Source organism: Primulina eburnea, chromosome 3 (genome assembly GCF_022965805.1).
Source record: "Primulina eburnea isolate SZY01 chromosome 3, ASM2296580v1, whole genome shotgun sequence".
Classification (NCBI taxonomy): Eukaryota; Viridiplantae; Streptophyta; class Magnoliopsida; order Lamiales; family Gesneriaceae; genus Primulina; species Primulina eburnea.
Window position 1 is genome coordinate 31,892,776 of NC_133103.1, and position 72,089 is coordinate 31,964,864.

General features: G+C 40.5%; 1 protein-coding gene and 1 non-coding gene across 2 annotated transcripts; both read left to right on the plus strand.

The window, feature by feature from the left end:
* Positions 1-7,955: 7,955 nt before the first annotated feature.
* Positions 7,956-8,060, plus strand: LOC140828743 (small nucleolar RNA R71). Its single transcript, XR_012117310.1, has one exon. It is a non-coding gene; the product is annotated as a small nucleolar RNA R71 (small nucleolar RNA).
* A 15,640-nt stretch (positions 8,061-23,700) lies between these two features.
* LOC140827262 (citrate synthase 2, peroxisomal-like) lies at positions 23,701-25,806 on the plus strand. Its single transcript, XM_073189899.1, has 7 exons — positions 23,701-23,823; positions 24,031-24,135; positions 24,575-24,637; positions 24,803-24,912; positions 25,107-25,226; positions 25,303-25,378; positions 25,498-25,806. The coding sequence occupies exons 1-7, from the start codon at positions 23,731-23,733 to the stop codon at positions 25,804-25,806; spliced, it is 876 nt and encodes a 291-aa protein (XP_073046000.1). The 5' UTR covers positions 23,701-23,730.
* Positions 25,807-72,089: the final 46,283 nt, after the last annotated feature.

Below are 72,089 nucleotides of genomic sequence, written 5' to 3' on the forward strand. Positions count from 1 at the left end.
AGCCCACATGACTGTTGTTGGCACTCAGTGTGATTTGCGAATTTATAAGTGTGCCCACATTGATGGCGTATCCCTCGGTCAAAGCATAAAGCAGCACCGCCCGCTCTTTCTGGACCTCGCTCTTATGCGAGACCGGCATCATTCTCCGAGCCACAAATAAATACCAAAGGGCAACTTCAGCTTTCAAATATTTCTCGTCAAAACAACTTGGCGAGCCGCCCAATGGTTTCCACATCGCGCTCGGATGGCACAATGTTGCGAGAATAGTATCATAATTTGGGTTTGCGACTAATGTCTGGAAGTGAGAGTCGTCAACTTCCGCTATCCCTAACAGTGCATTGATCGTAACGGAGTCAACCGGTACATGTCTACCCCTAACAAACACCATACCATTTCGCCCCTCCGCCGCATTGGCATAAAATTCGCGAACTACTGAGACTACCGCCGCCTTAGGTTGCTCACCGAATTGTTCCCATCCACGCCTTTCCAAGTCGAAAAGAAGACCCAAGTGTCTATCCTCAAACTGTCTCCGGACTCCCCTCTCGGCTATAGGGTTTCGGTGAATTTTGCCATGCTCGTATCTAGTCCTAGACTCCATACTAACAAAACGATGTCTATCAAAGGCGGAAGATGAAGTAGAGGAGCCGGTGTTACCTTTTTGCTTCTTGGGAGCCATGGGATTGTTGGCGGAGAATGTGCCTTGAATTGGAGGAAGGTGTTCTTGCTTCCTAAGGGAGAGTGTGCCTTGTCGCCGGAAAAATGAGTGGAGATTGTGGTGCCTGCACAAGAAAATCGAAAAGGGGGTGAGGGAGAGTTAGGGATTTGGGAAGGGAATTTGGGGAAAATTTCGTGCAGAATGAAGAAAGGGGAAAGGGATTTCGAGTTTTAAAAGCCGTCGTGCTCGAGCGGTAGAAAACTACCGCTCTAGCGCGAACCTCTCTGGAATTTTTGTCCAGAAGTAAGCGCTCGCGCTCGGACGATATAAAATTACCACTCGAGCGCCAACCTCTCGGGAATTATTATCCCGAGGTAGGCGTTCGCGCTCGGGCGGTATAAAATTACCGCTCGAGCGCGAGCCGCTCTGCCCATTTCAAAATTTTTTTAAAATTTTTTTTTTTAAAAAATAAAACAAAAGCAAGAGAAAATAAATAAATTGACAAGAAAGAAAATTTAAATCAAATGCAAGAGAAGGGGAAGAAAAGTAGTTCTCAATTTATAGTCGAGAGCTTGACTGTCGGTCCGTCTTAGTTCGGCATGTCTTGGAACCGGGTGATTCCAAGTTGTGGCTCAATTGTGCCACCCATGTAGTGCTTCAGGCGCTGGGCATTGACCGTAAATGTCCCATCCTTCCCATCTTTCAATTCTACAGCTCCCGATGGATAAAATTTCGAGATCACGAATGGATCGGACCATCGTGACTTCAATTTTCCGGGAAAAAGTCGCAACCGGGAGTTGTAGAGTAGGACACTTTCACCTTCTTTGAATTCTCTCTCGATGATCCGCTTGTCATGGGCTTTCTTTGTCCTTTCCTTTTAGGTTAGTGCGAGATCATATGCTAGATTTCGGAACTCCTTCAACTGATCTAGTTGAAGCAAACGTCGTTCACCTGCATCAGTAAAGTTAAAGTTTAGTGCTTTTGTTGCCCAATATGCTCGATGCTCTAATTCGACAGGTAAGTGACATGCTTTACCAAACAATAATCTGTACGGTGTCGTGCCTATTGGTGTTTTGAAAGCAGTCATATATGCCCAAAGAGCATCATCTAACCTCACCGACCAATCTTTCCGACTCACACCTACCACTTTTTCCAGAATCCGCTTAATTTCTCGGTTAGACACTTCCACTTGACCACTCGTCTGGGGATGATAAGGGGTAGATATCTTATGTGTGACACCGTATTTGCTCAAAAGTTTTTCAAAGAGTTTGTTACAAAAATGAGTGCCACCATCACTAATGATTGCTCGGGGTGTTCCAAATCGGTTAAAAATGTTTTTCTTCAAAAATTTTAAGACCACTTGAGCATCATTAGTGGCGTACACTTCTGCCTCTACCCACTTAGACACATAATCCATCGCAACCAAGATGTATTTTTTCGTGAAAGAACTAGGAAACGGTCCCATGAAGTCTATCCCCAACACATCAAAAACCTCACACTCAATGATATTATTTAAAGGCATTTCATGACGGTTAGAGATGTTACCTGACCGCTGGCATTTATCACAATGTAGCACATAAGAACGAGCATCTTTAAAGAGGGTTGGCCAATAAAAGCCACATTCAAGTACCTTGGATGCCGTCCTTGTTGGTCCGAAATGACCACCTACCTCACGGTCATGGCAGTGGTTGAGAATTTGATCAAACTCTTCCTCGGCAACACACCGTCTAATCATGGAATCTGCACAAATCTTAAACAAGAACGGTTCCTCCCAAAAATAGTATTTCACGTCAGAAAAGAATTTCTTTCGTTGGTGAAACGATAGGTTTGGTGGAGGTGTGCCTGTGACAAGAAAGTTAGCGAAATTTGCATACCAAGGACAATTTCGCACCTCAAATAGTTGCTCATCAGGGAACCAATAATTGATAGCACGATCGACAGAATCATCACAAATATATTCTAATCTAGACAAGTGATCTGCTACCACATTCTCAACCCCTTTCTTATCTTTGATTTCTAAGTCAAACTCTTGCAATAATAAAATCCACCGAAGTAAGCGTGGCTTTGCATCTTTTTTAGCAAGTAAGTATTTAAGGGCAGAATGATCAGTGAATACAATTACTTTGGACAAAACAAGATATGAATGAAATTTGTCAAGTGCAAATACTACTGCAAGTAATTCCTTTTCAGTTGTTGCATAATTCAATTGAGCCTCATCTAAGGTCTTACTTGCATAGTAAATTGTATGAAATACCCTGTTTTGTCGATGGCCAAGTACGGCCCCCACTGCAGTGTCACTGGCATCGCACATGATCTCGAAAGGTAGATCCCAATCCGGTGCTACCAAGATAGGAGCCTTCACCAAGCGCTCCTTCAAATCCTCGTATGCCTGTAAGCAGTCAGAATTGAAATCAAATGGCACATCTTTCATAAGTAAGGAAAATAGAGGTTTGGCAATTTTTGAAAAATCTTTTATAAAACGCTGATAAAAACCGGCGTGGCCGAGAAAACTTCTAACTCCCTTTATGGACGCCGGAGGTGGTAAGTGCTTGATAACTTCAACTTTCGCTTTATCCTCCTCTATTCCGTGCTCCGAAATCTTGTGCCCTAAGACAATTCCCTCTTGTACCATGAAATGGCAATTTCCCAATTTAGCACCAAATTCGTCTCCTCACATATCAACAAAACCACCTTCAAGTTCTGCAAACAGTCATCAAAAGAAGGGCCGAAAATAGAGAAGTCATCCATAAAAATTTCAAGAAAAGTTTCTATCATATCATCACTACAAGAAAATCTTCATTCAACAACAGATCAACGACAACGGTTTTTTTTATAAAAAGCGTTGTGTTTTGTCTTTTAACAACGGATTCAAGAAAAACCATTGTCGTAGGCTCAAAAAACCCGCTCATAGACAACAGTTTCTTAAAAACTGTTGTCATTGATATGTCTACAACAACGGTTTTTAAAAACTGTTGTCTATTAGCGTGTTTTTTTGGCATACGACAACAGTTTTTAATAACCGTTGTCTATTAGCAAGTTTTTTTGGGCTACGACAACGATTTTTAATAACCGTTGTCTATTAGCTTGTGTTTTTTGGGCAACGACAACGGTTGTTAAAAACTTTTTTCTATTAGCGTGTCCTTTTAGGCCTACGACAACGGTTTTTAAAAACCGTTTTCTATTAGAGGTTTTTTTTTCGAGCTACGACAACGATTTTTAAAAACCGTTGTCTATTAGCGTGCCTTTTTTGGCCTACGACAACGGTTTTTAAAAACCATTGTCTATTAGCTTACTTTTTTGTTGGCCTACGACAACGGTTTTAAAAATCGTTGTCTATTATTGTGTTTTTTTGGGCGACGACAACGGTTTTTAAAAACCGTTGTCTATTAGCGGTTTTTTTTCGAGCTACGACAACGGTTTTTAAAAACCGTTGTCGTAGAATTTTTTAAAATAATTTGTAGTATTATAATACACTACAACGGTTTTTAAAAACCGTTGTCGTAGAACGTTTACGACAACGGTTTCATGAACTGTTGTCTATTAGCGTGTATTTTTGGACAATCGACAACAGTTTTAGAAAACACAACGTTAATTAGCGATGTTTTAGGACAAAACACAATGTTAATTAGCGACGGTTAAAAAACCGACGCTAATATTAGCGACAGTTTTATATTCGCCGTCGCTAAATTCCTATTCGCGACGGTTCTGTTTGCGACCGTAGCTCTTAAAACCGTCGCTATATTGAATATAGCGACAGTATACAATATACCGTCGCTAATATTAGCGACAGTTTAGCCAAAACCCGTCACAAAATTCAAAAATTCGATCCCGCCTGATTCTCCCTCCATTTTTAGCGACGGTTTGATATATACCGTCACTACATTCATATTGGCGACGGTTTAAACAAGAACCGTTGCTACTATTTGCGACCGTATCATTTACAACCGTCGCTATATTGAATATAGCGACGATACGCAAACTCCCGTCGCTAAAATTAGCGACGGTTTAGCAAACACCCGTCGCAAATTTCAAAATTTTGATCCCGCCTAATTCTCCCTCCATTTTCTTCCACCACTCTCTATAAATACATACAAATTCACTCCATTTTCTTCCACTTCACTTCACCAAACTTAAAATTTTTCTTATTTACACGATTTTACAACTTCATAACACTTAAAATTTTTATCTCTTACACAATTTTATCACTTCACAACACTTAAATTTTTATCTCTTACACGATTTTTATCTTTTACACGATTTTATCACTTCACGACACTTAAAGTTTTTATCTCTTACAAGATTGTACCAATTCACAACACAAATTTATAAAATTCTTAAATTTTTTTTTTATTTTACCTAAAATATTAGCGACGGACCTGTAAACCGTCGCAATTTTGCGACGGTATATCCACATGAATACTGTCGCTACATTTAGCGACGGATTTCTGAGGAATTCCGTCGCAAATGTAACCGTCGCAAAAAAAATTAGCGACGGTTTTTGACCGTCGCAAAATGCAGTTACGACAACGGTTTTCATTTGCGACGGTTTTCAATGCCGTCGCAAATTTTAATAGCATTTTTATACTACCGATGTAGTTGGTAGAAAAGACATCGGCTTTAAACCCTTGCAAAATCGTTGTCGTTGGTAGAAAATACAACGGTTTAACACCGTTGCAAAATCGTTGTCGTTGGTAGAAAAGACAACGGTTTAAAACCGTTGTCTTCAAACCGTTGTCGTTGAAGACACTTTCAACAACACCCTCAGTTACTACGACAACGGATATCCGTTGTCGTTTGGCGTTTTTGTTGTAGTGAGAATATAGCGGTCATACAACGTTGAAATGTGGCAGGCGCATTACAAAGACCAAACGGCATGCGGCGAAAAGCGAAAGTTCCATAAGGATTTTTCTCTTGGTCCTCAGGTGCAATGGTGATTTGATTATACCCCGAATATCCATCTAGAAAACAATAAAACTCATGACCCGCTAACCTCTCAAGCATTTGATCAATAAAGGGAAGGGGAAAGTGGTCTTTTCGGGTGGCATCATTCAATTTCCTATAGTCAATGCACACACGCCATCCCGTAACAGTCCTGGTGGGTATTAGTTCATTATTATCATTTGTAATTACAGTAATCCCACCCTTTTTTGGCACACATTGAACCGGACTTACCCATGCACTATCAGATATAGGATAGATAATACCTGCATCGAGAAGCTTAATCGTTTCTGCCTTTACTACCTCTTGCATCTTTGGATTCAATCTTCTCTGAGGTTGCACAAGAGGTGAGTACTTGTCTTCCATCAAGATCTTGTGCATGCAGACTGATGGATTGATCCCTTTGATATCCGCCACCTTCCATGCAAATGCACCCTTGTGCGCTTTCAAAACCTCCAACAGTTTGTCTTCCATCGCATCTGTCAAAGCAGCAGAAATAATGACAGGTAATGTGTTATTCTCACCTAAGTAAACGTACTTGAGGTGTGGAGGCAACGGCTTTAGGTCAAGGGTTGGTGGCTCCTCGATGCTTTACCTCTGAGGGGTCAAATCTCTTCGTTCTCCTAGATCCTCCAGTCGCATCCTCTTTGGCTTTCTCCATGGATGGTTGGCATTAAAGTGTGCCACTATTTCAGCTTTTTCTTCATCCAATTCCTCTTCTCCCAATTCAGTAGTGATAGTGGCCTCCAAAGGGTCCCTAAGAGCATCCTGCACATATTGAGACACAAGAGAGTCAAAAGCATCAATTCTAAAACAACTATCATAATGCAGTGTGTGCTTAAGTGCATTAAAAACATCAAAAGTAATCTCTTCCTCGCCCACTCTTAATCTCAACTTCCCTTCTTGCACATCAATCAGTGCCTTGCCAGTTGCAAGGAACGGTCTCCCCAAAATTAGAGGTATCTCTGTATCCTCTTCCATGTCGAGAACCACGAAATCCGCAGGAAAAATGAATTTGTCCACTTTCACTAGCACATCCTCAATCACTCCGCGGGGGTACTTGACAGATCTGTCAGCCAGTTGCAAGGACATCCTCGTCGGCTTAGGCTCTCCCAAGCCAAGTTTCCTAAACACAGACAATGGCATAAGATTAATACTTGCACCAAGATCACATAACGCTTTATGAAAAACAACATCACCAATCATGCAAGGAATAGAGAAACTCCCCGGGTCTTTTAGTTTCGGTGGGATTTTGTTTTGCACCAAAGCGGAGCAATTTTCAGTTAAATTCACTGTCATGTGATCCTCCAACTTCCTCTTATTAGCTAAAATGTCCTTCAAAAATTTAGCATAACTAGGCATTTGCATTAAAGCATCGGCGAAGGGAATATTGATATGCAATTTTTTAAATACCTCAAGAAACTTACCGAACTGTGCATCTAGTTTTGCTTTTTTCAATGCTGCAGGGAAAGGTGGAGGAATAACAATTTTAGGTGGTGCAGTGGGTGCTAGTGTAGAGTTAGAAGACTTACCTTTAGATGTCGCAGTTTGCTCATCCACTGTTTGAGTTTTCTCTTTCTCCCTTGACTCCAAAACTTTCCCACTCTTCAACTCAATGGCCTTCACTTGCTCTTTTGGATTAGTCTCTGTGTTACTTGGCAAGGTGCCTGGCTCTCTACTTGCTATCATCTTCGCTAACTAACCAATCTGATTTTCAAGCCCCTTTATCGACGCATCCTGATTTTGCAATCTAGTTTCAGTGGATGAAATAAACTTAGACATCATTTGCTCCAAGTTGTACTTTTCTTCTCTAGGAGGATCGGATCTGTACATCGGTTGTTTCCCATATTGTTGTCCTCCTTGCGGTCTATTCTGACTGTTTTGACCTCCCCATGAGAAGTTGGGATGTTGCCTCCACCCAGGATTGTATGTGTTCGAATAAGGGTCATTCCTTGGGCGGTTTTGGACTCCCACTTGATTCACCGGTGCCTCATTTTGCACATAGAAGGGATTTCCATCTTGACAGTCTTTCACATAGTGTTCCCCTCCACATTTCTCACAGAATATCTCCTGAAGACGCATAGCTGTGCCACCCATGTTCAAGCCATCCAGCTTCCTGTTCAATGCATCAAATTGTGCAGTAATAGCAGAAAAATCAGTTACCTGGTGAACTCCTGCACTTCTCCGCTGGTTGTTCCTATCAGATTGAGGATGATAACTGCTAGCAGCCATCTCCTCCAACAACTCATATCCTTCTTCCGCAGTCTTCCTCAACAGGTTTCCACAAGCAGCAGCATCTATCATAGTACGGTTAGGAGTAAGCAAACCATAATAAAATGTTTGAACGACTAACCCAAGTGGTAACTCGTGATGTGGCATCTTCGTAGCAGATCCTTGAAGCGTTCCCATGCCTCATATAAAGATTCCTGATCGAATTGAGCAAATGTTGTAATGTCTGCCCGCAGCTTCATGGTCTTGGAGGGAGGGAAATATTTGATGAGAAATGCTTTCGCCATGTCCTCCCATGTAGCGATCGAACCTACATGCAAACAATTTAACCACGCTTTAGCTTTTTCACGTAAGGAGAAAGGAAATAAACGCAACCTAACAGCATCATCAGAAACTCCATTGAATTTAAAAGTATCGCAGATTTCAAGAAAATCCGCGATGTGCGTGTTTGGATCATCTACTGCAGTTCCTCCGAATTGGACTGTATTCTGAATCATCTGGATTATGGCTGGCTTGATTTCAAAGTGATTTGCCCGCACGATAGGCCTCACAATGCTAGGGCGTGCACCCTCCAAAGAAGGTTGGCATACTCCAGTATTGGTATGCGGCGAGGTACCTCCACATGTCTATCTTCACGACGTTCCTCCTCTTGATCATTCAATTGCCTCTACATCAGTTCTTTTAGTCTCTGCTGCTGTCTCCTTCTGCGGAAAGTTCTTTCAATTTCAGGGTCGTACTCAAGCTCCACATCAAGTGACTTTGGCATGCACTTGAAGGAATGTCTGTAATAAAATATAGAGTGTTAGCTCAAGAGAAATAAAATAATGCTAAAGGAAATAACTAAAAATAAAATTGTAGATTAACAGTCCCCGACAACGGCGCCAAAAACTTGATTGAGCAAAACTTGTATGCTCAAAATTTAATCGCAAGTGCACGATGTCAAGTAATAGAATAGTGTACGTGAGTACGAGTATCGTTCCACTGAAGACTGTGTTTAACAATTATTATTCCAGTTATTAAAACTTTAGCAACGAAACTTGAGTGATTGTTTTATAATTAATAAAATTTAATAAAACTAAACAAACAAGTTCAAGAATTTAATGATGAGATATGAATGCTAGATCAATTGATTAAATTTCAATGATAAATGAATTTGTTGGGAATTCTGGTTCACCTACCCCGTATTAATTCGTTAATTCGTTCGATCGTGTTTATATGCTTCCGACAGGATTTCCTATTCTATTGAACACACCCTCTCGAGCTATGCCAAACTAATTCGACTCAATGAAGTAATTAAATATCTTTAATTATTTATCAAGAGTGAATCGCATTTCGACTTATGAAATCCCTTAATTTTTGACCCTTAGGACTATGATTATCGGCACGTATCCAATTTCATATATCTATGTAAATTGTAGATCCGCGGATTATACTACTCGATCCTATCACTCGTTATTCTCTCGAACTCACTCGTGATATGAAAACGTCGTTAAAGTTAGCTACGCTTTAATGACAATAAAATAATAGTATAACCAAGAATCACGCAACAATCGAATATAAATTAATTCAAATCAAAGTTTGGGGTAGGATCCCCTTGAATCCCAACAAATATTAAGTTTAGCTACTAAATTTCAACATTGAAAATCACAAAACAAAGTTCAAATGACAGAAACTAAATAAGAAATACTAGAGTTGGCGAAAAACGCGAAGAACGACGTCCGGAAAACTTCCAATCCTCAATCGAAGCTCAAAGTGCTCTCCAAAGACTTGTGGCTGCTCAAGAATCCAGTCTGAATGCCCTCAAAGTCGTCCCCAAAACCTTACCATATCATTCTCCTTCCGAAAATAAGGAATGGAATCGCGGATGATATTTTCCAAAAATAGGTGGCGCTCGGGCGGTAGAAAAGTACCGCTCGAACGCCACACCTTCTGTAAAGATGCTTGGGAAGTGCGGCATTCGCGCTCGGGCGGTAGAAAACTACCGCTCGAGTGCCGACTCTTCTGTAAAAATCCTTCAGCTATTCATCTTTCACGCCCGGGCGGTAGAAAAGTACCGCTTGGGCGCCACTCATTCTGTATCTGGCATTCTATTTTGTACACTTTGCTCTCTTTTTGGTTTTCCGACCATTTTTCCTGCAAATTCATCACCCAATAGTGATACATGATAATATGCAAATGAGTACTCTAAAATGAACATAATGTAAAGGAAATGCATGCCTGCACAATGCAAACACAACTAAAACTAATGCAATAAAGCGCGTAAAAACAACACCTATCAATAAACAACTATTCTAGTATGTGATTTTGTTGGGAAACTCAAATTGAATCTCATTTGAGTTATATCTCCCCAAAGTCACATGAATTATACCTTTCTTGTCGTTGGAATAAATCGAAGTCTCGAAGTCGGTATCAAATCTGTCAATCCAACTCTGAATCTCTATTCAATTCAACACATCTACGAATCAATAATAAATCTCTATACCATTGAACGGCATAACGGCGTAGTTTCTCGATATCAATCAACTCGATTATCAATACTCAATAGCAATACTCATAATTCTTATCAACATCAATTCATAAGACTGAATTATACACCATCTCAACTCCATACATGCTGAAAATTCATAACAATCACGTATGGTATCATTTTCTCGATCCGTTTACGTTACTACGATGTCTATACTCTTAAGAACATATAATTACAAGCATATCAGCATTTTCCCCAACATGTATACTTCAACACATGCTGAAATTTAACCAAACTTACATCCTCTTGTAGCCTTGGTTGAGAGGAGCACAAATCTGAACTCTGATTAAAATTTTGATGAAAATATCTTACATAAGTTGCCTTTTAAGATGAAAGAACTTTGCACCTTTCTACCATCTCTCCCTCGGTTCCCTCTGATGAAATGGAGAAGAAATGAATCAGCACTAAGCTTATATATACCCTGCCATGTGTCAACTTAAGAAGCAATGGTGGATTTCTCGCACAAAGCACCACGGGTGCGCTCCTTCTAGACCGCGGTGCGCTCAAGCTTCGGCAGTCTATCCAAAATTACATAAACGTCGACCGCGGGTGCGGTCGCTTATGCACCGCAGGTGCGGTCTAGCTTCGCATAAAATTTCCTACCCTACTGGCCATTCACCGCGGGTGCGCTCAATCTCCATTTCATAGTGCGTGTGCGGTGTCAATCGTTCAAAAAGCACACCCTACTGCCACTCAACCGCGGGGGCGGTATAAAAAAGGGCGCGGGTGCGGTCACTTCTTCAAGAAACATTTCTTCATCTCATTTAGTGCTTCTCATTAAATGTCATGCATACTCATATCTTCGAATATCACGTCAATGAAGACTAATAAATCTAGTACTTCTCATTACATGTCATGCATTCTCATATCTTCGAATATCACATCAATGAAGACTAATAATCTCAAGCCTTACATTTCTCCCCTTCTAAGAAATGATTTCGTCCTCGAAATTGTAAGTCATTCTATCAATGCAAGTATAAGAGGCAATATAATCAAAACTGAATAAATACTTACATCATTGAAATAACTCGGGATATCGCTGTCTCATATCTGCTTCTGTCTCCCAAGTCGCTTCCTCGATGCCATGACGACTCCACTGAACATTCACAAGCGAAATAATCTTTGTTCTGAGATGTTTCTCTTTCCGATTAAGAATCTGTATCGGTTGTTCAAAATAACTCAGTGTATCGTCAAGCTCGGCCTCGTCAGGCTGAATGACATGAGAAGCATCCGGTATATATCTACGCAGCATCGATACATGAAAAATGTCATGTATCCCGGATAGAGAAGGAGGAAGAGCAAGTTGATATGCTCGATCGCCAATTTTTTCAAGAATCTCGTACGGACCGACGTATCTAGGAGACAACTTTCCACGCTTGCCAAATCTGACAACGCCTCTGAAAGGAGAAATCTTCAAAAATACTCTGTCTCTTTGTTCAAATACTAATGATCTACGTCTGATATTGGCATACTTGGCTTGTCTATCCTGTGCCCTCTTCATTCTCTTCTGAATTATCTTTACTTTCTCAGTCATTTCATGAATCATATCAGGCCCAAGTTCTGGTACCTCAGATATATCATCCCAGTATAGAGGAGATCTGCACTTCTTGCCATATAATGCTTCAAACGGAGCCATCTCGATGCTCGTTTGATAGCTTTTGTTGTACGAGAATTCACACAACGGTAGTGAATCCTGCCAACTAGTGCCAAAGTCTAGCACTACATCTCTCAGCATGTCCTCTAAAGTCTGGATAGTCCGCTCTGACTGTCCATCTGTCTGGGGATGATAAGCAGTACTCAAGTGTAATGTCGTACCTAGAGCCTGCTGCAGACTGTGCCAAAAGTGTGAAGTGAATCCTGGATCACGATCTGATACGATAGACTTCGGCACACCATGCAATCTGACAACCTCTCTGACATACAATACTGCCATCTGACCGTGTCGCTATGTCATTCTGTATGGAATAAAACACGCTGATTTGGTCAGTCTGTCAATAATGACTCAAATCGCATCACAGCCTCGGGATGATCGAGGCAATTTCGTCACGAAATCCATGGAAATGTGATCCCAATTCCATTCAGGAATAGACAAACTCTGAAGTAAACCTCCGGGATTCTTTCTCTCAGCCTTCACCTGTTGGCAATTCAAGCACTTAGACACAAATTCGGCAATATCTGACTTCATCTGTTTCCACCAGAACTGTGTCTTTAGATCTTTGTACATCTTCCTGCCACCAGGATGAATGCTGAACCGACTACAGTGTGCTTCTGACAGAATCTGATGTCTCAAATCTGAAACATCGGGCACTACAAGACGGTTATTCACATAAAGAACAACATCATGCACCTGATATTCTGGCTGGTGTCCTGATCTGACCATATGAATCGACTTCTGAACATTCTGATATGTTCTTTGTGCTTCTTTGATTCTCATAATCAAATCTGGCTCAACTTGAATCGAAGCAAGTCGTAGCGTTCTATTATCTGTGTCAAATGTTATACCAGACAAACAACAATCTTCAACTAAATTTGAGACACCTATCGTCGATAAGGATAGAGAACATACCTTTCGACTCAAGGCATCTGCTGCTGCATTTGATTTCCCTGGATAGTATTTGATCTCACAATCAAAATCTTTCAATAGATCCAACCATCTACGCTACCTCATATTCAATTCTGACTGAGAAAACAGATACTTCAGGCTCTTGTGATCAGAATAGATCTCAAATTTCTCGCCATATAGATAATGACGCCAAATTTTCAATGCGAAAACGATAGCTGCCAATTCAAGATCATGAATTGGGTATCGAGTCTCGTGTGGCTTTAACCGTATTGAGGAGTATACGATCACATGACCTCGCTGCATAAGAACACATCCTAACCCTCTGTGAGATGTGTCACAATATACAACGAACTCACCAGTACCTGAAGGTATCGTCAATACTGGAGCACTGGTCAGCCTCTTCTTCAATTTTAGAAAGCTAGACTCGCAATCCTCAGACCACACAAATGGTGTATTCTTCTGTGTCCACTGGGTAATCGGCTTCGCAATACTGGAGAAATCTTTGATGAATCATCTATAGTACGCTGCTAGACCCATGAAACTGCGTATCTCTGGCACAGAAGTCGGTCTCGGCCAACTGATAACAGCTTCAACTTTACTTAGATCCACAGAAATACCGTCTCCAGATATGATATGACCCAAGAAGACAACATGTCTCAGCCAAAACTCACACTTTGACAGTTTAGCATACAATCTTTCATTTTTCAATCTTTGCAACACAATTCTCAAATGATCGACATGCTCATTCAGATTCTTAGAATAAACCAAGATATCATCAATAAAAACATTCACAAACTCATCCAAGTACCCCTGAAAGACACGGTTCATCAACCCCATAAACACTGCCGGAGCATTTGTTAAACCGAAAGGCATGACAATAAATTCGTAATGTCCATACCTGGTTTGGAATGCTGTCTTCGGTATATCAACATCTCGAACTCTGAGCTGGTGATATCCGGATCTCAAATCAATCTTAGAATAAACGGATGATCCCTGTAATTGATCAAATAAATCGTCGATACGCGGCAATGGATATTTATTCTTTACCGTTGCTTTGTTTAATTGCCGGTAATCTATACATAATCGCATCGAGCCATCTTTCTTTCGCACAAATAACACTGGAGCGCCCCAAGGAGATACACTAGGTCTGATATATCCCTTGGCCAGAAGATCTTCTAACTGTGCTTTCAATTCTTTCAACTCTATTGGCGCCATCCTATACGGGGCTCTCGAAATAGGAACGGTACCTGGAATGAGATCAATACTAAAATCTACCTCTCGGGCTGGAGGTAACCCTAGAATCTCATCAGGAAATACATCTGCAAACTCCCGTTGTGGGGACCCGGGCTCCAACTTAATTCCTTTGGGATTTATTGGATCTTTACTCGAAAATGTGGGTCAAAATTTTTGCGTTTAACATTAATTCAAATGTATAATTAAAACATAATTTGTCTCTATATAATAATTAAACAACATCATGTACATACAAGTCTGTTTCGTATAATTATACACTAGTGTTCAAATACCAACTACAAACATAAGTAGTATAAGTCTAGTAGGAAAACACTAGAAATCTTCAACGCCCGAGATCTCTACGCTATCGTCAATCTCTCATCTAGCTCGAGACCCAGATCCTGCCCCACCTGTTGCCATGCACACATACAGACATGACAACAGCCGGATAACTCCGGTGAGAACAAATCCCAGTATAAAACATGGATACATGCAATGTAACTAAATCAAGTATGAAAGCATAGCATATATCAATTATCATGAATTAAAATCTAAACATGTAAAGGAATACACATCTGTATTCAACATTTAGTCTTGAATCGATTCATTTCTAATCTAGGGATCCCGGTGTGAATAAGACGGTCTATCACCTACCCAACCACTCGGGGTGACGGTACGTCTTATTCCTAGACTTCGGTCAACTCTGTATCGAGGGGCTACACATAGAGAAAATCTGCTCCTATGCATCGATACACCGAAACGTCTAGTTTTGGCCGATCTGCCAATATCTCCTATCTCAGGACTTGCATATAAATCAATAAACAAGGCATTACATCATCAAATGTAATAACAGTATAGTATGTGATTTGTGGGAAACCCGAATCAAATCTGATCCAAGTCGCATCTCCCAATTCACATGTATTTATACCTTTCCTGTCGCACAGTCTGTGTCGTAGCCGGAGTCTTGAGTTCACAATAGCCAATACAAATCTGAAATGGCATAATCAATGTGCTATATATCAAAACACAACTCAAACAATCTTGTGCAATTCAATAATCAGTCTCGGTATAAAATCGACGGCATAACGACGTATTTCTTCAATACTGTTAACTCAACAATACTAAGCTCCATATCAATAACCCATGATTTCATCTAAACATCAACATACATTCTGAAATCTGCAAAATTTCCACATAACATAAGCTGGAAAATCGAACTCATAGCATACGGTTTCCAAAATTCGATCCGGAAATGAATATATCAAACTCAATATCTCAAGAACACATATCCCTAACAAAATCATAATTCTTCCAACATATTAATTTCGAAACATGCTGAAAATGAACAATACTTACATCCTTAGCTAGCTCTTGTTGCAAGGATCACAAATCCGAGCTCGGAATTAAAACCGGATCACTAAATCATTCAAAATCACAAGTTCTAGATTGAAAGAAATTGAAGCTCTCCCTTTGAATTCTCTCGGCTCTCTCTCTCTTCCTGAATGAAGAATGAAGATTCAGCAGCTTCATATATATATACATGCCATGTGTCAAGCCAAGAAACAAAGGTGGCATTCTCGCATGCAGCACCGCGGGTGCGGTGAGTCTCTTAGCGCGGGTGCGCTCATGCTTCGGCAGCATTTTCATTTTCTAGAAATCGTCGACCGCGGGAGCGGTCTTGTTCTTACCGCGGGTGCGGTCCCTCCTGTACTGCGGGTGCGGTCCCTCCTGCACTGCGGGTGCGGTCTTGCTTCGCTCAAAACTTTCCAGTCTACTGCCCATCTACCGCGGGTGCGGTCCACTTCTGAGTGCGGATGCGGTCTGGCTTCGGCCTTACTTTGTAAAATTCTATGTTTTTCACCTAACACTTCTTATAATATGACATGCATTCTCATATCTGTGAATCTCACATCAATGACAACTGACAATTCTCGAGCCTTACATTTCTCCCCCTCTTAGACAGGAGTTCGTCCTCGAACTCGTAAGCAAATAATCATGCAAGTATATATAAAACAGTATAATCAAAACTGAAAGGAAGACTTACATCATATGAATAGCTCGGGATGTTTCTGTCTCATATCAGATTCTGTCTCCCAAGTTGCTTCCTCGATGCTAGGACGACTCCACTGAACCTTCACAAGCGGAATGGTCTTGGTTCTAAGATGTTTCTCCTTCCGATCAAGAATCTGTATCGGCTGTTCAGCATAGCTCAAAGTCTGATCTAACTCTGCTTCGTCAGGCTGAATGACATGAGAACTATCTGGCATATATCTGCGTAACATCGATACATGAAAAACATCATGAATACCAGATAATGAAGGAGGAAGAGCAAGTCTGTAAGCTCGATCGCCAATCTTCTCAAGGATCTCATACGGACCGACGTATCTAGGAGACAACTTTCCACGGTTGCCAAATCTGACAACGCCTTTGAAAGGTGAAATCTTCAAAAATACTCTGTCTCCCTGTTCAAATATCAACGGTCTGCGTCTGATATTGGCGTATTTCTCTTGCCTATCCTGTGCTGTCTTCATTCTCTTCTGAATGATCTTCACTTTCTCGTTCATCTCACGAATCATATCAGGCCCCAACTTTGGTATCTCAGAGATATTATCCCAGTACAATGGAGATCTGCACTTCTTTCCGTATAAAGCTTTGAAAGGTGCCATCTCAATGCTAGTTTGATAGCTGTTGTTGTATGAAAACTCACACAACGGCAATGAATCTTGCCAACTAGTACCAAAGTCTAGTACTACAGCTCTCAGCATGTCCTCTAAAGTCAGGATAGTCCGCTCTCATTGTCCTTCTGTCTGAGGATGATAAGCAGTGCTCAGGTGTAGAGTCGTACCCAAAGCCTACTGCAAACTGTGCCAGAAGTGAGAAGTGAATCGTGGATCACGATCTGATATGATCGACTTCGGCACACCGTGCAATTTGACGACCTCTCTGACATACAACTCTGCCATCTGATCGTGTCGATAGGTCATTCTGTACGGAATAAAGCATGCTGATTTGGTCAGTCTGTCTATCACAACCCAAATCGCGTCACAGCCCCGCGAAGATCGAGGTAACTTCGTCACGAAATCCATGGAAATGTGATCCCATTTCCATTCAGGAATAGACAAATTCTGAAGTAAACCTCCGGGCTTCTTTCTTTCTGCCTTCACCTGCTGGCAATTCAGGCACTTAGACAAAAATTCTGCAATGTCTGTCTTCATCTGCTTCCACCAGAATTGTGTCTTCAGATCATGGTACATCTTCCTGCCACCAGGATGAATGCTGAACCGACTATAGTGTGCCTCTCCCATAATCTGTCGTCTCAAATCGGGAACATCTGGCACTACTAGACGGTTATTCACATACAGAACAGAATCTCTAACCTGATACTCGGATATATGACCAGCTCTGACCATATCAATCGATCTCTGAACGCTCGGATCAGTTCTCTGCGCTTCTTTGACCCTCAAAATCAAATCTGGCTCAATCTGAATCGCAGCAAGTCGCAACGGTCTACTCTCTGTATCAAATGTCAACCCAGACAAGCAACAATCTTCTACTAAATTCGATACACCTACTGTCGACAAGGAAAGAGCACATACCTTTCGACTCAAGGCGTCTGCCGCTGCATTTGACTTCCCTGGATAGTACTTGATCTCGCAATCAAAATCTTTCAGCAGATCAAGCCATCGTCGCTACCTCATGTTCAACTCTGACTGAGAAAAGAGGTACTTCAGGCTCTTATGATCGGAATAGATCTCAAATTTCTCGCCATACAGATAATGGCGCCAGATCTTGAGTGCAAAGACAATCGCCGCCAATTCAAGATCATGAATCGGATAACGGGTCTCGTGCGGCTTCAGCTGTCTAGAGGCGTACGCTATCACATGCCCTCGCTGCATAAGAACACACCCTAGCCCTCTGTGAGATGCATCACAGTATACAACGAACTCACCTGTACCTGAAGGAATCGTTAAGACAGGCGCACTAGTAAGCCTCTTCTTCAACTCTACAAAACTGGCTTCACAATCTTCGGACCACACAAATGGCATGTTCTTCTGTGTCAACTGGGTGATAGGCTTCGCTATACTGGAGAAATCTCGGATAAAACGACGATAATACCCTGCTAGACCCATGAAACTGCGTATCTCCGGCACCGAAGTCGGTCTCGGCCAACTGATCACAGCCTCAACTTTAATCGGATCTACCGCAATACCATCTCCAGATATAATGTGCCCCAAAAAGACAACCTGTTTCAGCCAGAATTCGCACTTGGACAATTTGGCGTATAACTGCTCTTTTCTCAAAGTCTGCAATACAATCCTCAGATGATCTGCATGCTCAGTCAGACTCTTCGAATATACCAAAATATCATCAATGAACACAATCACAAAATCATCTAATATCTCTGAAAGATGCGGTTCATCAAAATCATAAATACCGCTTGTGCATTCGTTAAACCAAAAGGCATAATAATAAACTCGTAGTGTCCATACCTGGTTCGGAATGCAGTCTTCGGTATATCAATGTCTCTATCTCTGAGCAGATGATACCCTGATCACAAATCAATCTTCGAGTAAACCAAAGATCCTTAAAGCTGATCAAATAAATCATCGATGCGCGGCAAAGGATACTTGTTCTTCACAGTTGCCTTGTTCAATTGCCTATAATCAATACATAGTCGCATCGAACCATCTTTCTTTCTAACGAAAAGCACCGGAGCACCCCAAGGAGATACACTGAGTCTGATATATCCCTTGGACAGAAGATCTTCCAATTGTGCTTTCAATTCTTTCAGTTCAATAGGCGCCATCCTATACGGAGCTCTCGAGATAGGAACACTGTCTGGCACAAGATCTATGCTAAAATCTACCTCTCGGACTGGAGGCAATCCCGGAATCTCATCTGGAAAAACATCTGCAAACTCGCAAACCACTGGCAGATCTGCCAATGCTGGGCTCGACTTCATTAGATCTACTGAATATACGAGAAAGCCCTCTGCTCCTCTCTAAAGCCATCTACTCATAGTCAGAGCAGATACTAAGGGAATCCGAGATCTGGAACCCTTTCCATAGAATTTCCACTCATCTGTCATGTCGGGTCTGAATCTGACAATCTTGTGGAAACAATCTACAGTGGCCCTGTACTTGGTTAACATATATATGCCAACTATACAGTCAAAATCAGCTAAACCAAGTACTATACAATCTAGATCAATCTCATGCCCCTCAAACTGAAGCATACAGTGTCTAACTGTAGTCACAGATATCAAACCACTTCCCAACGGAGATGTGATAGACACTACAGTAGACATCGACTCGACAGGCAAAGAATGCAATAATGCAAAATGTTCAGAGATGAATGTATGGGATGCACCTGTGTCTATCAACACATATGCAGGATAACCACAAAGGAAACAGTTACCTGCAATGACATCGTCTGGTGCCTCCTGCGCCTGCTCCTCTGTCAGCGCAAACACCCTAGCCTGCTGTCTGGGAGGTTGGCTCACAGCCTGGCTACCTCCGGCTCTGGACTGAGTCTGTGCAGGTGGCGGATGAAAGGAATGTACAGAGGATTCCTGTCTCTCAATCTGTGGCATCACTGCAGACGACCCTGTACTCTGGAATCGCTGAGAACTCCTCTGGGGCAGACTCTGGCGAAATGCCCCTGCTGTCTGCAGATATTACATCGACCACAGACTCCCTGACACTGCTCTGTGGCATGTCTACCTCCACAAGTACTGCAATACACGTCTGTTGACTCTGTACTCTGGACTGGACCCCTCTGTCTCGACCCACTGGAGCTCGACGAACTGCTCCCGTATCTCTTAAACTGTCTGCCTCTAGCCTTCAACTGATCTTTCCGCCCACTGCTACTGCTTCCACTCTCAAATCGAGAAGGAGGTGGTGGAAACTGAGTGGTAGACTGTGGCTGTCTCTGACCCTGAACACCATAAGAAGCTCCTCGCTGCCTGATCAAGCCAGCCTCTGCTCCTTTTGCTCTGTTCAGTGCCTCTGAAAAAGTATTAGGCCGTCCCGTGTTCACCAAAGTAAAGATATCCGGATTCAACCTGTTGATGAACTGATCGGCTACTGCTTCATCGCTTCCTGCCACATGCGGCGCAAATCTGAGCAAAGCAGAAAATTTAGCAACATACTCCTCGATGTTCCACTGTCCCTGCCTTAAATTCGCAAATTCAGCCCCTTTGTCTTTTCGGTAGGAGACGGGGAAAAAGCGCTGATAGAACTCATCCTTGAAGATTTTCCACGTAATGTCAATGCCTCGGTGCTCCAAGGCTCTCTTCGCAGTCAACCACCAGCTTTTGGCAACCTCTTGCAACTGATGCCCTATCAATTTCACACGTCGCTCATCAGTATATGCCAAAGACTCAAACAACATCTCGATATCATCAAGCCAGCTCTCGCACTCTACTGCACTCTCTGTGCCCATCACGGTAGGAGGATGGAAAGACTGAAACCTCTTCAATAAGGTCTCCATCGGCATAGCGGTGACATCCATTTGTGCACCTGATGTGCTACCCTGCTCTGGCTGTGGTATACGTCTAGGCGGCATAAATCTGATTATCAAACTGATTAGTACACAATCAATATTATCTGTCTCAGCCCTCCTCTGATCATATACCTCTGATCGAGAATTGGTTCTGATTCAGTCTTGACAAGTATATGCTGTAAATCAACTCTGATACAATACATCATATAATAGGGAAAGCAATAAATCATGCTAGCACTTCAAAAACAAGGAAGATGACTCGATCTACCCCGCTCATTCTATTCTAACTCAGTCTACAGAACCTACGGCTCTGATACCACCTGTTGTGGGGACCCGGGCTCTAACTTAATTCCTTTGGGATTTATTGGATCTTTGCTCGAAAATGTAGGTCAAAATTTTTGCGTTTAACATTAATTCAAATGTATAATTAAAACATAATCTGTCTCTATATAATAATTAAACAACATCATGTACATACAAGTCTGTTTCGTACAATTATACACTAGTGTTCAAATACCAACTACAAACATAAGTAGTACAAGTCTAGTAGGAAAACACTAGAAATCTTCAACGCCCGAGATCTCCACGCTATCGTCAATCTCTCATCTAGCTCGAGACCCAGATCCTGCCCCACCTGTTGCCATGCACACATACAAACACGACAACAGCCGGATAACTCCGGTGAGAACAAATCCCAGTATAAAACATGGATACATGCAATGTAACTAAATCAAGTATGAAAGCATAGCATATATCAATTATCATGAATTAAAATCTAAACATGTAAAGGAATACACATCTGTATTCAACATTTAGTCTTGACTCGATTCATTTCTAATCTAGGGATCCCGGTGTGAATAAGACGGTCTATCACCTACCCAACCACTCGGGGTGACGGTACGTCTTATTCCTAGACTTCGGTCAACTCTGTATCGAGGGGCTACACATATAAAAAATTTGCTCCTATGCGTCGATACACCGAAACGTCTAGTTTTGGCCGATCTGCCAATATCTCCTATCTCAAGACTTGCATATAAATCAATAAACAAGGCATTACATCAACAATGTAATAACAGTATAGTATGTGATTTGTAGGAAACCCGAATCAAATCTGATCCAAGTCGCATCTCCCAATTCACATGTATTTATACCTTTCCTGTCGCACAGTCTGTGTCGTAGCCGGAGTCTTGAGTTCACAATAGCCAATACAAATCTGAAATGGCATAATCAATGTGCTATATATCAAAACACAACTCAAACAATCTTGTGCAATTCAATAATCAGTCTCGGTATAAAATCGACGGCATAACGACGTATTTCTTCAATACTGTTAACTCAACAATACTAAGCTCCATATCAATAACCCATGATTTCATCTAAACATCAACATACATTCTGAAATCTGCATAATTTCCACATAACATAAGCTGGAAAATCGAACTCATAGCATACGGTTTCCAAATTTCGATCCGGAAATGAATATATCAAACTCAATATCTCAAGAACACATATCCCTAACAAAATCATAATTCTTCCAACATATTAATTTCAAAACATGCTGGAAATGAACAATACTTACATCCTTAGCTAGCTCTTGTTGCAAGGATTACAAATCCGAGCTCGGAATTAAAATCGAATCACTAAATCATTCAAAATCACAAGTTCTAGATTGAAAGAAATGGAAGCTCTCCCTTTGAATTCTCTCGGTTGTCTCTCTCTTCCTGAATGAAGAATGAAGATTCAGCAGCTTCATATATATATACATGCCATGTGTCAAGCCAAGAAACAAAGGTGGCATTCTCGCATGCAGCACCACGGGTGCGGTGAGTCTCTTAGCGCGGGTGCGCTCATGCTTCGGCAGCATTTTCATTTTCCAGAAATCGTCGACCGCGGGACCGGTCTTGTTCTTACCGCGGGTGCGGTCCCTCCTGCACCGCGGGTGCGGTCTTGCTTCGCTCAAAACTTCCCAGTCTACTTCCCATCTACCGCGGGTGCGGTCCACTTCTGAGTGCGGGTGCGGTCTGGCTTCGGCCTTACTTTGTAAAATTCTATCTTTTTCACCTAACACTTCTTATAATATGACATGCATTCTCATAACTGTGAATCTCACATCAATGACAACTGACAATTCTCGAGCCTTACACCCGTACTACTGCAAATCTGCCAATGTCAGGCTTGATTTCTGTATATCTACAAAATAAACAAGGAACCCTTCTGCTCCTTTCTGCAACAATCTACTCATAGTCAGAGCATACACTAAGGGAATCCGTGATCTGGAACCCTTACCGTATAATTTCCATTCTTCTGTCATTTCCGATCTGAATCTGACAATCTTATGAAAACAATCTACGGTAGCTCTGTACTTAGTTAACATCACTACAAGAAAATTGATTTATAATGACAAAAATTTAATGAGGGTATGAAAAATGGGTCACTAAAAACATAATTTTTGAAGTTATTATGAGGGTAAAAAAAACCATTATTAAAGAGTTAAATTATCAGTGACGAATTCTCAATTTCGTAGCTATAGATAACTAATCCCGTCATTATTTGATTACAAAAAAATTCCCCTCATAATTGCCTACAGATTTTAGGCGCAATGTATAAATTATTTCCCTCCAATTACTCCTACAGAAGGCGCCTACACAATGTATTTTTATTTTTCATTATTAAAAAAATTAAAAATATCTTTTACCCCAAATACAATTATATTTCTCACTTTCAACAATTAATTTGTGTAAACCCTACCCTCCTCTCCCCTCCCCTCCCCCTTCGACGTTTTTTCTCACATACTGATTTTTCTCGCCTCTCACAATCGCTTATCTCTCAATCTCGGTTCTCTCTCATAATCGGTGCGACTGAGAGAAGAAGAATCCCAGCGGCGGGGTTTGTGTAAGACGTGTAAGGTTGCCTCTCCCAGTGAAAAGTCGATTTGCACTCCGCCATCGCGTTTCTCCGAGAGAGGTTTGCGCTCATTCTGAATCTGAAATTTACTTTATTTTTCGGTTCTTCTCGTTTTTGAACTAATTACCTTTTGAATATTTGCTCATTATTTTTTATAATAAATTTATTTCCCTTTCTATGGCATTGTATGGTAATTTACCATCTGAAAGCCAGTTGGCAGATTGGGAATTTACCGTTTCACAGCATTCAGCTGTTACTCAAGGGATATTGGTACGCTTGTCTTTTCCCCTCCACAGATGTTCAATAAGAACAAATTATTTATTGAAATTCTTTCTATCATGCTCATCTATGGCGGAGAATCACTTATAAATCACTCTTTTCTTTTAACCACCCGTATTTTTTGCCTCTGTTACTCAATCTAATTCCTGTTAGAAAGAGATGGTATGTTTGCTCAATGTATTTCACGATGTTTTGCAGGATATTATACAGTCGATGCCCCATGATGCACACCCAATGGGTGTCCTTGTCAGTGCAATGAGTGCTCTTTCTGTCTTTCATCCAGATGTTAATCCAGCTTTAAGAGTAAGCCATTAGCTTGAGAATCCTAGTTTCTTACTGCCCTACTTCTCCTTTAATTTATCTGTTTTGCACAATTGTCCTTGTTTTGGTAGTTGAAGCTGAGAGACCAATCTCACCTCAAAGTGTGGGTTTTTTTAGCATGAATTCCAGGACCCCGCTTCCATACCATGGCATGGACACGTTGAAGATACTAACTTTTGGTTACATAGAATGTTTTTGTGACGTTCTGGGCTTTTTGAAATGTCGCTAGAATCAAGATTGAATAACATTTCCTTTTCTTAAAGTTCTTAAGCTGCTTGCATCCTTCAGAAAAGTGGCCATCTTTTTGTCTCTTTGAGTCTGGTAGACCATCATCCTATTGCTAGACATCTTATTTCCTTGATGTTTTTCAACTTATATCAATAATCTGCAAGTTGGATGATTTGTTTTGTATTTTGTTTAGGGGCAAGACTTGTACAAGTCTAAACAAGTGCGAGACAAACAAATAGTACGCATACTGGGGAAGGTGATGTCTTTGTTCTTTACTTTTCAGTTCTAACAACAACTCTGTTACCGAGTTCATGACTAGATATTGTCATTCTTGTGAGAGAGACTATTGTTTCTGCATTCTTTGTCATATTTATCATGACCTCTTGTGGTGACAGCACTAACAAACATTCTAATAATGCAGGCGCCAACTATAGCTGCTGCCGCTTATTTGAGGATGGCTGGTAGGCCACCGGTTCTACCATCTGGCAACCTTTCATACTCAGAGAACTTCTTATATATGCTTGATTCATTGTACGACCTATTTTCTACCTTCTTTCCAAACCGTTTCAATATATTGGATTCATGATATTTGATTTACTTTCTGTTTTCACTTTCTTTTTCAAACCAAGAGAATATCCACTTCAATACAAAAATACATTGGCAAATGTTTATTTTTCAAGATTAAGATGCTTTATAACTGGAGGTTTTCATTATGCAACGAACAGGGGCAACAGAACTTATAAACCAAATCCTCGACTTGCTCGGGCCCTCGATATTCTTTTTGTATTGCATGCAGAACATGAAATGAATTGCTCCACTGCTGCTGCTAGGCACCTAGCTTCAAGGTTGTATCTTCTTGCTTGCCTGAGATGGAGAAAATCATTCTTTCAAATTTTAGCTAACGTTATCTTGCTTGGTCAGTGGTGTTGATGTGTATACAGCCCTTTCTGGAGCAGTTGGAGCCTTGTATGGTCCCCTTCATGGTGGAGCTAATGAGGTATGAAGTATTTTAGTGCCCTTGTAGCTGCTCTTTCGACATCAACAAAGTTTTCACTCTTACTTTTTGTTTGAATTACATCTTTATTTTAATTGATTTTTTCTATTTATGTTTTACAGATGACATGCTGCCTTAATCTGATTCGTGCTTCAAAGAAGATTAGAAGAATTCAAGCATTGATTAGGAAATTTGTCTATGATATTTTGAAGCAACTACTAAGTGATCACCATTTATGGTCCTCAAATATTTTTGTACTCCAAGGAGTAGATATTAGGAAATACTTCAAGTATCCATCAAAATGGAACTCATGTTTTGGAACAAATCGAAATTCTGTAAATTTTGAATATATGAATAGACATGGATGTCGTTGTTTATATAAAATATTTTGTTCAAAAAAATTACTTGTTCCATATTTCATATTTTATTAATAATGACATCTTTAATATAATAACAAATTCATATCAAATAATTATTATAAATTTCATTACAATTAAAATATTTTTTAATGAGGGTAATAAATGATTTAATGAGAGGTAATGTCATAGTTAAATAGATTTTTGGTGAGGGGCTCATAACTAATAATTATAGTAAATTTCATCAATAAAATAACTTATAGTGAGAGGTAAATAATGATATAATGAGGAGATGTGTTGTCATTAAAATATTATTTAGTGAGAGGCAAATGGTAGTATAATGACGAAATATTTCGTCATTTATATTCATTTTAATGACGGTATAATCGCATCACTAAATATGTTATACCAATAATGACGGGATCTCATTACCGTCATTAATTACTTTTACCTAGGAGGGCAGTAATGAAGGTATATGACGGGAATTTTCCCGTCATTAAAATTAATTTATGACCGGTTTTGGACATTTAATGACGACATTTCCCGTCACTATAGATCAATTTTCTTGTAGTGCATGTCAATCCCGACAATACAATCAAAATCAGATAAGCCAAGTACAACACAGTCTAAATTAATCTCATGCCCCTCAAACTGTAGTATACAATGTCTAACTGAAGTTACAGATATCAGACCACTTCTCAATGGAGAAGAAATAGACACTACAGTAGACAATGACTCGACAGGCAATGCATGTGTCAATGCAAAATGTTCAGAAATGAATGTATGGGATGCACCTGTGTCTATCAACACATATGCAGGATAACCGCAAAGAAAACAGTTACATGAAATCACATCGTTTGGCGCATCCTGGGCCTGCTCCTCTGTCAGTGCGAACACTCTAGCCTGCTGTCTAGGAGGTTGGCTTACTGTCTGGCTACCTCCTGGTCTCTGCTGGGACTGTGCAGACGGTGGCTGAAATGAATGTACAGATGTCAGTCTCTCAATCTGAGGCACTGATGCAGATGACCCTACACTCTGGGATCGCTGTGCACCTCTCTGTGGACAAACTCTGGCAAAGTGTCCCGGCTGTCTACAAATATTGCATCGGCCCATAACTCCCTGACATTGCTCAGTGGCATGCCTGCCTCCACAAGTACTACAGTAGACACATGTATACTCGGTACTCTGGCCAGGACCTCTCTGTCTTGACCCACTGGAGATCGACGAACTGCTCCCTGACTTCTTAAACTGACTACCCTTGGCTTTCAGAAAATCCTTCTTGCCACTACTACTGCTTCCACTATCAAATCGAGGAGGAGGTGGTGTAAACTGGGCGGTGGGCTGTGGCGGTCTCTGACTCTGAGCACTATAGGAAGCCCCTCGCTGCCTAATCAAGCCAGCCTCTGCTCCTTTCACTTTGTTCAGTGCATCAGAAAATGTATTGGGTCGTCCCGTGTTCACCAAAGTGAAGATGTCAGGATTTAAGCCATTGATGAACTGATCGGCGACCGCTTCATCATTTCCTGCCACGTGGGGTGCAAACCGAAGCAAGGAATAAAACTTGGCAACATATTCTTCAATGTTCAATTGCCCTTGTCGTAGATTTGCAAATTATGTCCCTTTATCTTTTCGATATGATACTGGAAAGAAACGCTGATAAAATTCATCTTTAAATACCTTCCAAGTAATAACAATCCCTCTATGCTCCAATGCTTATTTCGTTGTAAGCCACCAACTCTTGGCCACTTCTTGTAACTGATGCCCAATTAATTTCACTCTTCGTTCATCTGTATGGGCAAGAGATTCAAACAACATCTCTATATCATCTAGCCAGCTCTCGCAATCCACTGCATTTTCGGTGCCCTTCAAAGTCGAAGGATGGAATGATTGAAACCTCTTCAATAAAGTCTCCGTTGGGGTCGCAGTAACATCCATCTGAGTACCGGACGTACTACCTTGTTCTGGCACCTGACCTGCTGCTGGTTGTGGTATTCTTCTCGGTGGCATATCTGATTATAGTACACAGTCTATACAAGCTGCCTCAGCCCTCATCTGATCATATACCTCTGACCCGGAATCGGTTCTGATTCAATCTTTACAAATAAATGCTGCAATCAACTCAGATAACAATAAAACATGTAATAGGGAAAGCAATAAATCATGCTAGCACATCAAAAGCAAGGAAGATGACTCTATCTACCCCGCTCATTCTATCCTATCTCAGTCTACAGAACCTACGGCTCTAATACCACCTGTTGTGGGGACCCGGGCTCTAACTCAGTAATTTCGGGATTAATCGGATCTTTATTCAAAAATGCAGGTCAAAATTTTGTTTTTTTAACATTAATTCAAATGTATATAACTCAATCACAAGAGAGTTCTATATTTTATTTCAACAAACATAAATACATGTCTTGTTCTAGTACATTCATCCAAACTAATGTTTAATACAAACTACAATCTACAAGTAGTACAAGTCTAATATGAAACCACTAGTGATCTTCTGCGCCCGAAGTCACCACGCTATCTCGATCTCATCTCTGTCGTGACCCAGATCCTGCCCCACCTGTTGTTATGCACACATACAGACATAACAACAGCCGGAAACTCCGGTAAGAACAAATCCCAGTATAAAACATGATATATATGCATATACAAAATATAAATCATGAAGCATACTGTCATGAATAAAATCAAAAGCAATAGGTTCCATGATCTATGAAACCAAGTCAATATAAGCATGCAATTCAAATCAAATCATGTCTTGACTCGACTCGACTCTATCTCTAGGGATCCCGATTTGAATAAGACGTCGTTGTCTGCCACCTACCCTCCCAATCGGGGTGACGGTACATATTATTCCTAGACTTCGGTCATGTCTGTACCGAATGTCTACAATCGGAAGAAGTCTGCTCATATGCGTCGATACACCAAACATCTAGAAGTTTGGCAAATCTGCCAATGACTCTCCTATCTTAGATTCATGAATATAAATCTATAAATGCATAATCATATCAAAAGATTTGAATATAAATCTATAAACAAATCATAATCATATCAAAAGATAAACAACTATTCTAGTATGTGATTTTGTTGGGAAACTCAAATTGAATCTCTTTTGAGTTATATCTCCCCAAAGTCACATGAATTATACCTTTCTTGTCGTTGGAATAAATCGAAGTCTCGAAGTCGGTATCAAATCTGTCAATCCAACTCTGAAATGACAATGTTGAGATGCATTCTATCAATCTCTATTCAATTCCACACATCTACGAATCAATAATAAATCTCTATACCATTCAACGGCATAACGGCGTAGTTTTTCGATATCAATCAACTCAATTATCAATACTCAATAGCAATACTCATAATTCTTATCAACATCAATTCATAAGACTGAATTCTACACCATCTCAACTCCATACATGCTGAAAATTAATAACAATCACGTATGGTATCATTTTCTCGATCTGTTTACGTTACTACGATGTCTATACTCTTAAGAACATATAATTACAAGCATATCAGCATTTTTCCCCACATGTATACTTCAACACATGCTGAAATTTAACCAAACTTACATCCTCTTGTAGCCTTGGTTGAGAGGAGCACAAATCTGAACTATGATTAAAATTTGGATGAAAATATCTTACACAAGTTGGCTTTGAAGATGAATGAACTTTGCACCTTTCTACCATCTCTCCCTCGGTTCCCTCTGATCACATGGAGAAGAAATGAATCAGCACTAAGCTTATATATACCCTGCCATGTGTCAACTTAAGAAGCAATGGTGGATTTCTCGCACAAAGCACCGCGGGTGCGCTCTTTCTAAACCGCGGGTGCGCTCAAGCTTCGGCAGTCTATCCAAAATTGCTTAAACGTCGGCCGCGGGTGCAGTCGCTTCTGCACCGCGGGTGCGGTTTGGCTTCGCATAAAATTTCCTACCCTACTGGCCATTCACTGAGAGTGCGGTATCTCTTTAGCGCGGGTGCGCTCAATCTCCAGTAGCAACCCTCAAACTTACTGTCCATGAACCGCGGGTGCAGTCCATTTCATAGTGCGGGTGCGGTGTCAATCGTTCAAAAAGCACACCCTACTGCCACTCAACCACGGGGGCGGTATAAAAAGGGGCGCGGGTGCGGTCACTTCTTCAATCAACATTTCATCATCTAATTTAGTGCTTCTCATTAAATGTCATGCATACTCATATCTTCGTATATTACATCAATGAAGACTAATAAATCTAGTACTTCTCATTACATGTCATGCATTCTCATATCTTCGAATATTACATCAATGAAGACTAATAATCTCAAGCCTTACAATTAAGCCTTGAATTGGTACAACAGAAAGCCAAAGTAGTAACCAAGATCTGTAATGCCCAAGATTTGTAGGTTGATAGAACGAAATTATGAAATTTTGCATGATGAAGTGACCGCACCCGCGCCTAGTATTCTACCGCACCCGCGGTTGTGGCTCATGAAATGTGGAAGATTTACAGTAGCAAGACCGCACCCGCGGTGCAAATGCCAGCGCACCTGCGGTCATTATTCTGAAATTTTGGATGTAATACAGTAGGGTGAGCGTACCCGCGGTACATAACTGAGCGCACCCACGGTCGATGATTCTAGAAAATTGGAAGGGGAAATCGTGAGCTGACCGCAGAAGGAGCGCACCCGCGGTGCTCTGTGCGAGAAATCCACCTTTGATTCTTATGTCGACACATGGCATGATATATATATATAAGTGCATGAATCATTTCTTCCTCATTCAGCAGACCAGGAACGAAAGAATCTCCTTCAAGCTTTTCCTCTTCCTCTTCAACACTTGGTTGTGAAAAATCAGTTTAACCAAATTGCGATCCGAGACTAGATTTGTGCTCCTCTCATCCAAGGCTACTAGAGGATGTAAGTTTGGTTACGTTTCAGCATGATTTAGATTCCATGTGTTGAAAGAATTATGATATGATGGTTAGCATGTGTTATTGATATGTTGGACATAGGGTAATTGAAACCGGAACGAAGAAATGAGACCGTATGCGATTCGTGTGAAATTTCAGCTTATAATTGATTGAGCATATACAGATTCAGAGCTTAGAATGTTTTATGATGAGAATTGTGAGTTGTTGATATTGATTATGTTGTGTTGATATGACCGGTATCGAGAATCCGCCGTTATGCCGTCGAAATAACTTGAAATGAAATATTGATTCCTATGTGTATTGTTGTGTACAAGAGTGTTAGGATCGATTAGAGGGAGCACCGTTGAGCTACAATAGCTCGGTTCTTGAAATATTGAACACCGATGAATTAAATCGAGTTTGGTGTTCAAACCAAGCGGAAAATACTCGAAATAATCCTTCGTAGAAACCGATTAAATCTTTTGTAAAGCATTTAAAATATATGCAAGTTGAATGAGTAAAAGTATTTCAGTTGAAGCATTTTATCAAACACTTGGTATGCAATATTTTGGTATTTGAAGAACACATAAAATGCTTAAACAACGCATCTTTAAAACTATGAAAATGATAAGTAAATGCAATAAACAAATAGACACGAATTTGTTTATGGATGTTCGGAGATTTCAACACTCCTACGTCACCCCTTCTTCCTCTTGGGAAGGATTCACTAGAAGACTTTGATTTATACAACACCTTGTACAAACCCATTCAGCTAGGACTTACCCACTACCTAAACTGAACTCCTAGCACTCAAGATTGTAGGCAGCACCTCACAATCAACATATTGTTTAATGTCTCATATGCAAAGATTACATACACAAGTTTTACGTCTTTGTGCAAGACTCACTCAACTAATATGTGAACTTCAACTCTCTCGTATATATGTGAGTGATCGTGTATGAGGAATATATCAGTTACAGTGTACATCTCAAATGTATCCTCACACAAGGGCTTGTGCTCTCAACTAGCTAATATATTCATGCTAACTGCCCATGCTTTGAATCCACTTCAAAAGCTATTGTTTGATCTTCAATATGTTGTATTTATAGGCTTCAACCCTAATATATACGTTAGACACAAGAATATGACCGTTTGAAAAGTTTATGTACTGTTTCCGATATTGCAACGGTCAAATTCAGCTTGCTGGGCATTCTCCCCACTGGTCAACTCTGGTCAACTCAACTGGTCATTCAGTTGGGCTGGTTCAGTTTCAGTTGGTCAGCAGCTGGTTCTGTTCAGTTGGTTGGTCAGCTGGTCAACAGTTGGTTCAGTTGGTTCAATTTCAGCAGGTGTGCTGAAATCAGTCTAGCTGATTTCAGTATGTGCAGAACCAGTAGCTTCATCGTCATTTATCAGTATCGTAAGCTTCGATTCAGACTTTGACTTATAAGAATGATTTGTAGATCTTTGTCTTATCTTTCCAACTCATACTGAATCGCTTCGTTTCGATAACCGAGCTGAGAGATATGACCAAAATACAGCAGCTGCTCAAACACAACTGATTGTTGTTTTCGTCTGATCAGTTCGGTAATTGAGCGATCAGTTAGACCATGATAACATCCGATTTTGCCCAACTGACGTGAAATACAACTTGTTCCAAATTGAGTTTTCTGATCGGTCCAATTGGCGGATTGTCATTTGGATCATCCAGTTGAGAGAAATCTTCAAAACAACTAAACATGCCAGAAATTCAGTTTGTGCAAAATTCAGTTTCAGCTTGCTTCTTGTGTTTGCAACTTCACACTTGTGTAAATATGTTAGAAACACAATAACAAGTTTTGTTAACATCAAAATCAAGATTGGGAACATGAAATATTCCAACAATCTCCCCCTTTTTGATGATCACAAAACTTGGATAAACAATCAACACAACTAACATATTTCTCCCTCTTTTGTGTGAATCAAAAAGTAATATTTCAAAACATTTTAAACAAAATTTTCTCCCAATTAATATCTAAAAATAATCTACTCATTAAAACTATAATGAGTTCTCCCCATATATTTTTGAAATTTTGAAAAATGTAAAAGAGGAGGGATAACTAACCAATTTTCTCCATGGCTCATTTTCTGCTGCAGCACATATGCTATGTCTTCAACAAATAAACTGTATTTTCTCGGGCATAATTAGGCTGCAAATTTTATACCACTGTTGTAAGGCTCGAGATTATTAGTTTTCATTAAAATGATACTCGGAAGATATGGGAATGCATGACATGCACAGAGGGGAGAAAAGACATGAAAATTAAGAGGTCACAAGACTGCACCCGCGCTCAAAACGGGAGTGCACCCGCGGTCATGCAATTATGGATTTTAGCAAGAAAAGCCGAAGCCATATCGCACCCGCGGTGTAACCCATACCGCACCCGCGGTGCATGGACAGAAAGTTGGCCATTTTATGCGAAGCAAGACCGCACCCGCGGTCGTGGAATTTGTAAAAATGAAATGGTGCCGAAGCTTGGGCGCACCCGCGCTAAGAATGACACCGCACCCGCGGTCGTGCGTGTAATGTGAAAAATATAGACACTTGTTCCTTGCCATGCAATATAAGCTATGTGGCTTCATTTCCTTTGTGGGGACCCAGACGCTGATCTTCTTATTAATCATCTTTGGGATTTAAATATCAACTAAGATAAAACAGGGTCTAAAAATTTTTCTTTTTAAAATACAGTGCGGAAAGTAATGGCAATCTACATAAAATACATATCTGTATAAAACTACATCTCAGTAGAAAAGTACAATACTGTACAACCTAAATCTAAGGTTCAAATACTAATTTCAAGTATTAAAATCAAATATACTCTAAGTCCGGAATCACAACGCTAAATTCGTCTTCTCTCGTCGTCTTCTTGACCCTGATCCTACCCCACCTGTTGTCATGCACACATACAAAACAAAACAACAGCCGGATAACTCCGGTGAGAATAAATCCCAGTATAAAACATGGTAAACATGTATATACACATAAGGATTCATGGAACAGGCTGTCATGAATAAAAGCAAAGACAATAGTAATAGATTTCATCATCTATGAACTCTCATCTAACTAAACATGCAATTCAAATCAGATAAACATGCATGTAAATAGTCTGAATCATGAAACATGCTGTCATGACTGAAAGTAATAACAATAGGTTCCATAGTCTATGAACCCAATTCATCTACGCATGCTGTTCTAATCAAATCATGTCTAGACTTGATTCAACTATAACTCTAGGGATCCCGGGGTGAATAAGACGTCACTGGCTGTCACCTACCCAACCACTCGGGGCGACTGTACGTCTTATTCCTAGACTTCGGTTCGAGCTGTATCGACGGCTGGCAATAGGAGTAATGGCTACTCCTAAGTTGAGATACACCGAACGTCTAGAAGTCTGACAATGGCTGTCAAGACTTTCCTATCTTAAATGCAATGAATAACAATCTGTAAAAAAAGCATAATCATATTCATAACTGAATATCACAATTATCTTACATGCTTGAATAAAATTCTATAATCAAAGCATAATCAGGTAACAATATAAACAATAATCTAGTATGTGATTTTTATTGGGAAACTCAAATTAATCTAATTTGAGTTATGCTTCCCGAATATCACATGAATTATACCTTGGTCGTCCCCGTCTGAGGAAGACGAAGTCTTGAAGTCCAGTCTGTCCATATCCGATCTGACATGACAATATAAATACACTGTATCAATGTGTAACTCAAAACACAATCTGTTCTGATCAATACTCCACTCAGTACAAAATCTGATCAATATCTGAACAAAATACATTATGAGTCGTATCAATAATATCCCGATATAATCTAAATCATATCTGAATCTGATTAATCTGTTCCAGCATATGAATATCTAACAAATACATCTTCAAAGATGCTGAAATACAAAACACCGACATACGATATTCTTTCTTTGATCTGACTTCACATATCTACTGAATAATCTATCCAGACATACAAGAATAATCATCTATTCATTCTTCAATCAAGAACAATACAAATCTAGTGTTTAATCTAAATCAATATCTTCTGAAAATCATCACAATTGTATAAACAGTCTGTTCTTAAATCTGACTTCGATTATACAATACTTACTGTAGCAGAAACACTATATCTGAATCCCATGCAATTCTAGCAACATCATATTTCCAAAACACTGCAAAACGTAATAAAACTTACGTCCTTGTGTAGCTCTAGTCGAGAGGAGTTCAGAACTAAAGTCGGATTCGAATTCTGCTACACGGTTTCTTCGTAAATCCAGTTCCAACGCAAAGAGGAAAGTTTCTCTCTCTAAGCTGTCGATTTCCCTTGAAAAACTGAGAGGAAGACACGACTTCCCTTCCTATATATACTACATGCATGTACAAAAACGTGGCATATTTTCCGCATTGCACATCACACCGCGGGTGCGGTCCCTGCAGCACCGCGGGTGCGCTTCAGTCTCGGCAATTCTATCTAAAATGCACAATTCATGACCGCGGGTGCGGCTCTTCCAATACCACGGGTGCGGTCTGGCACCGCGGGTGCGGTGTATGCAAGACCGCGGGTGCGGTCTTGCTTCGCCCAAAATTCCTACCCTACTGGACTTACACCGCGGGTGCGGTGTAAACAAGGGCGCGGGTGCAGTCTTGCACGTTCTGAAAAATTATATTTTGCTCCGAGCAACATCCCATAATCTTATCTGATCAATTCTACAAGTCTTGGGATATTTCAGTAATCTTGTCTGATCAATTCTACGACAATTCTGGGGCATTACATTTCTCCCCCTCTTAGAACTGAGTTCGTCCCCGAACTCATGACAATTCCATCAAATATAATAGAAGAAATATATAACAGAGTTTAACATCCAAACTCGTTTTACTACCATCATTCTGAGGTATGTTTCTTTGATCAAGCTCTGATTCTGGTCTGGAATCAGAAGTCAAGAATTATAATATCATAATCCTTCTTCAACTCGCTCTAGCAGAATCAATCCCGCATTACTGGCTATACAACTTCCGTATATGCCAATCTGCAATCTATAACAAAACAATACCATCTGTAGTTGTTATCCTATCTGTTTATCCCAATCTAGAACATAATCAATCTTCATCTTCAATTACCAATCGTTATTATCCAACGTTGGTTTCTTAAATCTGTCCATTCTGAACTACAATCAATCATGTCATGACAATAATCTATATCAACTAGTACTAACATCCAGTACCGAAGCTCTACAATTATCTGTCAATATCTGGTAATATAATCTGACTACCTGTCAATCTGTAATAAATCTGCACAAAAGAGCTTAGGATATAATCTATCACAAATATAATTCCATCAAAATCACAATCTGATATCATCTAATTCTTGCATTCACGTCAATCTGACTATTTCTTTGACATTGATCTATGTCATCTGGTTTTGTTTGTACGTAATCTGGTACAAACTGATAGATATAGATTGAATGATCTATCAATCATAATCATATCCTATCATAATCTAAAGAAAATGGCGGTAATTTTATTACGAAAGCCATAGAAATGTACTCCCATTTCTATTCAGAAATATACAAATTCTGTAATAATCTTCTGATTTCTATCTTTTTGTCTTCTTCTGTTAGCAATTCAGACTTGTCAGTACAATTTCTGCCAACATTTCTGTACAAATTCTGTTACAACTGATCTAATCTGTTTATATCACAATTGTCTGTTCGAATAACGTACATTCACAATCATCTGAATGGCAACTGAATTCACTACTATGCGGTTCTGACACTATCTGTGAGTTCAGATTCGAACTATGCTGTATAAACAAATCAGTGAATAATCGTAGATTAAAGAAAAAATACCTACCTGGTATTCGGCTCTGACTACAGATATCAAAATCTGTAACCAATTCTGAAACATTCTGATATCATAACATAATCAGTCCCATATAACACAAAATCAAATATCTGTTATTCTGACTGATGCTCTGTTCTGATTACTACAAACAAATTCTGAACATTCTGATCACATGTCTGACTGTTTACACTAATCTGTATCAAACACTGATTCACAATAACAGTAATATCACATCAGGTTCAGAATAGAAAGACCCTATACAGATCTAGTGAGTTTACGAAAACTCATAAAATAACAAAATCAGGCAACTGTAAATTCTGGCTATCCGACCAATCCTCATACTGCCCAGATCATCTGCTATAGCTTATCTGCAAATAACATATGCTCCCAACAATATAAGATATCGCACAAATACGGATGTAGAACAATAACAATACTCAGCAGATATATATAACAATAAGAGAATAAATAATCAGAATAAGATAATCTGCAGATAATAAATTTCTGACATTTCTGGAATTCTTGATCTTTCTGTCTTAACTGTCTAAATCAACCGATCTTCAGATATTGCATATTCTGAATAAACACTGTATCCATAACTGCATACTGGATTCATACCTGACCCATTTCTGTATACACTGATCATAGTTCTCTGAATATTTAACACAATCTTCAAATATTCAATATAATCAATCAAATGCTGCAATATATCAACAAATCATAGATATACCAAGCATAATTTTTCAGAATACCTCTGAACATAAAATCTATCAATTTAGAAACAGAACTGAAATATCTTCCAGAGAAATACTCAATCAACTGAATTTCTCAGCTAATGTTCTTTTATCTGTCAATTATATCAATTCTGTCTATCATTCTGTATTATGTTCTAATATACCAGCAATACTCGGTATTGATTCAATTCTGAAATCTACCTTTCTGATATCAAACACATCTGAAATCTTATCTAGGCAACACCAGTCAACTATTATATTACTAGCAACTCTGTCACTACTAGACTCGATTTCACTGGATCTATTGGGTACATAAGGATACCATCTGTTCCTTTTTGTAATAATCGAGTCATAAACAGTACAATAATCTAAGGAATTCTGGATCTAGAATCCTTACCGGAAAATCTCCGTTTATCAGCCAGATCTGGTCTGAATCTTACCGTTTCTGGCACACATTCTATGATATTTCTGTACTTGTTTAGCATATACATGTCAATAATGCAATCAGAATCATATAATACAAGTACATCACAATCTAGTTCAATCTCATTCTTATCTAACCGTAGTATATCATATGTCACAGACATTTCTGATATCAACATATTCCTCAACAACCAAGGAATCAATACTACAGTAACCATAGATCCAACAGATTATGCATATCTCCATGCAACTCAGTCACAGATACTCATAATGAATGCATTAGTACATATCAATACATATGCAATATAATCATAGAGAATAGTACATGTTGTAAATTCTGGGTAGGTTCCTCCATTAAACTATGTTCCCTAAAATCTTCAGGAACGCTTCTGGGGACAGAATTTAGCAAAGTGTCCCGACTGTCCACAAATATTGCATCTACCAGTCACTCCCTGGCATTGCTCGGTGGGGTGTCTCCCTCCGCAACTCCTGCAATACACTCTAGTATGGCTTGGACTGGAACCACTTGAGCTAGAGGAACCACTTCCTAACTTCTTGAATGGCTTCTTTCGAGCTTTTAGCATCTCTTGCTTCCCACTCGTACTGCCGTGATCATATCGAAGAGGGGATTGCTGTGTCTGAAGAGGCTTCACACACAACCTTGTCAATTGTCTAATCAGACTCGCCTCCGCTCTCTTCGATTTACTCAAGATATCAGCAAAATGGTAAGGTCGCTGCAAATTCATAAATGCAACTACTTCCGAATTCAACCCTCTGATGAACCGATTCACTATAGCTTCATCATTTCCAGCTAAATCAGGAGCAAAACGCAGTAAGGAAGAGAATTTAGCAGCATATTCGTCAATATTCAATTGACCTTGGCTCAAATTCTCAAACTCCGCTTTCTTGTCCTCTCGGTAGGAAGCTGAGAAAAATCTTTGATAGAATTCAGCTTTGAAGACTTCCCACGTGATCACAATACCACGTTGTGCTAGTACTCCTTTAATAGTAATCCACCAACTTCTGGCAGCATCTTGTAACTGGAGGAATACTAATTTAACTTTCTGTTCATCTGTACAGTCAAGTAGATCAAACAATATTTCTATGTCATCTAACCAGTCCTGACAATCTGCAGATGTCTCAATACCACTCAGAATCGGCGGCTGAAATAGCTGAAGTTCTGCCAACTTTACTTCTATCTGAGTTTCTGATGCATCTATCTGTTCAGAAAAAGCACTACCCCTTTCTGGAAGTCTCCGAGGCGGTATATCTGAATATTAAACAAATCAATACACAATCTGTATAATCTGTCTCAGCCCTCCTCTGATCATATACCTCTGATTCAGACTCGGTTCTGATTCAGTCTTGATAATTACATGCTGTAGTCAACTCAGATAACAAACAACATGTAATAGGAAAAGCAATAAATCATGCTAGCACACATAATGTAAATCAACATTGCAATAAATCTCATGCTAGCAATCACATGCAAGGAAAGAAAATTCAATCTACCCCGCTCATTCTCTTCTATCTCAGTCTAAAGAATCTATCAACTCTGACTATCTCAGTCTAAAGGATCTATCGCTCTGATTATCTCCTCATAAAGGATCTATCGCTCTGATACCACCTGCTGTGGGGACCCGGACGCTGATCTTCTTCATAATCATCTTTGGGATTTAAATATCAATTAAGATAAAACAGGGTCTAAAAATTTTTCTTTTTAAAATACAGTGCGGAAAGTAATGGCAATCTACATAAAATACATATCTGTATAAAACTACATCTCAGTAGAGAAGTACAATACTGTACAACCTAAATCTAAGGTTCAAATACTAATTTCAAGTATTAAAATCAAATCTACTCTAAGTCCGGAATCACCACGCTAAATTCGTCTTCTCTCGTCGTCTTCTTGACCCTGATCCTGCCCCACCTGTTGTCATGCACACATACAAAACAAAACAACAGCCGGATAACTCCGGTGAGAATAAATCCCAGTATAAAGCATGGTAAACATGTATATACACATAAGGATTCATGGAACAGGCTGTCATGAATAAAAGCAAAGACAATAGTTATAGATTTCATCATCTATGAACTCTCATCTAACTAAACATGCAATTCAAATCAGATAAACATGCATGTAAATAGTCTGAATCATGAAACATGCTGTCATGACTGAAAGTAATAACAATAGGTTCCATAGTCTATGAACCCACTTCATCTACGCATGCTGTTCTAATCAAATCATGTCTAGACTTGACTCAACTATAACTCTAGGGATCCCGGGGGTGAATAAGACGTCACTGGCTGTCACCTACCCAACCACTCGGGGCGACTGTACGTCTTATTCCTAGACTTCGGTCCGAGCTGTATCGACGGCTGGCAATAGGAGTAATGGCTACTCCTAAGTTGAGATACACCGAACGTCTAGAAGTCTGACAATGGCTGTCAAGACTTTCCTATCTTAAATGCAATGAATAACAATCTGTAAACAAAGCATAATCATATTCATAACTGAATATCACAATTATCTTACATGCTTGAATACAATTCTATAATCAAAGCATAATCAGGTAACAATATAAACAATAATCTAGTATGTGATTTTTATTGGGAAACTCAAATTAATCTAATTTGAGTTATGCTTCCCGAATATCACATGAATTATACATTTGTCGTCCCCGTCTGAGGAAGACGAAGTCTTGAAGTCCAATCTGTCCATATCCGATCTGACATGACAATATAAATACACTGTATCAATGTGTAACTCAAAACACAATCTGTTCTGATCAATACTCCACTCAGTACAAAATCTGATCAATATCTGAACAAAATACATTATGAGTCGTATCAATAATATCCCGATATAATCTAAATCATATCTGAATCTGATTAATCTGTTCCAGCATATGAATATCTAACAAATACATCTTCAGAGATGCTGAAATACAAAACACCGACATACGATATTCTTTCTTTGATCTGACTTCACATATCTACTGAATAATCTATCCAGACATACAAGAATAATCATCCTAGTGTTTAATCTAAATCAATATCTTCTGAAAATCATCACAATTGTATAAACAGTCTGTTCTTAAATCTGACTTCGATTATACAATACTTACTGTAGCAGAAACACTATATCTGAATCCCATGCAATTCTAGCAACATCATATTTCCAAAACACTGCAAAACGTAATAAAACTTACGTCCTTGTGTAGCTCTAGTCGAGAGGAGTTCAGAACTAAAGTCGGATTCGAATTCTGCTACACTGTTTCTTCGTAAATCCAGTTCCAACGCAAAGAGGAAAGTTTCTCTCTCTAAGCTGTCGATTTCCCTTGAAAAACTGAGAGGAAGACACGACTTCCCTTCCTATATATACTACATGCATGTACAAAAACGTGGCATATTTTCCGCATTGCACATCACACCGCGGGTGCGGTCCCTGCAGCACCGCGGGTGCGCTTCAGTCTCGGCAATTCTATCTAAAATGCACAATTCATGACCGCGGGTGCGGCTCTTCCAATACCGCGGGTGCGGTCTGGCACCGCGGGTGCGGTGTATGCAAGACCGCGGGTGCGGTCTTGCTTCACCCAAAATTCCTACCCTACTGGACTTACACCGCGGGTGCGGTGTAAACAAGGGCGCGGGTGCAGTCTTGCACGTTCTGAAAAATTATATTTTGCTCCGAGCAACATCCCATAATCTTATCTGATCAATTCTACAAGTCTTGGGATATTTCAGTAATCTTGTCTGATCAATTCTACGACAATTCTGGGGCATTACATCCTTTCTCTTCAGCTGAGATCACCGAGGAAGAGAGAGGTTAAGAAGAAGGAAAGCTTTTCACTTTTGAAGCTAGATTGTGCAAGAATTTCTCACCCAAAGTTTGATTCGATTGCGGTTTTGAGCTACTATCATCAAGAGCTACAAGGTGATGTAAGTTTCCTGCAATTTCTTTATGATTTGAGATATGATGATTAGGGAAATTCAGATATGAGCTGTGTTATGTGTTCTTGGCATGTTGAATATTGTAGAAGTGCAATCGAAATGATTTTCGGATATCATATGAGTAGGTGTCGATTTTCAGTATATCATGTGGGAATTATTCAGACTTTCAGAATTGGAAAGGAGTTATGTTATTGATTATGAGTTGTGGATATAAATTGAGGATTGTTAGAGTGATAGGTATTGATAAATCACGTCGTTATGCCGTCAAAAGTTATACCGAAACTCATTATTGATTGTATATGTGTTGATTGAGTTGGGGATTGATATTGTATGTCTCCACATTGCCATTTCAGATTCAGCACACCTCACGTCGACATCGAGACCTAGACATCGATAAAGGTTTAGCGACAAGAAAGGTATAAGCTATGTTTGTTTGGGAAGCCACAACTCAAATAAGATATTATTTGAGTTCCCAACCAAAATCACATACTAGAATTATTGTATATATGGTAACATGTTTATGAATTGATTATAGAGTTATATTCAAATCTTGTTACATGATTATGCTTTGATTATAGAATTGTATTCAAGAATGTAAGATCATTGTGATATTCAGATATGAATATGAGCATGCTTTGTTACAGGTTGATAGTCATTGCATTTAAGATAGGAGAGTCGTTGACAGCCATTGTCAACTATCTAGATGTTCGGTGTATCTCAGCTTAGGAGCAGCCTTGACTCCTATTGCAGTCGTTGATACAGCTCAGACCGAAGTCTAGGAATAAGACGTACAGTCACCCCGAGGGGGAGGGTAGGTGACAGCCATTGACGTCTTATTCACACCGAGATCCCTAGAGTTCTAGTCGAGTCGAGTCCAGAAATGGTTTGATTCGCATTGCATTGCATGTTTATATGATTGTCATTCATAATAGCATGTTTCATGTTTAGATTGATTATATGCATGTATACATGTTTATACTGGGATTGGTTCTCACCGGAGTTTCCGGCTGTTGTTATGTCTGTATGTGTGCATGTAGTGACCCGTTCCAGAATCACCTACTAATCAAAAACTAAGCATGCAATTAACCTAATTAATTATAATCAGAGATAACAGCGGAAATATGGCCAACAACAATAGTTATACAACCCAATCGAAATCGAAGTCTAGACTAACTCAAAATGAAATATCCAGTACAACCATATCGAATCAAATGGAAAACACTGAAAACTAAACCAACCAGCTACTCAACGTCCTCCTCCTGCTCCTCCTGAGCCATCCAACCTGAGGCCTGCCCCGTGGGAATGGGGTGTCCAAGAATAAACAAAACCGAGGACGTGAGCGATAAGAACGCCCAGTACAAAAGTATGAGTATACAAACCTATATGAAATGCACATGCTATGATATGATACCAGGGTAGTCAAGAAACAGGAATCACAAAGGATCTCAAAATGCTCAGTCTAGAGGCGCCAAGTGGATAGTGCCGCGCGGTCCAACCTCTGGGTCACTGCATCCACTACAAGACAGACGTGGACCTAAAATGTCCCGGACCACCGAAGCCCTCCCGACCCGTCGGCCACTGTGTACTCTCGGTGTCCATGCGTCCACAAGACAGGGCTGAGCGGCCCCAAGATATAGCTTATCTCGAAAGAGATACAGCTCAACAGTAAAGGCTATCTCGAAGGAGATACGGCTCAACATGATATGCAATATGCATCATAACTCGTGACATAATAGCATGCATCATATGACATATAACAATGCAGCAAATACTCATGCAACACATATATGAATGTATACTCAACCAGGATATCTCGGATAGTACTTTCGTACCTCTATCACAGCAAGCCTAGCCTTACGCAACACCGCTAATCAGGTCTAGCACAAGCCTACGCATCAAAAGCATACTCAATCAATACTACCATGCTCGACTAGCAAAACCAGTACTCCCTAGTACTACCAAAGGTTTAGGGTTTACCTTCGTCCTTCGACAGCCCTTTGATGTCGATTGCCTTGAAACTCAGGCGCCGCTACGCTACTACTCCTGGCAGCTCTTGGCTATCGCTCGACCAACAACTAACCCTAGAAACCTTCCAAATCCTCTCAACTATGAGGCAAAATCATGAATTGGCAAGTCACAAATGAGAAATCCGAGCACTATTTATAGGCCATGTTCGGATCCTCCGAACAACACTTCGGAACGTCCGAACGCTACGTGTCCATTGGCTCTTGACAGCTCATGATCGGATCCTCCGATCATACACTTCGGACCGTCCGAACATGCATGGAAAATGACGTGTCGATCAACACTTGACACCTATGATCGGATTCACCGAACTACACTTCGGATCGTCCGAACTCTTCGGTGCTTCCGAACCCTCTTCGGTCCGTCCGATCATGACCATAGCCAAAATTACACCTTAAACCTTCTTAATCACCATTACTCCGTTAATTACCCAATTTGGAATTCGGGCTACTACATTCTCCCCCCCTTAAAAGATTTCGTCCTCGAAATCAGGCTTAGAGAATGAACAAAACGAAATAACAACATCATTAATACATCTCAATTGTTGTTGAATACAACTGATACTATGATTACAACTGAAAACACAAACTTATACAAAGCACAACTCAAAAGAGCTCTGGATGCTCCGAACGCATACGACTCTCTAACTCCCAAGTGGCTTCTTCAGTGCCTCGACGCTGCCACTGCACTAAGACAAGAGGAATGATCTTATTCCGCAACACCTTATCTTTGCGATCTAGAATCTGAACTGGTCGCTCCACGTAAGACAAATCCGTATCAAGTTGAACTTCAGATGGATGTAAGATGTGCGACTCATCTGCTACATAACGTCTCAACAAGGATACGTGGAACACATCATGAATACTTGATAGGTACGGCGGCAACGCAAGTCTGTAAGCTAAATCTCCCACACATTCCAGTATCTCGAATGGACCAATAAATCTCGGAGACAGCTTACCCTTGAGACCAAATCTCAAAATCCTGCGAAAAGGCGAAACTCGGAGAAACACCTTCTCACCTGGCTGAAAATGAAGAGGTCGACGCTTTGTGTTCGCATAACTAGCCTGTCGATCCTGAGCAGTTTTATCCGCTTCTTGATTACTGTAACCTTATCTATAGCCTGCTGGACTAACTCCGGTCCCTCTACCTGTCGTTCCCCGACTTCATCCCAGAATAATGGAGTACGACAACGTCGCCCGTACAACGCCTCAAATGGTGCCATACCAATACTACGATGATAGCTGTTGTTGTACGCGAACTCAATCAAAGGCAAATGATCCTGCCAAGCGGGTCCGAAATCCATAACACAGGCTCGCAACATATCCTCAAGCGTACGGATAGTCCTCTCTGATTGACCGTCAGTCTCCGGATGATAAGCAGTACTCAGACTCAGTGTAGTACCCAAAGCTGACTGGAAACTACCCCAAAACCGTGAGGTAAAACGAGGATCTCTGTCACTAACAATACTGACAGGCACTCCATGCAAACGTACAATCTCCTGAATGTACAATCGAGCCATACGATCGAAAGTGAAATCACGATTATACGGCAGAAAATGAGCAGATTTGGTGAGTCGATCCACCACTACCCAGATAGCATCGCTGTTCCTCGAAGATAATGGCAAGTGAGTAATGAAATCCATCGTAATATGCTCCCACTTCCATTCTGGAATAGGTAAGTTCAACAACAATCCTCCCGGTCGACGGTGCTCTGCCTTAACCTGCTGGCAAACTAGACACTTGGAGACAAACTGATACACGCTGCGCTTCATCCCTTTCCACCAAAACCGCATCCTCAAGTCTCTATACATCTTGTTGCTTCCTGGATGAACACTTAACTTGCTTCGATGCGCCTGAGACAATATCTCGTCCCTCAAAGTGTCATCCTCTGGTACTACAACCCGATTAGATAAGCACAGAAGACCATTGGACTGATAATGGAAATTGCTATCACCACCAACTAACCGAGCTAATCTCTGAGTCTTGAGATCAGACATCTGAGCTTCTCGAATCCGAGTGAACAAATTGGGCTCAGATAAAATGGTAGCAACACGAATGCTCTCCATACCTTTCCGATGCTTGAAGTTAAACCCCAACGAGCAACTATCCTGGATGGCACTAGTCATAGCACAAGTCTGAAGTGCAGAGGCTCTCACCTTGCGACTAAGCGCATCAGCTGTGAGATTCGCAGAACCTGGATGGTACTTGATCTCGAAATCATAATCCTTCAGCAAATCCATCCAACGACGTTGCCTCATGTTCAACTCAGCCTGAGTGAACAGATATTTCAGACTCTTATGATCAGTAAAGATTTCAAACTGAACACCGTACAAATAATGACGCCAAATCTTCAGCGCAAACACAATAGCTGCCAATTCCAGATCATGAGTGGGATACTTCTCCTCGTGAGATTTCAGCTGTCTGGAAGCATAAGCAATCACATGACCGTTTTGCGTCAACACACACCCTAAGCCTTGAGTGGAGGCATCGGTGTAAACACTGAAACCATCAGATCCTGACGGTAACGCCAAAACAGGTGCGGAAGTCAGAAGTCGACGAAGCTCTCTGAAACTATCTTCGCACTCGGATGACCACTCAAATGGAACATCCCTCCGAGTAAGTTGCGTCAATGGTCTGGCTATCTGAGAGAAATTCACGATGAAGCGACGATAATACCCTGCCAGACCTAGAAAACTACGGATCTCAGCCACCGTCGTCGGACGTGACCAATTCAGCACTGCTTCAATCTTGCTGGGATCCACAGAAACTCCTTCCTTGGAAATCACATGACCAAGGAATACCACACGATCAATCCAGAACTCGCACTTACTCAGCTTAGCATACAATTGCTTCTCGCGAAGAATCTGCAACACAATCCTCAAGTGTTGGGCATGCTCTTCCACACTGTGGGAATAGATCAAGATATCGTCAATGAAAACCACCACAAACTGATCCAGAAAATCTCGGAAGACTCGGTTCATCAGATCCATGAACACCGCTGGCGCATTCGTCAATCCGAATGGCATAACTAGAAACTCGTAATGCCCATAACGAGTACGAAATGCAGTCTTGGAAATATCATCATCTCTGACTCTCATCTGATGATAACCCGATCGCAAGTCGATCTTGGAGTAAACAGAAGTACCCTGAAGCTGATCGAACAAGTCATCAATACGGGGTAAAGGGTACTTGTTTTTGATCGTCACCCGATTCAGCTGGCGATAATCAATGCACAACCGCATCGATCCATCCTTCTTCTTGACAAACAAGACTGGAGCTCCCCAAGGCGAAACACTCGGGCGAATATAACCCTTATCAAGAAGATCCTGCAATTGCTGCTTCAGCTCTCTCATCTCTGACGGAGCAAGACGATAGGGGGCACGAGAAATCGGTGCAGTCCCTGGCATTAAATCTATGCCAAATTCCACCTCTCTAACCGGAGGAAAACCAGGAATCTCATCTGGGAAAACATCAGGAAATTCACAAACCACTGGAATATCCTCTAGACCAACACTACCTGTGGATGAATCAATCGCATAGATGAGGTAGCCTTCCCCGCCCGACTCTAAAGCACGACAGGCTTTCAGAGCAGATACCACTGGCATCGGAGGTCGCGCTCCCTCACCATAGAAAAACCAACTAGAGCTTTCAGTCGTACGAAACTGAACAAGCTTCTGGTAACAATCCACAGTAGCTCGGTAGGTAGTCAATAAGTCTATACCCAAGATACAATCAAAATCTTCCATCTCTAGGATCATAAGATTCGCAGTCAACTCGTTACCCTCAAAATCTAAGGGACAACCCATCACTAGACGCTTTGCTAACACCGAATGACCAATCGGAGTAGAAACAGAAAGAATGACGTCTAGAGAAACATAGGGTAACCTATGACGCTTAACAAATCGTGCAGAAATGAAGGAATGAGAGGCTCCTGTATCAATAAGAACAAAAGCAGGAATACCGCATAAATGAAAAGTACCTGCTATGACTCTCTCCGTCTCATCTGCAGCCTGATCCTGGTTCAGCACAAAAACCTGACCTTGGGAACGAGGTCGAAGATTCGAACTACCCACTGCCTGACCCTGCCTCCTCTGCTGAACAGTCGTCTGAGATCCAGAACCGGATCCTGCTCCACCTCGCAACTGAGGACAATTCTTCTTAATATGCCCCATCTCTCCGCACTGATAACAAGCTCCTGCGGCTACTCGGCATTGCTCCGATGGATGGTTCTTCCCACAATGCGCACAAGACTCCTTCTTCTTACCAAAGCGGAAAACACCACTAGATCGAGATCCAGATCCAGAAGAAGATGAACCAGATTTCTTGAATGACTGAGATCGAGGCCTCAAAGTACTCGGAGGTCTAGAAGAAGAAAGAATAGCCCTACCACGCTGGAGACTGATCTCTGCCTGGCGACACCGGTTCACTAACCCATCATAAGAAGTAGGATTATCACAGACAGTGACTCGATCAAAGATCTCCTGATTAAGGCCCTGGAGGAAATGATCATACTTGGCCTCAGAACTGCCACTGATATGAGGAGCGAAGGGTAACAACTCAAAGAATTTCTGCTGATACTCATCAACAGACATACTCCCCTGCTTAAGGTTCAGGAGCTCAATCGTCTTGGCCTGGCGAAGGGCTGGAGGAAAGTACAGCTGCATGAACGCTGCACGGAAATCGACCCAAGTCGCTCTACCCTGCGACTGAACTATCGGCGCAGAAGTCGATCGCCACCACCTGCGAGCACGGCCCTCGAGAAGAAAACTAAGGGTCTCCATCTTCTGCTCATCGGTGCACTGGAATGCGCGGAAACAACTCTCCATGCGCTCTAACCAATCCTCCGCATCATCGGGAGTCTCACCGCCAACTAAAGGCTTAGGCTCCATCTGCATGAAACGATGCATATCGAAACGCCTAGGACCATCCCGACGATGACGATGCTCACGATGACGTCTATGATCGTCCTGGTCACCCCATCGACCTACACTCCCCTGACTACTCCCGTCATCAAAATGGTCAGCCATCGCTACAAGATAGAATAGGGAAAATGGTAAAATGGTCAACGGAAATCCCAAAACAGAATCTATATCCCAAAATCATACGCATGCTCTGATACCATAAATGTAGTGACCCGTTCCAGAATCACCTACTAATCAAAAACTAAGCATGCAATTAACCTAATTAATTATAATCAGAGATAACAGCGGAAATATGGCCAACAACAATAGTTATACAACCCAATCGAAATCGAAGTCTAGACTAACTCAAAATGAAATATCCAGTACAACCATATCGAATCAAATGGAAAACACTGAAAACTAAACCAACCAGCTACTCAACGTCCTCCTCCTGCTCCTCCTGAGCCATCCAACCTGAGGCCTGCCCCGTGGGAATGGGGTGTCCAAGAATAAACAAAACCGAGGACGTGAGCGATAAGAACGCCCAGTACAAAAGTATGAGTATACAAACCTATATGAAATGCACATGCTATGATATGATACCAGGGTAGTCAAGAAACAGGAATCACAAAGGATCTCAAAATGCTCAGTCTAGAGGCGCCAAGTGGATAGTGCCGCGCGGTCCAACCTCTGGGTCACTGCATCCACTACAAGACAGACGTGGACCTAAAATGTCCCGGACCACCGAAGCCCTCCCGACCCGTCGGCCACTGTGTACTCTCGGTGTCCATGCGTCCACAAGACAGGGCTGAGCGGCCCCAAGATATAGCTTATCTCGAAAGAGATACAGCTCAACAGTAAAGGCTATCTCGAAGGAGATACGGCTCAACATGATATGCAATATGCATCATAACTCGTGACATAATAGCATGCATCATATGACATATAACAATGCAGCAAATACTCATGCAACACATATATGAATGTATACTCAACCAGGATATCTCGGATAGTACTTTCGTACCTCTATCACAGCAAGCCTAGCCTTACGCAACACCGCTAATCAGGTCTAGCACAAGCCTACGCATCAAAAGCATACTCAATCAATACTACCATGCTCGACTAGCAAAACCAGTACTCCCTAGTACTACAAAAGGTTTAGGGTTTACCTTCGTCCTTCGACAGCCCTTTGATGTCGATTGCCTTGAAACTCAGGCGCCGCTACGCTACTACTCCTGGCAGCTCTTGGCTATCGCTCGACCAACAACTAACCCTAGAAACCTTCCAAATCCTCTCAACTATGAGGCAAAATCATGAATTGGCAAGTCACAAATGAGAAATCCGAGCACTATTTATAGGCCATGTTCGGATCCTCCGAACAACACTTCGGAACGTCCGAACGCTACGTGTCCATTGGCTCTTGACAGCTCATGATCGGATCCTCCGATCATACACTTCGGACCGTCCGAACATGCATGGAAAATGACGTGTCGATCAACACTTGACACCTATGATCGGATTCACCGAACTACACTTCGGATCGTCCGAACTCTTCGGTGCTTCCGAACCCTCTTCGGTCCGTCCGATCATGACCATAGCCAAAATTACACCTTAAACCTTCTTAATCACCATTACTCCGTTAATTACCCAATTTGGAATTCGGGCTACTACAGTGCATAACAACAGGTGGGGCAGGATCTGGGTCACGCAGAGGATGAGAGATGGACATAGCGTGGTGATCTCGGGCATAACAGAAGAACTAGTAGTTGTACCTTTCTTATGTACTGTATTTTATTACTAGTTGTTGAGAATGGATGAAACAAGACATATTGTACCTTATGTTTGTAATTTAAATAAAGAATTTATGTTGTTTATATACATTAGATCTAATGTTGAAAAGCGAAAATTTGACCCACTTTTTATATTAATGATCCATTAAATCCCAAAGAAAAGAATTAGAGCCCGGGTCCCCACAACAGGTGGTATCAGAGCCGTAGGTTCTGTAGATTGAGATAGAATAGAATGAGCGGGGTAGATTGAGTCATCTTCCTTGTTTATATCATGCTAGCATATCATGATTTATTGCTTTCCCTATTACGTGTTGTGTTATCTGATTTGATTGCAGCATGTATTGGTTAAGACTGAATCAGAACCGATTCTGGATCAGAGGTAAATGATCAGAGGAGGGCTGAGACAGTTAGTATAGATTGTATACTAAACTGTATGAATCGCAGATACATGCCTCCTAGAAGAGCAGCCGTTCCTTTACGACCACCAGTACCAGAACAGGGTAGCACATCGGGTGATACGATGGATGTCACTGCTACGCCCATGGAGACTCTGTTAAAGCGATTCCAGTCATTCCGACCACCGACCTTAAAGGGTACAGAAAATGCAATTGAATGTGAAAAGCTTGTTGGAGGATATCGAGATGTTATTCGAGTCTCTGGAATATAGTGACGAGAAGCGAGTGAAACTCATTGGCCACCAACTGCAAGACGTGGCTAAGTATTGGTGGTTGAATATAAGGAGAGCACTAGAACAGCGTGGCACCGAGATTACATGGAAAGCATTCAAGACAGAGTTTTATCAGCGATTCTTTCCTGTATCCTACCGTAAAGATAAAGGCGCTGAATTTGCAAACCTAAGGTAAGGGCAATTGAACATTGAAGAGTATGTTGCTAAATTTTCTTCTTTGCTTCGCTTTGCACCTCACGTTTCAGGTAATGATGAAGCCGTAGCAGACCAGTTTATAAATAGCCTGAATCCAGATATCTTTACGTTGGTGAATACGGGGAGACCCAACAACTTCTCGGATGCATTGAATCGTGCCAAAGTAGGGTTGCTTAGGCAACGGAGTGTTCCGTACGTTGCTCCGAGTCCGAGACCGCCACTACCTCCAGCACAACCTCCTCCTAAATTTGATAGCGGCAGAAGTAGCAGCGGACGAAAAGATCAACTGAAAGCTAAGGGCAAACAGTTTAAGAGGGCAAGGAGCAGTTCGTCGAGCTCCAGCGGGTCAATACAGAGAGGTCCTGGCCAGAGTTTAGAGGTGACGAGTGGATATTGCAGTATTTTTGGAGGTAAGCATGCCACAGAACAGTGTCAGTGTGTAGTGGGCAGATGTAACATATGCAAGCAACCGGGGCATTATGCCAAGGTCTGTCCTCAGAGAAGTGGAGCATCGAGATTTCAGGGTGCAGGGTCATCAGCATCAGTGACTCAGCCTGAGAGGCAAGCTTCATCTGTTCACTCATTTCAGCCGCCACCTACAGAGACCCAGCCTCGAGCCTGAGGTGGTCAGACCGGGAGCCAGCCGACCCGACAACAGGCTCAAGTGTTTGCGTTGACAGAGGAGCAAGCACAAGATGCCCCAGATGATGTCATTGCAGGTAACTGTTCTCTTTGCGGTTATCCTGCTTATATATTGATAGATACGGGTGCATCGCATACATTCATATCGGAACGATTTGCATTATTGCATTCTTTGCCTGTTGAGTCCTTGTTAGATGTTGTGTCTATTACTTCTCCGTTGGGAAGTGGTTTGATAGCTATGAACACGGTTAGACATTGCATCTTACGGTTTGAGGGTCATGAAATTGGTCTAGATTGCATAGTACTCGGGTTAGATGATTTTGATTGCATTGTTGGAATTGACATGTTAACTAAGTACAGAGCCACCGTGGATTGTTTCCACAAGATTGTCAGATTCAGACCAGAAATGGCAGAAGAGTGGAAATTCTACGGTAAGTGTTCCAGATCTCAGATTCCCTTAGTATCGGCTTTGACTATGAATAAGTTGTTGCAGAAAGGAGCAGATGGGTTCCTTGTGTATGCTGTAGATGTACAGAAATCGAGCCCGACATTGGCAGACTTGCCAGTAGTACGGGAATTTGCAGATGTGTTTCCAGAGGAGATTCCAGGGTTACCTCCAGTGCGAGGGGTAGATTTTAGTATTGATCTGATTCCAGGTACCACTCTTATTTCGAGAGCTCCGTATAGGATGGCACCAATAGAGTTGAAAGAATTGAAGGCACAGTTGGAAGATTTGCTAGCCAAGGGATATATCAGACCTAGTGTATCTCCTTGGGGCGCTCCGGTACTATTTGTGCGAAAGAAAGATGGATCGATGCGGTTGTGTATCGATTACAGGCAACTGAATAAGGCAACGATAAAGAATAAGTATCCTTTTCCTAGAATTGATGATTTATTTGATCAGTTGCAGGGATCCTCTGTTTATTCTAAGATTGATTTGCGATCCGGATATCATCAGCTCCGAGTTCGAGATATAGACATACCGAAGACAGCATTTCGAACCAGGTATGGGCATTACGAATTTATTGTCATGCCTTTTGGTTTAACAAATGCTCCGGCGGTATTTATGGGCTTGATGAATCAAATTTTTCAGAGGTATTTGAATGATTTTGTAATTGTCTTTATCGATGATATTCTGGTGTATTCTAAGAATAGGAATGAGCATGCAGAGCATCTCAGAACTATGTTGCAGACACTGAGAAATGAGAGATTGTATGCCAAATTATCAAAGTGTGAATTTTGGTTGAATCGAGTTGTTCTTTTGGGACATATCATATCTGGAGATGGTATTTCTATAGATCCGAGTAAAGTGGAAGCTGTGATCAGTTGGCCGAGACCGACTTCTGTGCCAGAGATACGCAGTTTCATGGGTCTAGCAGGATACTATAGACGATTCATCCAAGATTTCTCCCGTATTGCGAAGCCAATTACACAATTGACACAGAAGAATGCGCCATTCCTATGGTCTGAGGAGTGTGAGTCTAGCTTTCTAGAATTGAAGAAGAAGCTGACCAGTGCACCTGTCTTGATGATTCCTTCAGGTACGGGTGATTTCGTTGTATATTGTGATGCCTCTCACAGAGGTTTGGGATGTGTTCTTATGCAGTGAGGTCATGTGGTCGCATATGCCTCACGACAGTTGAAGACTCACGAGACTCGATACCCCATTCATGATCTTGAATTGGCGGCTATCGTATTTGCATTAAAGATCTGGCGTCATTATCTTTATAGCGAGAAATTTGAGATCTACTCAGACCATAAAAGCCTAAAATACTTGTTCTCTCAGTCGGAGTTGAACATGAGGCAGCGTAGATGGCTTGATCTGTTAAAAGACTTTGATTGCGAGATCAAATATTATCCAGGGAAGTCAAATGCAGTAGCAGACGCCTTAAGTCGAAAGGTTTGCTCCTTATCCTTATCAACGATAGGTGTTACAAAGCTAGTTGAAAATTGCTGTTTCTCTGGACTAGAATTTGATACAGATAGGAGGCCACTTCGACTTGCTGCTATTCAAGTTGAGCCAGACTTGATCATGAGGATCAAAGAAGCTCAACGAACCGATCAGAATTTGCAAAGATCGATTCAGATGGTCAGAGCAGGACATTTATCAGAATATCAGGTACGTGATCATGTGCTGTATGTGAATAACCGCCTTGTAGTGCCAGATGTTTCAGACTTGAGACATCAGATTATGTCCGAAGCACACTGCAGTCGGTTCAGCATTCATCCTGGTGGCAGAAAGATGTATAATGATTTGAAGACACAGTTCTGGTGGAAGCAGATGAAGTCAGACATCGCAAAATATGTGTCTAAATGCTTGAATCGCCAACAAGTGAAGGTCGAGAGGAAGAAGCCTGGAGTTTTACTTCAGAGTTTAGCTATTCCATAATGGAAATGGGATCACATTTCCATGGATTTCGTGACGAAGTTACCCCGATCTTCCCGAGGCTGTGATGCGATTTGGGTCGTTATCGACAGATTGACCAAATCAGTTTGTTTCATCCCGTACAGAATGACTTACAGACACGATCAGATGGCGGAGATATATGTTCGAGAGGTAGTCAGATTACATGGTGTGCCGAAGTCTATCGTATCAGATCGTGATCCACGATTCACTTCACACTTCTGGCACAATTTACAACAGGCCTTAGGTACAACATTACAACTGAGTACTGCTTATCATCCTCAGACAGACAGACTAGTCAGAGCGGACTATCCAGACGTTAGAGGATATGTTGAGAGCCGTAGTGCTAGATTTTGGCACTAGTTGACAAGATTCCCTACCTCTTTGCGAATTCTCTTATAATAATAGCTATCAGACAAGCATTGAGATGGCACCGTTTGAAGCTTTATATGGTAAGAAGTGCAGATCTCCGCTATACTGGGATGACATCTCCGAGGTACCAGAACTTGGACCAGATATGATTCGTAACATGACTGAGAAGATGAAAGTCATTCAGAAGAGGATGAAGACGGCACAAGATAGGCAAGCGAAATACGCCAACATCACACGTAGACCGCTAGTATTTGAGCAAGGAGACAGGGTGTTTCTAAAGATTTCCCCATTCAGAGGCGTTGTTAGATTTGGTAAGCGTGGGAAGTTGTCTCCTAGATACGTCGGTCCTTACGAGATCCTAGAAAAGATTGGCGATCGAGCATATCGACTGGCTCTTCCTCCTTCTCTATCCGGTATACATGACGTTTTTCATGTATCAATGTTGCGTAGATACATGCCAGATATTTCTCATGTCATTCAGCCTGACGAAGCAAAGCTTGATCAGACTTTGAGCTATGTTGAATAACCAATACAGATTCTTGATCGGAAAGAAAAGAAGCTCAGAACGAAGATTATTCCACTGGTGAAAGTTCAATGGAGTCGTCACGACGTTGAAGAAGCAACTTGGGAAACAGAAGCAGACATGCGACAGAAATACCCCGAGTTATTTCAATGATGTAAGTATTAATCTAACTTTGATGTTATTATTTTTTATGCTTGCATTGATAGAATGATGTTCGATTTCGAGGGCGAAATCATTTCTTAGAGGGGGAGAAATGTAAGGCTCGAGATTATTAGTTTTCATTAAAATGATACTCGGAAGATATGGGAATGCATGACATGCACAGAAGGGAGAAAAGACATGAAAATTAAGAGGTCACAAGACTGCACCCGCGCTCAAAACGGGAGTGCACCCGCGGTCATGCAATTATGGATTTTAGCAAGAAAAGCCGAAGCCATATCACACCCGCGGTGTAACCCAGACCGCACCCGCGGTGCATGGACAGAAAGTTGGCCATTTTATGCGAAGCAAGACCGCACCCGCGGTCGTGGAATTTGTAAAAATGAAATGGTGCCGAAGCTTGAGCGCACCCGCGCTAAGAATGACACCGCACCCGCGGTCGTGCGTGTAATGTGAAAAATATAGACACTTGTTCCTTGTCATGCAATATAAGCTATGTGGCTTCATTTCCTTTCTCTTCAGCTGAGATCACCGAGGAAGAGAGAGGTTAAGAAGAAGGAAAGCGTTTCACTTTTGAAGCTAGATTGTGCAAGAATTTCTCACCCAAAGTTAGATTCGATTGCGGTTTTGAGCTCCTATCATCAAGAGCTACAAGGTGATGTAAGTTTCCTGCAATTTCTTTATGATTTGAGATATGATAATTAGGGAAATTCAGATATGAGCTGTGTTATGTGTTCTTGGCATGTTGAATATTGTAGAAGTGCAATCGAAATGATTTTCGGATATCATATGAGTAGGTGTCGATTTTCAGTATATCATGTGGGAATTATTCAGACTTTCATAATTGGAAAGGAGTTATGATATTGATTATGAGTTGTGGATATAAATTGAGGATTGTTTGAGTGATAGGTATTGAGAAATCACGTCGTTATGCCGTCAAAAGTTATACCGAAACTCATTATTGATTGTATATGTGTTGATTGAGTTGGGGATTGATATTGTATGTCTCCACATTGCCATTTCAGATTCAGCACACCTCACGTCGATATCGAGACCTAGACATCGATAAAGGTTTAGCGACAAGAAAGGTATAGGCTATGTTTGTTTGGGAAGCCACAACTCAAATAAGATATTATTTGAGTTCCCAACCAAAATCACATACTAGAATTATTGTATATATGGTAACATGTTTATGAATTGATTATAGAGTTATATTAAAATCTTGTTACATGATTATGCTTTGATTATAGAATTGTATTCAAGCATGTAAGATCATTGTGATATTCAGATATGAATATGAGCATGCTTTGTTACAGGTTGATAGTCATTGCATTTAAGATAGGGAGTCGTTGACAGCCATTGTCAACTATCTAGATGTTCGGTGTATCTCAGCTTAGGAGCAGCCTTGACTCCTATTGCAGTCGTTGATACAGCTCAGACCGAAGTCTAGGAATAATACGTACAGTCACCCCGAGTGGGAGGGTAGGTGACAGCCATTGACGTCTTATTCACACCGGGATCCCTAGAGTTCTAGTCGAGTCGAGTCCAGACATGGTTTGATTCTCATTGCATTGCATGTTTATATGATTGTCATTCATAATAGCATGTTTCATGTTTAGATTGATTATATGCATGTATACATGTTTATACTGGGATTGGTTCTCACCGGAGTTTCCGCCTGTTGTTATGTCTGTATGTGTGCATAACAACAGGTGGGGCAGGATCTGGGTCACGCAGAGGATGAGAGATGGACATAGCGTGGTGATCTCGGGCATAGCAGAAGAACTAGTTGTTGTACCTTTGTTATGTACTGTATTTTATTACTAGTTGTTGAGAATTGATGAAACAAGACATATTGTACCTTATGTTTGTAATTTAAATAAAGAATTTATGTTGTTTATATACATTAGATCTAATGTTGAAAAGCGAAAATTTGACCCACTTTTTATATTAATGATCCATTAAATTCCAAATAAAAGAATTAGAGCCCGGGTCCCCACAACTGTAAACCTCTACGAGTTTAGTTTGCAACGCAAAAAGCGGTTAGTCATTTGGACACTCGAGCTAGGAGATATGTCATTTTTTCCACGGTCGCTGCAAGTGAACTAATCTTTGAATAGTTGACTTGTTAGGATCGATTAGGGGGAGCACCGTTGAGCTACAATAGCTCGGTTCTTGAAATATTGAACACCGATGAATTAAATCGAGTTTGGTGTTCAAACCAAGCGGAAAATACTCGAAATAATCCTTCGTAGAAACCGATTAAATCTTTTGTAAAGCATTTAAAATATATGCAAGTTGAATGAGTAAAAGTATTTCAGTTGAAGCATTTTATCAAACACTTGGTATGCAATAATTTGGTATTTGAAGAACACATAAAATGCTTCAACAATGCATCTTTAAAACTATGAAAATGATAAGTAAATGAAATAAACAAATAGACACGAATTTGTTTATGGATGTTCGGAGATTTCAACACTCCTACGTCACCCCTTCTTCCCCTTGGGAAGGATTCACTAGAAGACTTTGATTTATACAACACCTTGTACAAACCCATTCAGCTAGGACTTACCTACTGCCTAAACTGAACTCCTAGCACTCAAGCTTGTAGGCAGCACCTCACAATCAACATATTGTTTAATGCCTCATATGCAAAGACTACATACACAAGTTTTACGTCTTTGTGCAAGACTGACTCAACTAATCTGTGAACTTCAGCTCTCTCGTATATGTGTGAGTGATCGTGTGTGAGGAATATATCAGTTACAATGTACATCTCAAATGTATCCTCACACAAGGGCTTGTGCTCTCAACTAGCTAATATATTCATGCTAACTGCCCATGCTTTGAATCCACTTCAAAAGCTATTGTTTGATCTTCAATATGTTTTATTTATAGGCTTCAACACTGATATATACGTTAGACACAAGAATATGACCGTTTGAAAAGTTTATGTACTGTTTCCGAGATTGCAACGGTCAAATTAAGCTTGCTGGGCATTTTCCCGACTGGTCAACTCTGGTCAACTGGTCAACTCTGATCAACTCAACTGGTCATTCAGTTGGACTGGTTCAGTTTCAGTTGGTCAGCAGCTAGTTCAGTTCAGTTGGTTGGTCAGCTGGTCAACAGTTGGTTCAGTTGGTTCAGTTTCAGCAGGTGTGCTGAAATCAGTCTAGCTGATTTCAATTTGTGCAGAACCAGTAGCTTCATCGTCATTTATCAGCATCGTAAGCTTCGATTCAGACTTTGACTTATAGAATGATTTGTAGATCTTTGTCTTATCTTTTTAACGCATACTGAATCGCTTCGTTTTGATAACCGAGCTGAGAGATATGACAAAAATACAGCAGCTGCTCAAACACAACTGATTGCTGTTTTCGTGTGATCAGTTCGGTAATTGAGCGATCAGTTAGACCGTGATAACATCCGATTTTGCCCAACTGACGTGAAGTACAACGTGTTCCAAATTGAGTTTTATGATCAGTCCAATTGGCGGATTGTCATTTGGATCATCCAGTTGAGAGATATCTTCAAAACACCGAAGCTTGCCAGAAATTCAGTTTGTGCAAAATTCAGTTTCATCTTGCTTCTTGTGTTTGCAAGTTCACACTTGAGTAAATATGTTAGAAACACAGTAACAAGTTTTGTTAACATCAAAATCAATATTGCGAACATGAAATATTCCAACAAAAATATTGATAGAATGCATATTGACTATGCCATTTCAGATTTGTATTGACAACTTTGACATCGAGACTTCGACATTGACAAAGATTGAATGACAAGAGAGGTATAATTCATGAGAATTCGAGAAGATACAACTCGAATTAGATTTGATTTGAGTTTCCCAAAATCACATACTAGATTGTTGTTTATATTTTGTTATGCTTATTCTTTGTTTATATATTTATATTCAAGCATTAAGATAGGAGAGTCATTGGCAGATTTGCAAAATTTCTAGATGTTCGGTGATATCGACGCATAGGAGCAGATTGACTCTGATTGTAGAGATTCGATACAGACAGGACCGAATTCTAGGAATAAGACGTACCGTCACCCCGATTGGGAGGGTAGGTGACAGACTGTGACGTCTCATTCACACCGGGATCCCTAGATTTAGATACGAGTCAAGTTAAAGAGTAAGAGTCAAATTGTTTTATCTGTATTCACTAATGTGTCATAATTACCGAAACATGTGTTATGATTTATTATGAAATTGCATGACATGCATGTATACATGTTTTATACTGGGATTTGTTCTCACCGGAGTTTCCGGGTTTTGTTGTGTCTGTATGTGTGCAGAACAACAGGGGGGACATGATCAGGGTCCAGAAGAACTTGACAGAGATGAGAGATCGAGATAGCGTGGAGATTACGGGCATAGAAGAAGATTTCTAGTGGTTTCTTACTAGACATGTACTACATGTGGTTTGTAGTTGCTATTGAACAATAGTTTGTATATATGAAATGAAACAAGACATGGATGTATGTTGTTGAATTAAAATGGATAAAGACCTTGTGCATGTTTATATACATTTTTTTATAATATTGTTAAAAGAAATTTTTTTTATGACCCACAATATCGAACAAAGATCCAATTAATCCCAAAGAGAATTGAGTTAGAGCCTGGGTCCCCACAACAGGTGGTATCAGAGCGATAGATCCTTTAGACTGAGATAGTATAGAATGAGCGGGGGTAGATTGAATTTTCTTCCTTGCTTTTCTTGTGCTAGCATGATTTATTGTTTTCCATATTACATGTTGTTTTGTTATCTGAGTTGATTTCAGCATGTATTTGGAAAGACTGAATCAGAACCGATTATAGATCAGAGGTATATGATCAGAGGAGTGCTGAGACAGATTATATAGATTGTGTACTAATCTGTTTGATAATCAGATATGCCGCCTCGACGAGTACCGCAACCAGCAGCAGGTCGAGCACCAGAACAGGGCAGTACATCCAATGATCCGATGGATGTAACCGCTACACCGATGGAGACTTTATTAAAAAGGTTTCAGTCGTTTCGACCACCGACATTGAAGGGCACAGAAAGTTCAGTTGAGTGTGAAAGTTGGCTCGATGATATCGAGATGCTATTTGAGTCTCTTGACTACACTGACAAGCGACGAGTTAAACTTGTTGGGCATCAACTGAAAGACGTTGCAAAGAATTGGTGGCTTACCACGAAGAGAGCATTGGAGCATCGTGGTACAGAAATCACTTGGAAAGTCTTCAAAGCAGAGTTTTATCAGCGATTATTTCCGATGTCATACCGAAAAGACAAGGGTGCCGAGTTTGCCAATCTGAGGCAGGGACAACTAAACATAGAAGAATATGTTGATAAGTTTTCTACATTGCTCCAATTTGCACCCCACATTGCAAAAAATGACGAGGCCATTGCGGATCAGTTTATCAATGGCTTGAATCCTGAAATCTTTACTTTGGTGAATACTGGTAGGCCGAACAATTTTTTAGAAGCCTTAAACCGTGCCAAGGGGGCAGAAGCTGGATTGCTTAGGCAACAAAGCATTGCCTATGTCGCTCCGACTCAGAGACCGCCACAACCCCCTCCTAGATTTGAAAGTGGTGGTAGTAGCAGTGGCAAGAAAGACCAGTTGAAAGCGAAAGGCAAACAGTTCAAGAGATCAGGGAGCAGTTCGTCGAGCTCCAGTGGATCACGACAGAAAGGTCCTGGTCAGAGTACAGAGTATACCGGTGCGTATTGCAGTTCTTGTGGAGGCAGACATGCCACCGAGCAGTGTCAGGGTGTGATGGGTCGCTGTAACATCTGCCGACAGCAGGGACACTTCGCCAGAGTTTGTCCTCAGAAAGGTGTACCGCAAGCTCAGAGTGTAGGAGCATCTGGTTCAGTAGCTCAGCCTAAGAGGCAAGCTTCATCTGTTCATTCCTTTCAGCCAACTCCTACACAGACACAGCCCAGAGCCAAAGGTAGCCATACTGTGAGCCAACCTCCCATACAGCAGGCTCGAGTATTTGCACTGACCGAAGAGCAGGCCCAAGATGCACCAGATGATGTGATTGCAGGTAACTGTTTTCGTTGCGGTTATCCTGCCTATGTATTGATAGACACGGGCGCATCTCATACTTTCATATCTGAGCGCTTTGCATTGTTGCATTCATTGCTTGTCGAGTCATTATCTGTTGTAGTGTCTAGTTCTTCTCTGTTGGGAAGTGGTCTTATATCTGTGACTTCAGTTAGACATTGTATACTACAGTTTGAGGGTCATGAGATTGATTTAGACTGTATTGTGCTTGGGTTAGCTGATTTTGACTGTATTGTCGGTATCGATATGTTAACCAAGTACAGAGCCACTATAGATTGTTTCCAGAAGATTGTCAGGTTCAGACTAGAGATGGCTGACGAGTGGAAATTCTGCGGTAAGGGTTCAGTGCTCGGATTCCCTTGATATCTATGTTGTCTATGAGTCGATTGTTGCAGAGAGGAGCAGAGGGGTTCTTTGTATATTCAGTAGATCTACTGAAACCGAGTCCACCATTGGCAGATCTGCCAGTGGTACGTGAGTTTGCCGATGTATTCCCCGACGAGATTCCAGGGTTACCTCCAGTTCGAGAGGTAGATTTTAGTATTGATCTCCTACCAGGTACTATTCCTATATCTTGAGCTCCCTATAGAATGGCGCCTATTGAATTGAAAGAACAGCTCGAAGATTTGTTGGCCAAGGGTTACATCAGACCGAGTGTATCTCCTTGGGGTGCTCCATTGCTATTTGTGCGAAAGAAAGACGGTTCGATGAGATTATGTATTGATTACCGGCAGCTGAACCAGGCAACGGTAAAGAACAAATATCCATTGCCTCGTATCGACGATTTATTTGATCAGTTGCAGGGATCCTCCGTTTATTCAAAGATTTATTTGAGATCCGGATATCACCAGCTGAGAGTTCGAGATGTTGATATACCAAAGACAGCGTTCCGAACTAGGTATGGACATTACGAGTTTATTGTCATGCCTTTTGGTTTAACAAATGCTCCAGCGGTGTTTATGAGCCTGATGAACCGCATTTTTCAGAGGTATTTGGATGAGTTTGTTATCGTTTTTATTGATGATATTTTGGTGTATTCCAAGAGTAGGAATGAGAATGCCGAGCATTTAAGAATTGTGTTGCAGATACTTAGAAATGAAAAACTATATGCCAAACTGTCAAAGTGCGAGTTTTGGTTGAGGCAGGTTGTCTTCTTGGGTCATATCATATCTGGAGACGGTATTTCTGTGGATCCGAGCAAAGTTGAAGCTGTGATCAGTTGGCCGAGACCGACTTCTGTGCCACAGATACGCAGTTTCATGGGTTTACCAGGGTACTACCGACGATTTATTAAAGATTTCTCCAGTATAGCGAAGCCGATTACCCAGTTGACACATAATAATGCGTCATTCGTGTGGTCTGAAGCTTGTGAGTCTAGCTTTGTGGAGTTGAAGAAACGACTGACCAGTGCTCCAGTATTGACGATACCTTCAGGTAGTGGTGATTTCGTGGGATATTGTGATGCATCTCACAGAGGGCTAGGTGTGTTCTTATGCAGCGAGGGCATGTGATTGCATATGCCTCGAGATAGTTGAAGCCACACGAGATTCGATACCCTATTCATGACCTTGAATTGGCGGCTATAGTATTTGCACTAAAGATCTGGCGTCATTATCTTTATGGCAAGAAATTTGAGATCTACTCTGATCACAAAAGCCTGAAATATCTGTTTTCTCAGTCATAATTGAAAATGAGACAGCGTAGATGGCTCGATTTATTGAATGATTTTGATTGTGAGATCAAGTATTATCCAGGGAATTCAAATGCAGCAGCGGACGCCTTGAGTCGAAAGGTATGTGCTCTATCCTTATCGGTGTTTCAAATTTAGTTGAAGATTGTTGTTTGTCTAGTTTAGCATTTGATACAAATAGTAGACCACTACGATGAGCTAGATTTGTTTATGAGAATCAAAGAAGCACAAAGAACTGATCAGAATATTCAGAAGTCGGTTGAAATGGTCAGATCAGGACATCTGTCAGAGTATCAGGTACATGGTCATGTTTTGTATGTGAATAACTGTATTGTAGTGCCAGATGTTTCAGATTTGAAACAACAGATATTGTCAGAAGCGCACTGTAGCCGATTCAGTATTCATCCTGATGGTAGGAAGATGTACAACGATCTGAAGACACAATTCTGGTCGAAACAGATGAAGTCAGATATTGCGGAGTTTGTGTCTAAGTGCTTCAATTGTCAACAGGTGAAGGCCGAGAGAAAGAAGCCCGGAGGTTTACTTCAGAGTTTGTCTATTCCTGAATGGAAATGAGATCACATTTCCATTGATTTCGTTACGAAGTTACTATGATCATCCCGGGGCTGTGATGCGATTTGGGTGGTCATTGACAGATTGACCAAATCCGCATGTTTTATTCCGTACAGAATGACGTACCGACATGATCAGATGGCAGAGATATATATCAGAGAGGTAGTCAGATTGCATGGTGTGCCGAAGTCGATCGTATCAGATCGTGATCCATGATTCACTTCACATTTTTGGCACAGTTTGCAGCAGGCTTTAGGTACCACATTGCACCTGAGCACTTCATATCATCCTCAAACAGACGGACAGTCAGAGCGGACTATCCAGACCTTAGAGGATATGCTGAGAGCTGTAGTGCTAGACTTTGGCACTAGTTGGCAAGATTCACTATCTCTTTGTGAATTCTCGTACAACAACAGCTATCAGAGGAGCATCGAGATGGCACCGTTTGAAGCTTTGTATGGCAAGAAGTGTAGATCGCGCTATATTGGGATGACATCTCAGAGGTACCAGAACTTGGGCCTGATATGATTTGTGAAATGACTGAGAAGGTAAAGATAATTCAGAAGAGAATGAAGACGGCGCAAGATAGACAAGCTAAGCATGCGAACATCAGACGTAGACCGTTAGTATTTGAACAGGGAGACAGAGTATTTTTGAGGATTTCTCCTTTCAGAGGCGTTGTCAGATTTGGAAAACGCGGAAAGTTGTCTCCTAGATACATCAGTCCGTACGAGAGTCTTGAGAAGATTGGCGATCGATCATATCGACTTACTCTTCCTCCATCTTTATCTGGGATACAAGACGTCTTTCATGTATCGATGCTGCGTAAATATATGCCTAATGATTCTCATGTCATTCATCCTGATGAAGCTGAGCTTGACGAAACTTTGAGCTATATTGAACAACAAATTCAGATTCTGGATCGGAAAGAAAAACAGCTCAGAACAAAGATTATTAAGTCCAGTGGAATCGTCACGGCACTGAAGAAGCAACTTGGGAGACAGAGATGGATATGAGACAGAGATATCCCGAGTTATTTTCATGATGTCAGTATTTATTCAGCTTTTGATTATAATACTTCTTTGATATGTTTGATTGATTGTCTATGAGTTTGAGGACGAAATCATATCTAAGAGGGGGAGAAATGTAATGCCCAAGATTTGTAGGTTGATAGAACGAAATTATGAAATGTTGCATGAAGAAGTGACCGCACCCGCGCCTAGTATTCTACCGCACCCGCGGTTGTGGCTCATGAAATGTGGAATATTTACAGTAGCAAGACCGCACCCACGGTGCAAAAGCCAGTGCACCTGCGGTCATTATTCTGAAATTTTGGATGTGATACAGTAGGGTGAGCGAACCCGCGGTACATAACTGAGCGCACCTGCGGTCGATGATTCTAGAAAATTGGAAGGGGATGCCGTGTAATGCCCGAAATTTAATCATTATAATCAGACGTTGATTATTGACATGATTGAGGTTATAAGAACTCAAATGAAGAAGCCGGGCATCGTCGCATTGTGAGCCAAGATTTTTGGCAGAATATGTGGCGCCCGGGCGGTAGTTTTTGACCGCCCGAGCGCCAAGGGTACATTTCGATAGGCTTGGGCAGAAAGGGTCGCGCCCGAGCGGTAATTTATTACCGCTCGAGCGCCGACCAAGATGCAAGAAAATGAGACACGTCTCAAATGCATGCAACGTTGGTATATATATATATATATATATATACACATACTAATCTTCAAAAGAAACGAGCAGAAAAAGAAAGAAAAGGGTCGAGGGAAGTTTGTGAGATATCCTTACGCCTTTTGTGAGAAATCCGTCCGTCTGATTTTGAATCCGAGTACGACACCGAGTTCCTATCAACACAGGCTACAACTGGACGTAAGTTCTGTTACGTTTACACATGATTTGAAATTATGATATTGTCTGAATTGAATAGAAACCAGATATAGTATTTCTGCTACAGTAGAGATTGTATAATCGAAGTCAGATTTAAGAATAGACTGATTATGCAATTGTTATGAATTTCAGAGTGGAATTGATTGAGATTTGATATCAGAATGGTGTTGATATTGATTTTGAGTGTACAGATATTGAGATTATGAAATGTACTGATATTGATTATGAATTCTGGTAGTATATCTGTGATGTTGAGATTGACGAGGTATCAAGACTGTATTGTTATGCCGTTAAAACATCAGTTGATTAGATTGATCAGATTAAGTAATGATTTCGATTGTAACGTGATATCGTTGATATGAATTAGATTGTACCTTGTTCAGATATGGATCAGATTATATACTGAGTTGAGTATTGATCAGAACAGGTTTTGAATCAAGATATAGACTGATATCGTATTTATGTGATTGTCATTGCCAGATCGGGTATGGACAGATCAGAATACAAGACTTCGTCTTCGTCAGAGCGGGAAGACAAAGGTATAAATTAATGTTGAGTTGGGATTGCACAACTCGAGTACGGTTTGGCTCGAGTTTCCCTAAATCACATACTTTACTTTATTGCATTGATATTTGCAGATTATCAGATTGATATGTGCATGTATTGACTTAGAACAGAGTCAGAGTCCGAGTCTAGGACAGACAGCCTAGCTAGGGCAGAACCGCCGAGTCTTTCTCAGACCCGATAAGACTCTAGACTTACGGTGTATCGACGAGCTTCAGATGTAGATCGACGTCCATCTCAGACACACTCGATATAGCATACCAAAGTCTAAATTAGATTGGGATCCCTAGATTTGAGATAAGATAAGATTAGATCACGAGTCATTGATTCATTTAGTCAGATCAGATACATGTTTTGATGTTTGTTTATGCTTTTATACAGATCCGTATTAATTTATGTTTCGTAGATTACGATTCATGTTTTATTTACAGACTGGTATGGATACATGTTGTTGATTATGCTACATGTGACAAGATATATTTCATGTGTATATATATGTTTTATATGATTGCATTTAATACATTGTTTATACTGGATATTTATATCTCACCAAAGTTATCCGGCTGTTGTCTTGTTTTGTATGTGTGCATGACAACAGGTGGGGCAGGATCTGGGTCCAGAAGATGAGGAGAGATCGAGATTAGAGTGGTGATCACGGACTTGGATGTAGATAGGTTTTATTACTTGAATGTAGTAGTTGAACCTAATTTTAAATTAGAGGCATGTTATAAAAGATTTGTATTATTATACTAGTTTGTATAATAGATTGATTCCATTACCTTCCGCATTTTAAAAGAAAAATTTGTAGACCCTATTTATCTTAACTGATAATTAAACCCCAAAGATGATTAAGAAGATGATTAGCGTCCGGGTCCCCACAACAGGTGGTATCAGAGCGATAGATTCTTTAGATTGAGATAGTCAGAATTGATAGATCTTTTAGATTGAGAGAGTCAGAACTGATAGATCTTTTAGACTGAGGTAGCAGAAAATGAGCGGGGTAGATTGATTTGTCTTTCCTTGCATGTGATTGCTAGCATGAGATTTATTTCAATGTTGACTTACATTGTGTGTGCTAGCATGATTTACTGCTTTCCCTATTACATGTTGATTGTTATCTGAGTTGATTGCAGCATGTAATTGTTAAGCCTGGATCAGAACCGAGTCTGAATCAGAGGTATATGATCAGAGGAGGGCTGAGACAGATTGTATAGATTGTGTACTAATCTGTTTGATATTCAGATATACCGCCTCGAAGAATTTCAGAAAAGGGCAGTACTTCATCTGAACAGAGAGATGTATCAGAAACTTAGTTAGAAGAAAAGATGAAAGAATTTGAGTTATTACAGCCGCCGGTTCTGAATGGTACCGAGACATCTGAAGATTGCCAGAACAGGTTTGATGATATAGAAATCTTGTTCGATTTACTTAACTGTACAGATGAACAGAGGGTTAAAATGGTGCCTTATCAGTTACGAGAAGCCGCCAGGAGTTGGTGGATTACCAGTAGAAGACTGTGGGCACAGAGAGGTACAGTGATGTCGTAGGAAATATTCAGAACTGAATTTTATCGACGGTTTTTCCCAGTTTCGTACCGAGAGGACAAGAAAGCAGAGTTTGAGAATTTGAGCCAAGGTCAGTTAAATATTGACCAATATATTGCTAAATTCTCTACTCTACTGCATTTTGCTCCTCAGATAGCTGGAAATGATGAAGCTATAGTAAATCAATTCATCAGAGGGTTGAATTCGGAGGTGGTTGGATTTATGAATATGCAGCGACCTTACCATTTGGCTGATATCTTGGGTAGAGCAAAGAGAGCTGAGGCGAGTCTGATTAGACAGCTAGGGAGGTTGTGCATGAAGCCATCCCAAACCCAGCAATCTTCTCTTCGATTCGATCGAGGCAGTACGAGTGGAAAGCAAGATTTGCTGAAAGCTCGAAAGAAGTCATTTAAGAAATTGGGAAGTGGTTCCTCTAGCTCTTGCAGTCCTAGTCCCAGCCATACTGGAGTGTGTATTGCAGGACTTGCGGTGGGAGACACCCCACAGAGCAATGCCAGGGAGTGTCTGGTAGTTGCCATATCTGCAGACAGCGAGGACACTTTGCTAGAGTTTGTCCCCAGAGAGGTCCTCGAAGATTTCAGGGGGCTAGACCATCTGGATATGGTGATCGAGGGACAGATCCAGGTCACACTGGGTAACATAGTAACAGGTACTATTCTTTATGATTATATTGCATATGTATTGATATGTACTAATGCATTCGTTATGATTATCTGTGATTGAGTTGCATGGAGATATGCATTATATGTTGGATCTGATTATACTGTAGGATTGATTCCCTTACTTGTAAGGAAACTATTATTATCAGAAATTTCTGAACATGTTGTATACTACAGTAAGATGAGAATGAAATAGAGATAGATTATGATGTACTTGTGTTTTCTAATGCATTATTGACAATTATATGCTAAACAAGTACAGAAAGATAGAAATATTGTAGAACTTGTGGCAGAAATGGTAAGATTCAGATCAGAGTTGACTGATTAGTGGAGATACCACAGTAAGGATTCTAGATTTAGAATTCCTTTGATATCTGTATTGTATATGACTCGATTAATACAGAAAGGAGCAGATTGCATCCTTACGTATTCAGTAGATTCACTGAAATCGAGTTTAGTATTGACAGATTGGTCAGTATTATTTGAGTTGGCTGATGTTTGCCAGCTAAGATTTCAGATTTGTGGTGATTTCAGAAAGATAAACTTCAGAAATTGAATTGAGATCAGGTATTGTGTGTATAGTAGATTTAGTACAGAATGGTATTGACTATACAGAATGATACAAAATGAATTGAAGAATATTTGAAAGATCATATTAAATATTCTGAGAATTATGATTCTTGTATACAGAAATTGTTCAGATATGTATTTTGTTGAAACATATTGTATTCAGAATAGATGATATCTGATGTCAGTATACTGATTGATTTTGAGACAGTTGATATTGTGATCAGTGACTGATCAGATACCGATATCAGAAAGATCAGGAAGTCAGAAATGTCAGAATTGTCAGAGATTGATATTATATGAGTTGACAGATTATCTGATATGATTGTATTTTGAACTGCTTGAGAATTATTGCTTCTAGATCAGTATTTTATAAAGATTGTATTGTTTGGGGAGCATATTTTATTGCAGATGATATATAGCAGTTGATCAGTATGGCATGAAGATCTGATTGATTTGTCAGAATCGATAGTATTGCTAGAACTTACAATCTTATATATTTACTAGATTAGTATAGATTATGGTTATTCTGAATCAGTATTGATACAGATTTTGTGAACCGTTGAGAGTATATACAGTTCAGCTTGTATCCGAAATGAATTCGAGAATTTCAGCAGTTCAGAAACGTGATCAGAGTGGTCAGGACAGTATTTCGATAATCAGAGCAGAGTATCGGTCAGAAAAACAGATATGTGATTTGGTGTTTTGTATTAGACGGATTATGGTATGATATTAGAATGTTTCAGAGTTGTATAACAGAATTGATATTTATAATCAGAGCCGAATACCAGGTAGGTATTTTTCTTTAATTTTTATTATTAACTGATTTGTTTATATCGAATAGTTTGAATCTGGAATTACAGATAGTGTCAGAAATGCATTGTAGTGGATTCAGTGTTCATTTTGCTGACTGAGAATGTATGAGATTCGAACAGACAGGTATGACATAGACAGATTAGATCAGTCGTGACAGAATTTGTACAGAAATGTTGGCAGAAAGTGTATTGATATGTCTGAATCGCTAACAGAAAAGACAGAAAGAAAGAAATCAGTAGATTTATTTCAGACTTAGTATATGTCTGATTCGACATGGGGAGTATATTTCGATGAATTTCGTAATAAGATTATCCCAATATGTTCCAGATTATGATATAATATGATTATGATTGACAGATTGTTCAATCTATATCTATTAGTTTGTACAAGATGATGTACAAACAGAACCAAATGACACAGATTGATGTCAGAACATAGTCAGAGTGACGAGAATGTAGAAGTAGACTATATCAGATTGTGATTTCGATTAAGTTTACAATTACGGCAGATCATACCATAAGTTATTTTGCAGATGATTTACAGATTGACAGATAGTCAGAGTGTATTATCCAGATATTGGAAGATATCCAAAGAACTGAAGTGCTGGATGTTAGCACTAGATGATATTTCATATTGTCATTATATGAATTATTGTATAATTAGAGCTATCAGATTATCAGATGGGTAATGAGATAGTTACAGATAAAATATTGTACAGTGAGTACTATAGATTCTTTGAATCAGAATGATATCTCAGAGATACTTGGGATAGGAGCTGATATGGTCAGAGATATGACAAAGAAAAGATAGATAATTCAGAAAAGAATAAAGATAGCTCAGACCAGACAGACTTATTATGCCAACGTCGGATGATGATGATTGGTATTTGAAGATAAAGACTGAGTATATCCTTGACCGGGATATAAAAGCTGATAGTAATGGTTTGTTATGAGCTGTGATTTGATATATACAGATGTTGTATAGCCAATATTGTAAGATTGAGATTTCAGAACACAATTATTGAGATGAGTTCTGCTTTGAACTCTGTGTACATTTCTTCTGATATATCTGAATTGATTGTTTGTGAGTTCGAGGACGAACTCAGATCTAAGAGGGGTAGAAATGTAATGCCCGAAATTTAATCATTATAATCAGACGTTGATTATTGACATGATTGAGGTTAGAAGAACTCAAATGAAGAAGCCGGGCGTCGTCGCATTGTGAGCCAAGATTTTTGGCAGAATATGTGGCGTTCGGGCGGTAGAAAAACATCGCCCGAGCGCCGGTGTTTATCGAGTAATCGTTGCGGGCAGAAGAGTTGGCGCCCGGGCGGTAGTTTTTGACCGCCCGAGCGCCAAGGGTACATTTCGATAGGCTTGGGCAGAAAGGGTCGCGCCCGAGCGGTAATTTATTACCGCTCGAGCGCCGACCAAGATGCAAGAAAATGAGACACGTCTCAAATGCATGCAACGTTGGTATATATATATATATACACATACTAATCTTCAAAAGAAACGAGCAGAAAAAGAAAGAAAAGGGTCGAGGGAAGTTTGTGAGATATCCTTACGCCTTTTGTGAGAAATTCGTCCGTCTGATTTTGAATCCGAGTACGACACCGAGTTCCTATCAACACAGGCTACAACTGGACGTAAGTTCTGTTACGTTTAGACATGATGTGAAATTATGATATTGTCTGAATTGAATAGAAACCAGATATAGTATTTCTGCTACAGTAGAGATTGTATAATCGAAGTCAGATTTAAGAATAGACTGATTATGCAATTGTTATGAATTTCAGAGTGGAATTGATTGAGATTTGATATCAGAATGGTGTTGATATTGATTTTGAGTGTACAGATATTGAGATTATGAAATGTACTGATATTGATTATGAATTCTGGTAGTATATCTGTGATGTTGAGATTGACGAGGTATCAAAACTGTATTGTTATGCCGTTAAAACATCAGTTGATTAGATTGATCAGATTAAGTAATGATTTCGATTGTAACGTGATATCGTTGATATGAATTAGATTGTACCTTGTTCAGATATGGATCAGATTATATACTGAGTTGAGTATTGATCAGAACATGTTTTGAATCAAGATATAGACTGATATCGTATTTATGTGATTGTCTTTGCCAGATCGGGTATGGACAGATCAGAACACAAGACTTCGTCTTCGTCAGAGCGGGAAGACAAAGGTATAAATTAATGTTGAGTTGGGATTGCACAACTCGAGTACGGTTTGGCTCGAGTTTCCCTAAATCACATACTTTACTTTATTGCATAGATATTTGCAGATTATCAGATTGATATGTGCATGTATTGACTTAGAACAGAGTCAGAGTCCGAGTCTAG

Coding starts and splice junctions, on each gene's coding strand:
- LOC140827262 (XM_073189899.1), top strand. CDS start 23,731: ATGGCATTGTATGGTAATTTACCATCTGAAAGCCAGTTGGCAGATTGG. Junction 24,638..24,802: donor TAGTACGCATACTGGGGAAG/GTGATGTCTTTG, acceptor CTAATAATGCAG/GCGCCAACTATAGCTGCTGC. Junction 25,379..25,497: donor TTCATGGTGGAGCTAATGAG/GTATGAAGTATT, acceptor TATGTTTTACAG/ATGACATGCTGCCTTAATCT.